The sequence below is a fragment of the Glycine soja genome, chromosome 2 (genome assembly GCF_004193775.1).
Source record: "Glycine soja cultivar W05 chromosome 2, ASM419377v2, whole genome shotgun sequence".
NCBI classification, from domain to species: Eukaryota; Viridiplantae; Streptophyta; class Magnoliopsida; order Fabales; family Fabaceae; genus Glycine; species Glycine soja.
This window is the reverse complement of record NC_041003.1, coordinates 35,303,391-35,375,479: the sequence shown is the minus strand read 5'-3', so window position 1 is coordinate 35,375,479 and position 72,089 is coordinate 35,303,391. Positions and strand designations below refer to the sequence as shown.

Genomic DNA, 72,089 nt, shown 5'->3' with positions numbered 1-72,089 from the left:
GCATGGCTCCAAACTCGAAGGTGGAGGAGACATGAATGAAAACGCAATTCATGGGGCTCCGGAAAAGGGTGAGAATGGAGAATTGCACTAAGCAATCACTATGCATGGCTCCAAACTCGAAGGTGGAGGACACATGAACGAAAACGCAATTCATGGGGCTCCGGAAAAGGGTTGAGAATGGAGAATTGCACTAAGCAATCACTACGCATGGCTCCAAACTCGAAGGTGGAGGACGCATGAACGAAAACGCAATTCATGGGGTTCTGAAAAAGGTTGAGAATGGAGAATTGCACTAAGCAATCACTACGCATAGCTCCAAACTTGAAAGTGGAGGACACATGAACGAAAACACAATTCATGGGGCTCCGAAAAAGGTTGAGAATGGAGAATTGCACTAAGCAATCACTACGCATAGCTCCAAACTTGAAGGTGGAGGACACATGAACGAAAACGCAATTCATGGGGCTCTGAAAAAGGTTGAGAATGGAGAATTGCACTAAGCAATCACTACGCATAGCTCCAAACTCGAAGGTGGAGGACACATGAACGAAAACGCAATTCATGGGGCTCCGAAAAAGGTTGAGAATGGAGAATTACACTAAGCAATCACTACGCCTAGCTCCAAACTCGAAGGTGGAGGACACATGAACGAAAACGCAATTCATGGGGCTCCGAAAAAGGTTGAGAATGGAGAATTGCACTAAGCAATCACTACGCATAGCTCCAAACTTGAAGGTGGAGGAAACATGAACGAAAACGCAATTCATGGGGCTCCGAAAAAGGGTGAGAATGGAGAATTGCACTAAGCAATCACTACGCATGGCTCGAAACTCAAAGGTGGAGGACACATGAACGAAAACGCAATTCATGGGCTCCAGAAAAGGGTGGTCGGCAGGACCGAACGATCCACCAGGTCTTTCCACCTACAAAAGCAAACATGCTTTTTGCAAAGAAAAATAAATCATTCGCGAGAGCACCATATCTTAGAGAAATAATATACTTGTGCTAAAGGTAAGGTAATCTTCCTTGTAATCGAGAATGAAGGGTAGGATGTCAACTTTTAGCTTTTAAATGAACATGCAGGGGAAACATCGGGCTAAGCTGAAAATAAATCACTGATAGTGTATAAAACTCACAAGGCAAGTGTTTTATCCTATTCCCAAACCATAACTACACCATGACTCTATTTTGCACGCGACTTCCTATCGAATCAAAGATCTAACGTACGATCACGGGCCAATAGGGTTTTCTCGAGGGTAGTGTATTTTGGAGAGGAAGCTGGGTGTTTCGGTCTTTTCCTCTTTGTTCATGTGGGGTGGGATATCGCCAGTCGTGAATGACTTTGAATGGAAATTCGAAAGGAAGAGACACCAAAATTGGGTTTTCCTTCGCCGGCAGTCCCTTACCTTGCTGATAATTTATCTGGCTTGAAGAGTTTCTGTCCTTTTTGTTTCATTGATCGAGAATTGCTTCTTTTCCCTTTTCACTTCCTTTTTGATCTTTGATCGAGAATCCTTCTTTCCTTTCTTCTGTTCTTTTCTTTATTTTCATCTCTTTTTTCCTTCTTTTTTTTTATTTCTTCCTTTTCTTTCTTTTCACTTTTCCTTCCCTATCCCTTTCTTTGGGAAATCGGGTTTTAGCATTCTATTTGCTCTCCCTTGAGGAGATTCCACTGTCCTTTGCTTCGGGGGAAAGAATGAGGATTCCTTTTTTACAGGCCAAGGTTCAATAAGGTCTAAGGTTGTGTTTCAATGGGGTCTTTTATCGTGGGAACCCAATCTTGATATCTAGGGCGAAACAAATTTGGGTGTCAAGGTGTCGGTCTCGGGCCGAACTTCCATATTACTCCACAAGGCACGCGTGACAATGATGATTTGAAAACAACATGCAAAATTAGTCATGGCTACAGCCAGGTGGGCGCTCAAGCATCCCGTTTATGGCATTGTGATACTACGGTTGGGAATTTACACAGACAGACCCAATGTTTCCAAATTATGTTCTTTCATCAGTTCAATGAATTCATCCATTCTTATCTTAGTTTATTCCGGAAAATAAACTCTTAGCATCAGTCCCTTGTTTCCAGAAGATACGTTTGCTCTTTACAAATGATTTATACTTCTTAACTATAACATGTCGACCTTCAAGGTCTTCCTTTCTTTTTCCTTTTTTTGTTTTATATTCACAAAACTATACACCGATGGCACTTTATGAGGAAAACTTTCCTTTGTATATCTACATTTTTATACATGACAAACTTTTTCTGTACACGCATTGGAACTCTTTCTCTTTACGTCACACGGTCTATATACAAACCCTATTTACGTTCAAAGATTTTTTTTTCCAACACACACTCAGGGTTCATACAAAAGTTTCTTCATATACACTCGTTGCTCACACACACAAGAATTCCTTTCCACGCATCATTTACACACAAAAAATCCTTTTATACACACTTTCCTTTTACACATATATATAAATAAAAATCTTTTTCATGACTTTTATTCACAACGCTTCTTTCTTTTTACTAGGATTTTTGGTTCATTTTATTTTTAGGACGACGTTCCTAAATGAAACACTCTACATGGTTCCGGAATTTCAACAAACACTATTGACAACAATGAAGTAAGCACTAACGCAATAGTCCAAACAAAATATATGCACAAAACAAATGACAATCACGACATCAAAAAACAAACGTTAGTCCCTCAAGTCATGTAAATGATAAAGGATGAAACATAAAAGAACATGAATCTGGGGACACGGTCATGTGGCTCAACATGCCACCGGTCTCTTGGGACACGGTAACAAAAAGTGGGGTGGTCGACAAAAGCAGGGCGTTTGCTCCTACGTATCCTCAATTTGTGATGAGGAACTCAGACCTACGTAGTTCTTGCCAACTGTGAGACTAAAATAGTCTCGGCATTTTCTTCACTAAAATGCGAACATGCTCTAGTAAAGAGACAAAACTTCCAACTGATCAGAGCAACATATGTTTTTTGGACGAAAAACAATGTGTCTATCGAGGAAGGAGAGCATGCCGATGAAATTTTCTCATGACCGTAAATGAGCTTTTGGATGTTAGCATTTCGTTTCTAAATGACCATTTAGAGGAAGCACTGGGTTCAACAAAAATAGAAGAAAATCACTCAAAGTGTATCAATCTCACACAGGTAAGTGTTTTATCCTAATTCCGAACCATAGATATGTCATGACTTGATTTTGCAAATCATTTTCTATCAAATCAAAGATTACATGCGTGATCATGGGTCAATAGGACTTTTTCTTGAGAATGGTTTTTTTTTCTTGGTAGGAAATTTGGCTTTGAGTGTTTCTGCCTTTTCCTTTTCTGTTTTTGTTTAGTGCGGGGCGAGAAAGTTGCTAGCACACATGATTTTGGTTGTCAATCAAAGGGAGAGGGCCACTTTGGGTCATGGTTTCCTTTTTTGTTTACCTGGTGACAATTATGTATTGTTCAGATATTGTCTGGTCCAAAGACCTTTCTGCATATTTCTTTTTCTTCCGATCCATGATCGAGAATTTTTCTTTCTTTTTTTTTTTTTGCTTTCTCCCACTCTTTTATTGGGAATTTTCTTTCTTTTTTTGTGTCTTCTTCCGATTCTTTTGATCAGGAATTTTTTCTTTTTTTTTGTTTTATCTCGAGGGCAAGGTTTATGGTAAGTTGGGATTCTGGCTCAAGGCTTGTAGAACGGCTGGTCATGATATATGTCAGGGTTTGGCCAGCGGTTTGGGGATAAAGGGGATGTCCTACATTATTTCCATGATACACATGCAACAATGATGATTAGGAAATTTTATGCAAAACTGGTCACACATGCACCCATGTGGACACTCAAGCATCAAGTTTTTATGGTCATGTGACACTAGGGCTCAGGATTCATTTTCCCTATTTTAAGTCAACCCAGTGTTTCCAAAATATGTTCTTCTATCAATTTGTGCATTCATCTGAGTCTATCTTGGGTGTTCGAAAAACTTTTCACAGCATTTACCCTTCAAATGTGTACACATTTTTTTTCAAAAACTGGTTAAGATCAGTGAAATCTTTCAAAGAAAAGTTGGAAATTATCTCTTTTCACAAGCATGTTGTTTTTTAGCTAGACAAATTTTTATTATTATTATATTTTTTATTATTTTTCTTTCTATTTTTTTTCTCTTATTCTTTTCTTTCTCGCTCTCTTTTTGCTCATACGTATATTTTGTGAGGTATTTTGCCATATACATGCGTGTCCAAGGTATCTTGCTACCTAAACATACATATATATGTTTTGTGTGATATTTTTGCTATATACATGCACATCCAAGGTATCTTGCTACCTAAACATGCATATATATATTTTGTGAAGTATTTTTGCTACATACAAGCATATTCAAGGTATCTTTCTACCTAAACATACATATATATTATTTGTTTTGTGAGGTATGACTACCTTCCGAGCTTGTGCTTGTTTTATTTAAATTCCTAGGATCATGAGCAACTAGGTGTGTCCTGCTATGACTTGAGAAACAAAGGTGATCAAATAACAAGCAGAGATTTAAAAGGTACTAGGTTGCCTCCTAGTAGCGCTTCTTTAACGTCTTGAGCTGGACGCATGATGGCTTGTTGGTCACGGACCTAGTACTTTCCTTACCTTTGACTTTGGACTTGGTCGCCTATTGGTCGGCCATGGGTCGTAAGCAGCGCTCTAACCTTTTTGTGGATGAGCTGAGGTGAACTCTAGAGGTGATGGCGGTGCATTTGTTGCCCACCGCTGGCCATCCCCAGGCTGCTGTGGTGTTTCGCCCTGCGCCTGCCTGGAGACGCAGTACTTCTTGATGAAAGCTCGATTAGTAGGGGGCCTGATGCCCTTGCTGGAGGTGGCAGGTACTCCGTAGAACTGACAGAGACCCGTAATTAGAGCTTGACAACTCCAAGACCCTGTTGGACTTCTTCGGGTCCACTGGGTGTCTTGCAGGCACGATCCCTGCAAACAATAGATGAAATCAGAAATCAGTTGAGCGATGTGCATACTTACCTATTTCATGATGACATGACCTTGCCGGGGGGAACGGGCACCCTGTAGGACTACAGAGGCCCGTAACCAGAGCTGGAAACCCCAAGGCCCTGTTGGACTTCTCCGGGTCCACTGGGTGTCTTTGTGGGTGCGATTCCTACAAAGAATAGCTGGTATCAGAAATCAGTTGAACCATATGTATACTTACCTATGCCACGATGGCATGACCTTGCTGGGGGAACGGGCACCCTATAGGACTGACAGAGGCCCGTAACCAGAGCTGGAAACCCCAGGGCCCTGTTTGACTTCTTCGGGCCCACTGGGCGTCTTGTGGGCGCGATCCCTGCAAACAATAGATGACATAAAAAATCAATTGAACCATGTGCATACTTACCTATGTCATGACGGCACAGACCAACCGATACATCTGCAGGGGGAGATTGGCATTATGGTCGCCGGGCAGAATGTTACTAAATAGCAATGTTATCCATATCCATGTAAAAGTGGTCATGTTGGTGCGCATGATCCACACTCGTCTTTTTGCAGCGACACGGGTGAAATCTTGCCCCGGTATGCATAGTAGACGCGTGATAGCCTCCCTCTCTGGATGTGCTCGCACAGTTGGTCACCCTCTAATATCAGGGGGTGGCCCAGGAACTGATAAAAGGAAACTACTAGCCCCTTAACCGGGAGCGCAAGTCTCGGTTAAGCATCTAAGGGCAAAGGACCTTATATTCTCCTAAGGTGTGATATGGAGCACACTGAAAATGAGTACGCGCAGCCCTCTAAAGGAGAGGGCGTGCAACCCTCTACAGGCGAGGATGTGCAGTCCTCTGGTGGCGAGGACATACAGTCCTCTAAAGGTGATAAGTACTAGTACCCAAGGGTCCACCTTTATGAGAAAGCAAGAGATCGACTCATCGAGAGGGCCGGTCATCCAAAAAGATTGGACACGAGATGTAGGAAATCTATGCAGTTAACATGATTTTTAGGGATGCAGACGCATGCAACCTTTGTTGTGAAATTTGGTAATGCTGACCGCACATGAAACAATGCAATGCAATGGAAAGTTGTACAATGTTCATGACATTCTTTCCCTATTTTGTGATTTTTATTTTGATTTAATCTTTTTGGAAAACACAGATTGACTGTCCTTTTGAAAAAGGTGATAATTCATGCAACCCTATCCTATCTTTTGCAAATCTCTCCGGGAACTCCCTCAGAGTGTATGTTGTGTTTTATTTAGTCACTTGTCCATTTTGGAGTGACGACAATGGAGCCGTTTGACGTTTAATCAATCTATTGAAATTCCAGGGTTTGTCTCCCCTCTTTTTTTTTCTTGTTTAAAAACATCGACGGGTGAGAACTTTTGATCTGCCCCTATGTTCACTTGAGGCTCATGCACGATGCCCCTCATTGCCCCAGTGTAAGGCTTTGAGGTACCAATTGTTATCTTTCGTCATGACCTTGTACCTGGGAACCTATTGGGTGAAAACTTCTAATCTGCCCCTAGGTTCGCTTGAGGTTTTTACATGGTGCCTTTCATTGCCCCAGTGCAAGGCTTTGAGGCACAATCGTTGTCTTTCGCCATGACCTTGCAGCAAGGAACCTATTGGGTGAGAACTTCTAATCTGCCCCTAGGTTCGTTTGAGGTTTATGCATGGTGCCTTTCATTGCCCCAGTGTAGGGCTTAGAGGTACCAATTGTTGTCTTGTTTTCACAACCTCATAGCGAGGAAGAATGAAAGAAGCAGTTGATTCTTGCAAAAAGAATTTTCTAAGGACGAGAAATAGTTGAAGGATTTTTCAGTTGATGGATTTAAGTCAAATGACTCCTATGTAGAAGCAAGATGTTTTGATGTCTTGATGATGCTAAAGGATCAAGTGCTTCTAAGTTTTATTCAAGACAAGAATCCAAGAAAGTCAAGATATATGATCAAGTTTGATCTCTTAGAATCTTTAGGAAGAAGTTTCCAAATTGAAAACAAACAAAAGGTTTGACCAAATAATTCTATCATTTCAAATTGAGATTTGCTCTCTGGTAATCGATTACCAGCAGTTGAGAATGTTTTAATTCAAAATTTTAAAACCTCTAATCGATTACATAAGTCTTGTAATTGATTACCAGAGGGGATTTCAGAAAATAATTTCCAAGAGACATATCTATTCAAATGTTTTATGAACGGCCATTCAAATGTTTTAAAGAGAGTTTTCATTGCCCAAACAGTTTTATCCTCTCGAAAGATCAAGAGTTTTTCTGAACTGAAATGTCTTATCCTCTTGCATATTCAATAAGGAATTTTGATTGATCTTCATTTTACAATCTACCTCTTTTAAGAGAGACCTCTTCTTCTCTTCTTCTTATTTCTGAAAAGGGATTAAGAGACTGTGGGTCTCTTGTTGTATGGGATTTTTGAACACAAGGGAAGGGTTGTCCCTGTGTGCATTGTTAATCCGAAAAGAGAGAGTGAAAGTTTAATTGCGGAGTAGTCTTTTTATCTTAATTCAACCCCCCTTTTTCTTAAGGTAACTGAGGCCATTTATCCAACATCCTATTCTTGATAACTCACCTCTCTCTAAAAAGACAAACTTTCCGGAATGATAAAATGAGGTCACATGGACGTCTTGAAAACAACAGTCAATCAAATGCTTTTTTTTATTATTTTGAAACTTATTTGTTTTGAACTTTACACGTTATTTTACGGCAGCCCCACCAATGTGCAAGACGAGTAATCTCTGATTGAATGGTCTTGGAAGTCCAAACTCAGGAGCAGAGGTCGCTTGAGCAAATGGACCAATGGCTTGCACTCAATTCTGGTGAAAGTTGAAAATCCTGATGAGTCATTAGAGACATCTAACAACAGCTTTCAAAATTGCCCCATGTGTGGCATCTCTTGTTAATGTCAGGATTTACATGCGATTCTCCTCAAATTTCAGCCAGCCCGAATCAATTAGACCTTGCACCTTACGCTTCAGGCCCCTACAATGCTCAATGGAATGCCCCGGGGCTTCTCCATGACAAGCACACGTTGCGTTCGAGTCGTATTCTCAGAGAAATGGAGGTTGATGAGCCTTGGTTAGGCTTATGGCTACCATTAAATTATCAAGTAGACATGGGAGCAAGTCAGCATAGGACACTGGAATTGGGGGTGAATTCTAAGGCTTTCTCGCTGCAAAATTCATTTCTTGGTTGGTGTTTTGGTTTATGCTAAAGGTGGTGTTTGTCATTGGAAGTGCGGTAGGTAGGCTTTGTGGTTGATTTTAGGGATGGCCTTTGTGGATAATTGGGCGGTGGGTAAGGAGAAGGTTTGTTATTGGCTGAGTAATGACATTGTTGGGTTGGTGGGATACTTGGTCGTATAAGAATGGCAGTCACAGCATAGGTTTCTCCCTCCTTCTCGTCCTCTTCACTTGCCCTAGTTTTTTTTTTTGGCATTTATCAAAGTATGATGATCAGATTTGCCTCTTTTTAGACTCACTTTGATCATTTCGCCGACGAAGACCAAATCCGCAAAGCTTTGAAGGTGCGTAGCCCACCATTTTCCCTAGTAGAATACTAGTAATGTGTCTACTATCATTGTCATCGTTTTTTCGTCATTGAGGTGCCACTTGAGCTGCCAGGTTCTCCACCTTTGGGCGTATTCTTTGAAAGATCCGTGCCCCCTTTTTTGCACATGTTTTGTAGTTGCATCTTATCCGAAGCCATTATACCGACCCTACCTAACGAAGGCAACCATTAGGTCCTCCCAGGAATGGACTCGGGAAGGTTCCAAGTTAGTGTACCAGGTAACAACTACCCCAGTAAGACTTTCTTGGAAGGAATGTATCAACAATTCCTCATCTTTTGCGTATGCCCCCATCTTCCGACAATACATCTTTAGATGGTTCTTGGGGCAAGTAATCCCTTTGTACTTGTCAAAGTCCAGCACCTTGAACTTGGGAGGGGTGATGATATTGGGTACTAGGAACAACTCTTCTAGGTTAGCAAAGGCATAATCTTCACCTCCTTCAATGGCCCTGAGCCTTTCCTCTAGATGATCCAGCTTTCCCATTTCTGCCATAGCATGAGGGTTTTTACTTGTCGTGGAATGCAAGAGGTGTAGTTGTGAGTGATACTAAGGGCCTTCCGAAGTGTTTTCAAGGGGTATACCACCAACTGCTTGCCCTTCAGTGGCATATCCGAGCCAAGGCTCGAAGTCGGTTAGATTGTGATGGGGAATTTCATGTGTCTCACCCATGGGTTGAGAGACATGTGCATGAACAGTTTGGGGTTGTCGGCTCTCAATGGGTATAGGAGTGGACTTATTGACATCCTCATTGAGAGTGTACGCCACATTGGGTGGTGTATAGTTGGGAGGCAGACCTTGTGGCGGGAAGGCGTGCTTGTTTGGATTTTGCACATCATGGAGGCCGTCCCTACTTCCCAAATCTTTGCCTACCATATCTAAGGTCGGATGATTCATTTGGTTGAGGCCAGATGGGGACGTCGGGTTCACCTTAGCAACAATGCTGGTAGCGGCAATTGCAACCGCATTGGCTTCCATTATCTTCTTCACGCTCATCATGGCCTCCATCATTGCGGCCATTTGCTCTTTCATGGCCTCCATGTCGGCCTCCATCTACTCTTGTACCTCCTCCGCTTTACCCATTACTCTAGCTCTAGCACAGGTTCGGTGAGGGCACCGTAAAGCATGTTTTTTTTTCTTTTTTATAACAATGATTAGGTTCTCTTTTTCTTTTCAAGGAAAGAATGCAATGAGCAATGCAACCAATGAACAACATGGATGTATGCGAATGATGCACAATTGAAGTATTGCGAATTTTTACACAGGATATGGGGTTGAATCAATTTAGATTTTCAACATGGTCCATGACATCTCCGTCAAGGTGAAACTGGAAGTAACAGGGACATTGACAGCCCTAAATGTGTTTGGCAGTAGACGAAGGAGCGATGTAACACGATCCATCTTTTGCCCCAATTTTTGCAAGATGGTTACTTCCATACTTCAACTTGACTCGATGAACCTTTTCATAAAAGCACGAGCTTGGTTCAACCCCATAACCCAGAGAATGGCAATTTTCATCGCCAATACTTCAACAACATTTCATAGGGATGAAAGACTCGAGAATACGCATGCTATGCATGGAAAATGTAATTATGAGATTGAGATGCCCGAAGAGACATCCTTTCTTAATTAACCACACATTAGGTACCATGCTCAATCATTTTGTTTTGTTGTTTGTGTTTTTTTTTAATTTTAGAAATGGTTTTATGATCCCAACATAGTTGGCTCATGGTACCTAACACATGCAACTAAGAATGCATCATGGATTTTCATGCTTCCTTTTTTTTGTTTTTGTTTTGTAGAGGAAAATACAAGGATCATGTATGAGCAAACATGTAGAACAAAAAGTATGTTGAACGCATATGCATGATGATGCAATGACTCATGCAAAATGGGAATGTGATTACGGACAAATGCAGGAACGATATGTTCATTATGATGCTGAAGAGATGTTTATGCGGTGCATGATATGAATGCATTTACAGACACGAGAGCCCGGAAAATTATCTCTCCTTATTGCGCATTTGGGGGGCGTAGTGCCCCATGTGTGCAGTTAAGAAGACGATATGGATCTTCCGGCTTCCCATGACAAAAGACGAGACCCACATACAACGCATGTGTGACGGTATGATGTAGATGCGCATGCATGAAACGGAAAGAAAACAACACAAAGGGGTAATTCACACATACGAAACTGCAGAGATCCAACTTTAATGCTACGTTTTGGGCATGATGGCGCCTCAACGTAGTATTAAAAAGGTTACGTATTACTCTAAAGAAACAAAACATCACTAGCAAAACTATAAACTAGTGCTATTTACCAAAAAATGCATGAGAACGAATGGCACAGAGCGTGTTTGCTCTTTACCCCTATTTGGGAACCTATAGGACAATATCTAGGGGTCTCTAATAACTACTCCCCAACAATTCATAACTCACACGGCTGTTTTCTAGAGGTATCATCACTCAAGATAATAATATTGTGGCGGTATGGAATACCAGCGACAACACATTATAAAGAGAGAAAGCTCTAGACGAGGTTTCACTATTATCAAGCAAGTCGGAGACCTAGCATGATGATAGATTCACCTCCACTCCTTAAATTCCCATGAACCCGGGTATAGGGCCCCTTTTTTTACTCAAACCCGTGGGTGCTTAGAATGCAGTGTAAAGAATCCGAAATAGACAACAATTATTTACATTTTACACAGTTCAACAAATGCACACACGAAGTTTCACAAATCCACAATTCCTTAAAATAGGCCTAACTCACAAAAATAGTCCCCAGTGGAGTCGCCAACTGTCGCAACGTGCCCTTCGCGGGCGAGCGAGGGCGAGGCTCACGGGTGCGCTTTCCAAAGGAGGAAAGATGCGCGAGGTCGCCACCAACATTTATTTGTGGAAAACGTCGGAAAAACCGAAGGAAACCGGTCAAAATGAAAATTCTAAGTTCGGGAGTTGTATTTACGCTTGAGGAAGGTATTAGCACCTCTCACGTTTGTCTCAAAGGACAACAGCCTATTTTTTAGAATTGTGGAAATTGTGTTACCTTAACTTTTATTTCTTTTTATTTTTTGAGGTCGACAAAAGCGGGGCTTTTGCTCCTACGTACCCTCCATCAAAGAGGAAATCAGACCTACGTAGTTCTTTCTTATGTGTGAATCAAGTGATTCTTTTTACTTGAAAGGTGATCATTTTAAGGCGTTGGACCTTAAAAATGATCCATTTTACTTGATAAGAAACTGAAATGATAAACTTTGAAAACCCTATTTTTTGTGTACAAGCTTGACTAGGCGAGTCGATTTTAGCCTTAATTTCACTTTAGTTATTAGTCAATTCAATTAAGAATGAGAAATCCCAAAGAGAAAACGTCCGATTGATTTTCCGCTTTATTTTACTAAAAGGTATTTTTTTTATTATTATTCTATTATTATTTTACCTCTTTTTTGATTTCCAACGTGGTTACGGCACGACCGAACGGTCGGAATTCATTTTAACAAAAATTAACGGATGATACAATTCAAACGATTGGTGGAAATTTATTTTATTTTTAGATTAGGCGAGAAATGACTTAAATAAATGGCTTAAGCACGTCAAAAGGGGGTATAAAAAGCGAATGAAAACGAGAATAAAAATACATGAAACAAAATGTGGACCACCACGGGTACATAGAATGAATTGAAAAGCTTGGTTTGAGGTACTTACCCGTTGAAGACTGAAGAAAACGAAGAACGAACGATGAATTGTTGAAGAACGGTCGAGAATCTTCGCGTAATTACTCACGGAAACGTTACGGAAGCGCCTCGGCTTGGATTTTCTTCACGGAAATAATTTTCCTCAGCAATTTCGAGAGAGGGAGAAGTGCCAAGATGGCTGAACCCTTTTCTTCTTCACTCCTCCCCCTATTTATAGCAAAATAGGGGAGGAGCTTGCCACCCAGCTCGCCCAGGCGAGCAAGGTTGCTTCCTCCAGAAGCAACATCCTTCTGGAGGAAGGATCTGGAAGGCCCAAGTGGGCCAGATTGCTATTCGTACCCCCCTTTTTAATAAATGCACCCCCTTCTATTTTTTTTTTTGGTAATTCTTTTTCCGTAACATTACGAAACTTTACGAATTTCGTAATGATACTTATTTTCCTTCCGCAAGGTTACGAATCCTTACGGATTATATATTTACTCATTTTTAGCTTTCGAAGAAGTTACGGAAACTCACGGATTGCGCAAAAACACCTCTTTTCGATTTCCGCCACATTACGGAATTTCACAGATCGCGCAAACCTGCTTCCTTTTGATTTCTGACACGTCTCGGGACTTCATTTATTGTGCAACAAAGGACACCAAGTATCTCAAAGCGGCTAACCAAATGTTGCATGTCATCAAGTAATAATCCCCGGACGAAATTAGGGTATGACAGCTACCTTGTCTCTCTAATGCGGCCCTGATGGTAGCGCGGGTAATGCTCAGGCACGGTTATGAGCCCGGAATGGGTCTGGGCAAGGACAGCCACGGGAATGCCGATGTGGTTAACATTAGGGGTAACCCGTACAAATATAGGTTGGGGTATGAACCCGGGAAACCTGGAAGAAGGAATGCACCATCAAGACTCCTGGCAGATAGGGCATGGCCCGGTCATGTTAGCCAGTGTTTCACCTGTGCCGGGATAATGTTCGAGGAAGAGGTGGCGGCAATAGGAGAGGAGGCTCCACAAGATCCGCCAAGTTTCGTGCGACCGTGCCATCCCAATTACCAAGTGGGGAACTGGCGCGTGATGAGCCAGTCGGAAGTTTATACCACTGATTCAATGTAATTGGAGGCTATAGATTCCTTTCTCTTTTTTTTTGTGAAACCTACCTTATTAAATAACAAAGAGATCTTGTTTCATCTGTTCTTGCGATTCCACCTTTTCTCATATCATTTTGCATGTTTTTGTTTTTTTGTCTTGAATGGTATAGATGTGAGGATCCTAACAACGAGGGTTTGATAATCGATTTTGACCGAGAAGTAAGTCAAACGATAAACGAAGAAGAGGAAGAGGATGTCCTTTCACCAGAGTTGGAGAGATTGATCGCTCAGGAAGAATGCGAAATGAAGCCTCACCAAGAGGAAACCAAACTGATAAACTTAGAGACCGGAGAGGGAAAGAAAGAAGTGAAAGTAGGAACCGGTATGACCGTACCTATCCGCCAAGGTTTGGTAACCCTTCTTGAAGAATATCAAGACATCTTCGCATGGTCGTACCAAGACATGCCAGGTCTGGACCTCAACATTGTGCAGCATAAGTTGCCATTGAATCCTGGGTCTTCCTCGGTTAAGCAAAAACTACGAAGGATGAGACCCAAAATGTCTTTGAAAATTAAAGAAGAAGTGAGAAAGCTGTTCGATGCGGGTTTCTTGGCTGTGGCTCGATACCCGGAATGGGTAGCCAACATTGTCCCGGTCCCAAAAAAGGATGGCAAAGTGCGAATATGCGTAGACTATCGGGATTTAAACCGAGCCAGTCCTAAAGACAATTTTCCCTTGCCACACATTGATATACTAGTAGATAATACAGCCAAGTTTGCCCTTTTCTCATTTATAGATGGTTTCTCAGGGTATAACTAGATAAAAATGGCAGCCGAAGATGTGGAGAAGACTACTTTTGTCACCCTATGGGGGACGTTCTGCTATAAAGTGATGGCCTTCGGACTAAAAAATGTTGGGGCAACCTATCAACGTGCCATGGTAGCTTTATTCCACGACATGATGCATAAGGAGATAGAAGTCTATGTAGATGACATGATTGCCAAATCTCGGACTGAGGACGAACACCACGTCAATCTGCGCAAGCTGTTTGGAAGGCTGCGGAAATACCAACTGAAACTAAACCCCTCCAAGTGCACCTTTGGGGTAAAGTCGGGAAAGTTGTTGGGTTTTATCGTGAGCCAGAAAGGGATAGAGATAGATCCCGAGAAAGTGAAGGCCATTCTTGAAATGCTAGAGCCACACATGGAGAAGCAGGTTCAAGGTTTCTTGGGCAGGTTGAATTAGATCGCGAAAATTATCTCGCAACTCACCCCTACCTGCGAGCCCATCTTCAAACTATTGTGTAAAAACCAGGCGGTCCTGTGGAATAGCGATTGCCAAGAGGCCTTCGAAAAAATCAAACAGAGCCTCGCGAATCCCCCGGTGCTCATGCCACCTGTAACAAGAAGACCTTTTTTCCTGTACATGACTGTACTAGACGAGTCTATGGGGTGCGTGCTGGGTCAGCACGATGACTCTGAGAAGAAGGAACAAGCCATTTACTATTTAAGCAAGAAGTTTACCGCCTGTGAGATGAATTACTCAATGTTGGAAAGGACGTGCTGCGCCTTGGTATGGGCATCACATCTTCTTAGGCAGTACATGCTCAGTCATACCACGTGGCTTATTTCCAAAATGGATCCCGTGAAATACATCTTTGAGAAACCGGCCCTCACAGGACGAATCACTAGGTGGCAGGTACTACTATCTGAATTCGATATTGTGTATGTCACCCAAAAGGCGATAAAGGGAAATTCCTTGGCAGATTATTTGGCCCAACAACCCCTCCAAGATTATTGGCCGATGCACCCTGAGTTCTCGGATGAAGACATCATGGCCCTATTCGAAGACAAGCGGACGCACGAGGATATAGACAAATGGATTGTTTGTTTCGATGGGGCATCTAATGCTTTGGGCCATGGAGTAGGCGCAGTCCTTGTATCCCCAGATGATCAATGTATTCCTTTCACGGCCAGGCTAGGTTTCGATTGTACCAACAATATGGCCGAATATGAAGCGTGTGTCCTTGGGTTTCCAGCTTCCATTGATTTTGACGTAAAGCTACTCAAAGTGTATGGAGACTCGGCTTTGGTAATACGTCAGTTGAGAGGAGAATGGGAGACTAGGGATAAAAAATTGATACTCTATCAAACTCATATCTTGAAGATAGCCGAATTCTTTGACGACATTTCTTTCCACCACGTACCTCGGGAAGAGAACCAAATGACCGATGCATTGACCACCTTGGCATCCATGTTTCAACTTGCCCCACACGAGGATCTGCCGTACATTGAATTCAGATCTCGGGGCAAGTCGGCACATTGTTGTGCGATAGAGGAAGAGCGAGATGGGAAACCGTGGTATTTCGACATCAAACAATATGTCGAGAACAAAGAATATCCACTAGGGATTTCCTATAGAAGCAAATGACTTTGGTGTTTTGATGATGATCATGATGATTTGATGCAAATAATGCAAATGGGCTTTTCAAGTTTAAATTCAAGACAATGATTCAAGAATACAAGCCACAACATCAAGATGATCACTAGTATTTTAGGAGGGGAATTCCTAATTGATATAGCAAAAGGTTTGGCCAAGTAATTTAAGTTAAAAAGTGTTTTTCAAGAGATTTACTCTCTGGTAATCGATTACCAGAGGATGTAATCGATTACTAGTGGCCAAAAATGACTTACAATAACTACTAAATATTTGAATTCAAATTTTAGACTGTGTAATCGATTACACCATATTGGTAATCGATTACCAGCAGTTAATAAATGTTTTAATTCAAATTTTAAATGTTGTAATCGATTACACAAATCCTCTAATCGATTACAAGAGAAGATTTTTAGAAAAATATTTCTAAGAGTCACATCTTCTCAAATGGTTTTTACATGACCACCAAAGGTCTATATATATGTGACATAGAACACGAATTTGCTCAAAGTTTTTCAGAACAACAAGTGTTTATTCTCTCAAAGAGCAAAATCATTTTATCCTCTTAAGAATTCCTTGGCCAATACACTTGAAATTCAATAAGGAATCATTTGAGTGCTCAGATTGTAAAATCTATCTCTTTCAAGAGAGATTCATTCTTCTCTTCTTTCTAATTCTCTAAGGGATTAAGAGACCGAGGGTCTCTTGTTGTAAAAGAATTCTGAACACCAAGGAAGGGTTGTCCTTTTGTGTTCAGAACTTGTAAAAGGATTTTACAAGATAGTGGAACTCTCAAGCGGGTTGCTTGGGGACTGGACGTAGGCACAAGGGTGTGGCCGAACCAGTATAAATCCGAGTTTGCACTTTCTCTTCCCTTAAACTCTTTTATTTATTATTGTTTTATATTTATATTCAGATTGTTCTATTTGAATCATTATTTAAGAAGTTCATTGTTAAGGGAATTTGTAACTTGAATAGAAAGTGAAATAGAATTTTAATTGGGGAAATAGTTTGTAATATCTTAATTCAACCCCCCTTCTTAAGATATCTGAGGCCACTTGTTTAACAAGTGGTATCAGAGCTTCATTCTTGTATAAAGTTTAGAAGCTTCAAGAAAAATGGCCTCAGCAAACTTCTTATTTCCAGAAGGAAATTCAATCAATAGACCTCCAATCTTTAATGGAGAGGGTTACCACTACTGGAAAACCCGAATGTAAATTTTTATTGAGGCAATAGACTTAAATATTTGGGAAGCCATAGAAATAGGGCCTTATATACCCACCACAGTAGAAAGAATTACAATCGATGGAAGCACATCAAGTGAAAGCATAACAATAGAAAACCTAGAGATAGATGGTCTGAAGAGGATAGAAGACGAGTACAATACAATTTAAAAGCCAAAAACATAATTACATTTGCCCTGGGAATGGATGAATATTTCAGGGTTTCAAATTGTAAGAGTGCTAAGGAAATGTGGGACACTCTACAATTAACACATGAAGGAACAACAAATGTTAAAAGATCTAGGATAAACACATTAACTCATGAATATGAACTATTTAGGATGAATGCAAATGAAAGCATTCAGGACATGCAAAAGAGGTTTACACATATAGTAAATCATCTTGCAGCCTTAGGGAAAGAGTTTCAAAATGAAGATCTCATAAACAAAGTGTTAAGATGTTTAAGCAGAGAATGGCAACCTAAAGTAACAGCCATTACTGAATCAAGAGATTTATCTAACATGACTCTTGCTACTCTATTTGGAAAGTTACAGGAACACGAAATGGAATTATTAAGATTAAGTCAACATGAAGAAAATGACAAGAAAAAGAAGGGAATTGCTCTTAAAGCCTCATCTTCAATCCAAGAATAAAGTGATAAGGAAATTGATCTAGATGAAGATGATGATCTTAGCCTTTTTGTAAAAAGGTTCAACAAGTTTCTTAAAGTAAGAGGAAATCAAAGGCGACCCAATTTTAAATCTAAAAGAAGGACAAAAACTTCATCCTCTACTCCAAAGTGCTTTGAGTGCAATCAACCTGGACATTTGAGGGTTGATTGTCCTATCTTCTAGAAAAAGATGGAGAAGTCTGAAAAGAAAAATTTTAGTGAAAAGAAATTGAAGAAAACATACATCACATGGGATGAAAATGATATGGAATCTTCTAAAGATTCAGAAAATGAAGAGATAAACCACTTCCTAATGGCTAAAAGTTATGAAAGTGATGAAGAGGTAACATCTTCAAATAACTTATCCATTTCTTTTGATGAATTACAAGATGCATTTGCTGATTTTCATAAAGAGCCAATTAAACTTGCAAAGTTAGTTTCATCTTCTAAGAAAACAATTTCAGATTTAGAAAATGAAATTTCAAAATTAAACAAAGAATTAGATCATCTTAGAAATGAAGTCTCAATTTCTAAATCAAATGAAAAAGTTCATATCTCTACTATTTCTGACAAGAAAATATCTGATTCTTGTAGTTGTTGTGAAGAATATGAAAAACAAATTAAAGAGTTGAAAAACTCACTTGCAAAATTTTCTTATTGTAAAAATAATTTAGATGTCATATTAGGAAAACAAAGATGTGTCTCCAATAAGGCTGGAATAGGATATAAACCTGAAAAACAACAAAAATTTCATAAAAACTTCTCTACTTCCACACAAAAATATAATTCTAGTTATATCACTTGTTTTTACTGTGGAAGAAAAGGGCATGGCATATCTACTTGATACTTTAAGAAAAACTACAACAACATTAAAATGATATGGGTCCCAAAAGGATCTTCAGTTTACACTAACACACAAGGACCCAATAAAGTTTGGGTACCTAAGTCAAAAACTTGATTATATAGGTGTCTTTGAAGAAGGAGTGGTACATAGATAGCGGATGTTCAAAACATATGATTGGAGATGCATCAAAGTTTACACATATCTCTCCCAAGAAAAGCGGGCATGTAACATATGGTGACAACAACAAAGGTAGAATCCTTGGAGTTGGAAAAATAGGTACAAATTCTTCAAACTCCATTGAAAATGTCCTACTTGTTGAAGGTCTTAAGCACAACCTGCTTAGTGTTAGTCTATGATGTGACAAAGGCTATCTAGTATCATTTGATTCTCAAAAATGTCTTATAGAACATAAGCATGACATTAACATAAAGCATGTAGGACATAGAGTCAACAATGTATACATGATAGACTTAAGCCTAAAACTAGATAAAAATTATTGTTTTCTTAGCAAAGATGATGATCCATGGTTATGGCATAAAAGAATTGCTCACATAAACATGGATCACTTAAACAAATTAATTTCAAAAGATTTAGTAGTTGGTTTGCCTAAATTGAAATTTGAAAAAGATAAACTATGTGATGCATGTCAAAAGGGTAAACAAACTAGAGTCTCATTCAAACCTAAAAATATTGTTTCAACCACTCAACCCTTACAATTATTGCATATGGATTTATTTGGTCCATCTAGAACCATGAGTTTTGGAGGAAATTACTATGCTTTTGTTATAGTTGATGATTTCTCTAGATATACTTGGACATTATTCATTACTCATAAAAGTGATGCATTCCAAGCATTTAGAAAACTTGCTAAAGTTATAGAAAACAAGAAAAATCTTAAGATTGCATCCATTAGAAGTGATCATGGGGGTGAATTTGAAAACAGAGATTTTGAATCATTTTGTGAAGAACATGGTATTGAACACAATTTTTCTGCACCTAGAACCCCTCAACAAAATGGAGTTGTTGAGAGGAAAAATAGGTCATTGGAAGAAATTGCTAGAACTTTATTAAATGATACTTTTCTTCCAAAATATTTTTGGGCTGAAGCTGTCAATTCTGCATGTTACATCATGAATAGGGCCTTAATATGACCCATTTTAAAGAAAACCCCATATGAGTTATATAATGGTAGAAAACCCAACATCTCACATCTACATGTTTTTGGTTGCAAATGTTTTGTACTTAATAATGGTAAAGATAATCTAGGAAAATTTGATGCAAAATATGATGAAGGCATCTTTCTTGGATATTCATTGCAAAGCAAAGCATATAGAATATATAACAAAAGAACTATGAATATTGAGGAATCCATTCATGTTACTTTTGATGAATCTAATGCTATCTTGTCAAGAAAGAATATGCTAGATGATATTGCAGAATCTTTAGAACAAATTCATATTCATGGACAAGATTCTAAAGAAAAAGGGAAAGGAAGCAATGAAGATCCTCTAGAAGAAGCCAAATCAAATAATGAACTCCCAAAAGAATGGAAAGTCTCAAAAGATCATCCCCTCGACAGCATTATCGGTGATATCTCAAAAGGGGGGTAACAACTAGACATTCTCTTAAAGAATTATGAAATAATATGGCTTTTGTATCTATGATTGAACCAAAAAATATAAAAGAAGCCATAATAGATGATAATTGGATAATTGCCATGCAAGAAGAACTGAATCAATTTGAAAGAAACAATGTGTGGGAACTTGTAGAGAAACCTAAAAATTATCCCATCATAGGAACAAAATGGGTATTTAGAAATAAGTTAGATGAACATGGAATAATCATTAGAAATAAGGCTAGATTAGTTGCAAAAGGATATAATCAAGAAGAAGGTATAGATTATGAAGAAACATATGCTCCAGTTGCTAGATTAGAAGCCATAAGAATGCTCTTAGCATATGCATCCATAATGAATTTTAAGCTTTATCAAATGGATGTTAAAAGTGCTTTTCTAAATGGCTTAATTCAAGAAGAAGTATATGTTGAACAACCACCAGGTTTTGAAATATTGGATAAGCCAAATCATGTTTATAAATTGAAAAATGATTTATATGGCTTGAAACAAGCCCTTAGGGCTTGGTACGAGCGTCTAAGTAAGTTTCTTTTAGAAAAGGACTTTTCTAGAGGAAAAGTGGATACTACTCTTTTTATAAAGAGAAAATCACATGATATTTTATTAGTTCAAATTTATGTTGATGACATTATTTTTGGATCCACTAATGAATTGTTGTGCAAGGAATTCTCCCATGACATGCAAAGTGAGTTTGAAATGTCAATGATGGGAGAACTTAACTTCTTTCTTGGATTGCAAATTAAACAAACTAAGGATGGTATCTTTGTCAATCAATCCAAGTATTGCAAAGAGTTAATCCACAAATTCGACATGGAAAATGCTAAGCATATGGCTACACCAATGAGCACTGCTTGCTATCCAGATAAAGATGAAACCGGTTAGTCAATAGATGTTAAGCAATATCGAGGTATGATCGGATCACTTCTTTATTTATCTGCTAGCAGACCTGATATAATGTTTAGTGTATGTATGTGTGCTAGATTTCAATCAAATCCTAAACAATCACATCTTAGTGCTGTTAAAAGAATCATAAGATATTTAGTAGGCACTATGAACATAGGTTTATGGTATCCTAGAAATTCCACATGCACCTTAATTGGATATTCTGATTCAGACTTTGCCGGTTCTAAAACAGATAGAAAGAGCACAAGTGGAACTTGTCAGTTCATTGGTTCTACTCTAGTTTCTTGGCATAGTAAGAAACAAAATAGTGTTGCTTTATCCACTGTAGAAGCGGAATATATTTCTGCCAGCAGTTGTTGTGCACAAATCTTATGGATGAAGCAACAACTTTCTGATTATGGAATCCTTCTTGACCATATACCTATTAGATGTGATAATACAAGTATAATTAATCTCTCCGAGAATCCAGTTCAACACTCTAGAACTAAACATATAGAAATTAGGCACCATTTTCTAAGAGATCATGTTCTAAAGGGAGATTGTGTATTAGAATTTGTTGATACTAAGAATCAACTTGCTGATATCTTCACAAAACCTCTCCCCAAAGAAACATTCTTCTCTATTAGAAGGGAGTTAGGCCTCTTAGATGTTAGTGATTTAGATAAATAAGGATTGATTGCTTAATTTATTCTTATGATTGATTGTTTATGTTAAGAATGTTACTTTGATTGATTTTGTTTAAATTCCTGTTATTATGATAGGATTTATGAATCCCTGTGTGTTTGATGTTTGAATGATTGAATTAAGTGCATTAGTAGTGATAATTAACAATATTAGATGTTTTTCGCATAGACATAGGTAATTTTTTTTTGAGAAACTAGCCTAGTTTATGCTCTGGTAATCGATTACCATCCAGTGTAATCGATTACACATGAGCAGGCAGCCTGTAATCGATTACCAGAAGGCTTATTACTCATGTAATTGATTACCAAGCCTTGTTATCGATTACAACTCGTCCTCGTCTATAAATACCTATGAAACCAGTGTTGCTGCGCAGCCAAAGCTTCTCCTCATGCCTCCTCCATCCCTAAGTCTTCAAACCTTCATATCTTCCTCAAATCTTCACCAAAACACGTCCCGTAAAGCCCAATATTCCTCTTTTTCACTCATCTTTCACTTCCACCGATTAAAATTCACTAAAACTTCATCAAATGGCAGAACCATCGAAGAAGAGAAAGGGATCATCCTCCACCGCCGCTGCTACTGCCCATCGCTGCCACGAACCATCCGGAGCACCCACAACACCTATTCATCCCTCTTTGTCATCTCCAAGATCATCCACTTTGTTTTCATCCGATGATCAGCGTCTACGGTACCTTTCTCAATTTTCTTCTAGGATCATCTTAGAACCTAAGTACCAAGATGTAGATTTCTTTAATGATGAAACGTTTGATTGCTATCAAGTGTTTCAAAATTCTGGTTTGGTTGAATTCACGTCTTTAAAATTGACACATTATCCTGAACTTGCAAGGTCTTCTACTGCAATTTAAAAAGTCAGGATGGCATTATTTCTTCTGAGGTGCATGGTATTCCCATGATCATTGATCAGGCATTGTTCTTTTCTTTAACTCATTTACCCAGTCAAGGTGCACCTTTTGAGGGCACCATTGTTGATGACTGGAAATTTGATTATTCTAGTCATGATGCTCGCCGTATGGTCTGCAATGACCAGGCTGAAATGATCGGTAGATTGCTGGCCGGGCCATTGACATTTGATAATCGCATCAAGCACTATATAATTGTTAGAATTTTTCTTCCCCAGTCTTCAAATTTGGCACAAGCCTCTGAGGAGGATTTGATTCTGATGTGGGCTTTCCTTACCGGTTGTCAGATCGACTAGGCTCACTTGGTTCGGTACCGAATGCATAAGGCATTACGGGCCAATGCACCTCTCCCTTACCCTCAATTGATAACTTTGTTTCTGCGTCATTTTCAAATTCCGCTTGATGATGAACCATTTGTTCAAGTCAAGCGTTCCTTTGCAATTGGTGTTGGTGCAGTAACTTCCTTTGCATACCGTAAGGATCAGAATGGTCAATGGCTGAAGAAAGACACACTCCCTCCTCAAGATGAGCGTACTCCTTCACCTCCTCCTCAGCGAGATGATTCAGCCCTCATGACTGAAGTTCTTTCCGAGTTACGAGGTCTTCGTTCTTATGTTGGTGAACATTTCGACTCACTGGACACTCGTTTTGCCGGAATGGATATTCGCCTCACACAGCTTGAAGAAGATGTGGGTTACATTCGTCAGAGTTTCGATCTTCCACCACCACCTCCACCTTCTTAGAATTTAGTTTATAATTCTGTTTCTTATAAGTCGTGTATTTTGGCTATGATATTTAGATTATTGTTTTCAGTACTTTATTTATCTTTTAGTATTTGGGTTTTAGACTTTTATGCTTTAAATTCCCAGTAATTATTACTGTTATGTCTTTAAAGTAAATATTGGATATACCCTAAGGGGGTTCGAGTAAGCGAACGCCGACCCATAGAAAGGCTTACTTATTTCCTCCCAAAAAAAAATGCAGGTTAGCTCGCCTGGGCAAGCAACCCCTGCACGAAATGGGTTAAAAAAGGGGGAGGGGGAAGGTTTTTGCACCAAAAACTCTCCCCGCTCATTCAAGAAACCAAGAGCTCACAGGACTCACGAATTTTGCAGCCCTTAGGTCACCATTTTTCGCGTTTTTGATTCTATTTTGCTCTATTATTCATCTCCAACAAGTAAGTACCTCATTCTTGGGCTCTTTAGCTTTCCATTGATGTATTTTGGTGCCCTAAATTGCATGTATTTGCTCAAAAACGTGAGGGATTTATCCTTGTATTGTTGCTTATTTTTGATGAATTGAGGGGTTGTAGGGGATGGCCCTAGGTCTATGGTGCATTCCGAGATAATGGGGCATGCCACATTGCCCCCATTCCCTTGATTTTCATGCTTAAACATGCGCCCACCAAGTGTTCAGTGAAATGCCTCAATGGCATTTGCGCATGATTTTGTGAGACTTAGCTTGTGAAACAAATTGTGCACATGTGGCTGTCATTGTGAGTGTGTGGGCAGTTTTGTAGAAGCTAGACTAAAGTGTCGGGAATGGTATGTATATATGTGAATATGTATAGCATGGAAATGCCTTGCAAAGTGTGTGAATATATAGCAAATAATGCCTTTCAAAAATTTGTATATGTTGGATTGGTAGCACAAAAATGCCTTTCAAAATATGTATATTTGTGAGTAGATAGCATAATGAGCCTTTCAAAAAAAAATGTACCCATGTTGAATGTGGCTCGAGAATACTTCCCAAAATGAATATATATGATGGGGAATTGCCTTTCAAGTGTAGATAAATGACATGAAAATTCCTTTTCAAATAAATGCAAGTGTGTGTATGACATGAGATTGGCTCACCAATGTGCATATATGTATAAATAAATGTGAATGAAACAACAAAAAATTTTGTATGCTAATAAAATACTTCAAATGTGCGTATGTAATTTTTGGTAGCAAAATGCTTTGAATATGGACATGTGTAAATTTTGGCACAATACCTTAAGCATGCATATATGGATTCTTTTCAAAAGAGTATGTGTGGTAGCTAGAATGTTTTGAATGTTCTTGTATATTGATATAAATAGCAAGATATTTTGCGCGTATGCACGTTCATAAATGTTCTTCTTTAAGGAAATGTGTGCACAAGTTTGTTCTAAGTTGAAAAGATTAGCATGCCGTTTTTGCTTTAAAATAACATTTCCTTGTAAACTAACTTTCCAAATATTTTTCCTCACAGGAAATGGCTCTGAAAAAGCTTTCCGCGAAGAGATCTAGGAGGGACGCTGCGGCTGAAGGGACCAGTGCCACCCCCGAGTTTGATAGCCACCGTTTCAGGAGCGCCGAGCACCAACAGCGCTTCGAGGCCATCAAAGGATGGTCGTTCCACCGAGAGAGACGCGTCCAGCTCAGGGACGATGAGTACAAAAATTTTCAAGAAGAAATAGCTCGCCGACGTTGGACGTCGCTCGTCACTCCCATGGCTAAGTTTGACTCAGATATAGTCCTGGAGTTTTATGCTAATGCTTGGCCCACAGTAGAGGGAGTGCAGGACATGCGGTCATGGGTGAGGGGTCAGTGGATTCCCTTTGACGCAGATGCCCTCAGCCAGTTCCTGGGTGACCCACTAGTGTTGGAGGAAGGCCAAGAGTGCGAGTTCAGTCAGAGGAGGAACAAGGCTGACGGTTTCAACGAGGAGGCCATTGCCCAGTTATTGTGCACACCGGGGTAGGATTTCGCCCAGACCGTTGCCGGGAGACGGGTGCGGATCATGCGGATGACGTTGCTGCTCAACAATGTCTTGCCTAGTGATCATAACTCCGATCTCCCTCTTTCGAAGTGTCAACTGGTGTATGACATCCTGACGCGGATGAGCGTCCATGTGGCTCAGTTGATTGCGGACGCCATCTACTTATTTGCAGGTATGCCATCCACCAGGCACCCTCTGGACTCGGATAAGTCTAACAGGGCCCTGGGGTTTCCAGCATTGATCACGGGCCTCTGCCAGTCATTCGGGGTTCCCGTCACACCTAGTAAAGTGATCCGACCGCCGATCATCCGGGCCTTCATTGAGAAGTATTGCAAGCCTAGGCAGGCGCTGGGCAATGCACCACAGGCCGCGGATGCACCACCACCACCTCATCAGGCTGATCCTGCCGGGTCATTAGGCATGGAGCGGTATCTACAGCACTTGGTTCGCCAGTAGGCGGCCAACCACCGGGGGCAGGTGCTGATACATGACTATCTCTACCAACTCAGCCTTAGTCAGCAGGGCCAGGGTTTTGTTCCTTTTGCGTGCCCTACTCCAGAGCAGTTTAGGACTGAGGTCGCATGGCCCGGAGATTGGCCTGAGGCCCAAGCAGGGGAGGCGCCTGCAGAGGCTCCCGGCGATGCAGAGGAAGCCCGCATGGATGAGGAGATGACGGGTTTGCTCGGTTTCTTGGGTGGGAGCGGAGCCACATGACCATGGGATCCCCAGATTCATGTTCTTTTTTATGTTTCATCATTTATCATTTGCATGTTATTTTGTTTCTATGACTTGAGGGACTAACGTTTGTTTTTGTTGTTTTGATTGTCATTTGTTTTGTGCATACATTTTGTTGAACTGTTGCGTTAGTGCTTACTTCGTTATTGTCGATAATGTTTGTTGAAATTCCGGAACCGTGTATAGTTTTCATTTAGGAACATCGTCCTAAAATAAAATGAACAAACATCATGATAACACCAAGAATAGAAAAAGAAAGAGGCGTTGTGAACAAATGTCATATCTATATATAAAGAAAAGAAAAGAGTTTTTGTATATAAAAAGTGTATGGAAAGATTTTGTGTGTATAAATAATGTGTGAAAAGAAATTCTTGTGTGTGAGCAATGAGTGTATATAAAGAAAATTTTTGTATAAAACAACGAGTGTATGCTGAAAAAGGAAAAAAGAAATCTTTGAAAAGGAATAGAGGTTTTATATAGACCGTGTTGATATAAAGAGAAAGGGTTTTTAATAATACATGTGTATACAAATTTTTTTTTTCGTGTATAGGAATGTAGGTGTACAGAGAAAAAGCTTCTCTCATAGATAGCGATGGATGTATAGTTTTTTCAAACATGCAAGAAAAAAATGAAACAAAAAGAAAAGAGAAAAAAATACCTCGAAGGTCAGCATGTTATGGTCATAGGAAGCATAAATCATTCGTAGGGAGCGAACATATCTTTTGGAAACAAGAAACTGACGCTAAGAGCTTATTTTCCAAAATAACCGAGATAAGAATGGATGGATTCGTTGAACCAATGAAAGAACATAATCTGGAAACGTTGGGCCTACTTGCGTAAATCCCAAGCCTTAGTATCACAATGCCATAAACTGGATGCTTGAGTACCCAGTTAGCGGTATGCATGACTAATTTTGCACGTTATTTCCAAATCATCGTTGTTACGCGTGCCTCATGGAAATGATATGGAAGTTTAACCCGAAACCGACACCCTGACACATGAATCTGTTTTGCCCCAAATATCAAAGTCGGGCAAGCACGATGAAAAGACCATGTTGAGACACAACCTTAAGCTACTTTGAATCTTACCCTGTGAAGAGAATCCTCATCCTTTCCCCGAAGAACAGGACAACAAAATCTCATCAAGGGAGAGCGAATAACGAATGCTAAAATCTGAATTCCCAATCAAAGATCGGAAGAAAATGAAAAGAAAGAAAAGGAAAGGAAAAGAAGGATTCCCGATCAAAGATCGGAAGAAAGTAAAAAGGAAAAGATCGGAGGAAAACAGAATAATTCCCGATCAATAAAGGAAAACAAGAAAGAGAACAGAAGATTTTCGGACCAGATAAATTTTCGGCGAGGTAAATAACCGCCGGCAAAGGGAAAACCCATTTTTAAAGTGGTTCTTCCTTTGGGATTTCCATTCAAGGTCACTCCCGACTGGCGATGTCCCGCCCCACATAAACAAAGAGGAAAAAACCGAAACATCCAGCTTCCTCTCCAAAACACTACCCTCGAGAAAATCCTATTCATATGTGATCGCGCGTGTAATCTTTTGGTTCGACAGGAAATCATGTGCAAAATATAAGTCATGGTGCAGCTATGGTTTGGAATTAGGGTAAAACACTTACCTGTGTGAGTTTTTATACACCATGAGTGATTTTATTCCCAGTTTCAGTTTGACCCGACGTTTCCCCTGAATGTTCATTTAAAAGCTAAACGTTGACATCCTACCCTTCATTTTCGGTTACAAGGAAAATTACTTTTGGCATAAGCATATTGTTTCTCTAAAATATGGAGCTCTCGTGAATGATTTATTTTTCCTTGCTAAAGCATGTTCGCCTTTTAGGTGAAAGAACCCGGTGGACGATTCGGTCCTAAAATCAAATCTTATCCGGAGCCCCATGAATTGATTGCCTAGCGCTGTTCATGCGTCCTCCACCATCAAGTCCGGAGCCCCATGAATTGATTGCCATTCATGCATCCTCCACCATCGAGTTCGGAGCCCCACGAATTGATTGCCTAGTGTTGTTCGTGCATCCTCCACCATCAAATCTTATTCGGAGCCCCATGAATTGATTGTCATTCATGCATCCTCCACCATCGAGTTCGGAGCCTCACGAATTGATTGCCTAGCGCTGTTCGTGCGTCCTCCACCATCAAGTCCGGAGCCCCATGAATTGATTTTCATTCATTCATCCTCCACCATCGAGTCCGGAGCCCCACGAATTGATTGCCTAGTGCTGTTCATGCATCCTCCACCATCAAATCTTATTCGGAGCCCCATGAATTGATTGTTATTCATGCATCTTCCACCATCGAGTCTAGAGCCCCACGAATTGATTGCCTAGCGCTGTTCATGCGTCCTCCACCCCCAAGTCCAGAGCCCCATGAATTGATTTTCATTCATGCATCCTCCACCAACAAATCTTATTCAAAGCCCCATGAATTGATTGTCATTCATGCATCCTCCACCATCAAGTCCGGAGCCCCATGAATTGATAGCCATTCATGCATCGTCCACCATCAAGTCTGGAGCCCCATGAATTGATTGCCATTCATGCATCCCCCACCATCGTATTCGGAGCCCCATGAATTGATTGGCTAGCGTTGTTCATGCGTTCTCTGTTATCAAGTACGGAGCCTCTGGTGAGGGGAAAATACGGTTTTGTTATTTTCCCAATTGGTTCCTTCACCAAACATGTTTATACGTATATATATTATGTTATTTTTGTTTGTTTGTTTGTTTTGTTTTGTGTTGTGCAGAGAAAGAAGAAGGAGAGACGGGAGTCACTTATTTCAAATCGTTTTGAGTTGGGACTATTGTGATTAAGATCAATTAAATTCCCATGATGGGCAAAGGATGGCCTTCAGGGGTCATCATAGATTAATTACGGAAAAGGGCTAAGACGGACGAAATCAGTGTTTTATCTTTACTTTCCTCCTATCTCCGATAAAAGGTAAGTAAAGAGGGGCAACTGTCATACCCTAATTTCGTCCGGGGACCATTGTTTGATGGCATACAACCTTTGCTTGACCGCTTAGAGGTACTTCGCACCCATTGTTGCACAATACGTGAAGTTTCGTAACATGCCGGAAATCAAAGGGAAGCATTGTTACACAATCCGTGACGTTCTGTAACATGCCGGAAATCAAAAGGAAGCATTGTTACGCAATCCGTGGGGTTCCGTAACATTCTAAAAGCCAAAAAATGGATGATTACGTAATCCGTAAGGTTCCGTAACATTACGGAAGGAAAAAAAGTATCGTTACGGAATTCATAAATTTCCGTAACATGTGATATTGTATTTCGGTATAAGGAACCTTCCGGGTTTGAGCCTTATACCTAGTGTTTATGAACTTCCATCCGAAAAAAATGTAGTGACTTGATTGTCTTGAACTACATATTCTTTAATCGGACTTTAGTACACAACCCCTACAATATTGGCGTTCAATTAGGTTCTAATCAATGGTAGCGCGTTACACGACCTTGCGCTTGTATCTTGTTTCGTGAGTGTCCCTTAGAGATTAGCCCATATCTCACAGTGGCGGCCCCACCACCACACTCACTAGGTGAATCCTCAAATAGTGGGTTGTGACCCCCACCCCTACAATAATTGTCATCGGATTCATTAAGGGGTATTTTTTTTATACCAAAATACACATATATAAATACCTCAACCTTAGTATTGCCACAATTTATAATACACCTCGTCATAGGAATGAGAAACGGAACAGCTCTGCCAAATTTTATTTTGGTGTACTTTAGTCAACAAACAATTTCGTTGTTACCCGTTGAACTCCATTCATGGGATCACCAATCACACGGAGACGGGTGTCCATTGTTGTAACTAAATAATGGGCTTTAGTCCCATTCCCCTCGACGACTCAAGTACTTGTTGACGTGTCAACCCTTTTGTAAGCGGATCCGCAATATTATTTTTTGACCTGACAAAATCAAGAGAAATGACACCATGAGAAATCAAATTTCTAATAGACTTATGTCTCACTCTTAAGTGTCTTCTTTTTTCATTAAAATTTTTGCTAGTAACTTTAGATATAACAACTTGACTATCACAATGCATTGGAATTTGAGGTATAGGCTTATTCAACAATCGCAAATCACATAACAAATTTTTAAGAAACTTAGCCTCACTAGTAGCAGTATTTAAAGCAATAATTTTTGCTTTCATGTGAAATAATAATTTGTCTAGTAGATTTTCATGATACTACACAACTAGCTAAAGCAAAGACATAACCACTTGTCCGCAAAAATCACTAAAAAATGTTTTAAGGTCCAACGTCTTAAATGACCCCCTTTCAAGTAAAAAGAACCACTTGATTCGCCCCTTTTAAAAAGAACTGCGTAGGTCTGATTTCCTCTTCGATGGAGGGTACGTAGGAGCAAGAGCCCCGCTTTTGTTGACCTCAAAAATAAAAAAGAAATAAAATTTTAGATACATAATTTCGCACAATTCTAATCTAAGGCTATTGTCCTTTGGGACAAACGTGAGAGGTGCTAATACCTTCCTCAAACATAAATACAACTCCCGAATCTGGAATATTCTTCATGACTGGTTTCCTTTGGTTTTTCTAACATTTTCCTTTCAATAAACGTCGGTGGTGACTCCGCGCATTTCCCTCCTTTGGAAGACGCACCTGTGAGCCTCGCCTCGCTCACCCGCAAAAGGGTAGGTTGGGACAACCTAGAAAACTTAACAAAACTAAACTAGAAAACCCAACAAAATTAAAGAACAATCTCCCCCCACACTTAAACAACACATTGTCCTCAATGTAGCACAATCATAAGATCAAGAGCAATCAAAATAATCAATAAATTTGGACAAGTGCAATAAAAGTAAAGAAGGAGATAGAAAAAGAAAACTCCCTAAGTCATGGTGGAAGAGAAGTAGGGTGAAGTAAGGAGGTCTCCTCCACCACTACATCCACTAAGGAGGGATTTGTGAGGAATGGTTTCAGCCGGTGTCCATTGACCTTGATGCTCTTATCTGTGGATTCACTTTTGATCTTAACTGTACCATAAGGAAAAACATTAGTCACCACAAAAGGACCAATCCACTTTGACCTCAACTTACCACTCATGAGTCCGAGCCTAGAGTTATACAATAGAACTTTCTGTCCAACCACAAAGTCCTTCTTAGCTATCAAGCTGTCATGGAACTTCTTGGTCTTCTCCTTGTAGAATTTTGAATTCTTATAGGCTTCTAAACGGATCTCATCTAGCTCACTTAGTTGCAACTTCCTTTCCTCTCCAGCCTGATCAATAGAGAAGTTGCAGGTCTTTACAGCCCAGTAGGCTTTGTGTTCTATCTCTACAGGAAGATGACATGTCTTGCCAAAGACAACTCGATAAGGAGGCATTCCTATGGGTGCTTTGTAGGAAGTCCTATGCGCCCAAAGAGCATCATCCAGCCTGGTTCTCCAATCCTTTCTGTTTGGCTGCACAATCTTCTCCAAGATCCTTTTTATCTCCCTATTTGAAATCTCAGCCTGCCCATTAGTTTAGGGGTGGTAAGGTGTGGAAATTCTGTGCACGACCCCATACTTTCTGAGCAAGGCATACATGGATCTGTTACAAAAATGGGTGCCTTGATCACTAACGATGGCTTTAGGGACTCCAAACATGTAAAACAAATTAGATCTAACAAAATCCACAGCAACCTTAGCATCGTTAGTTCTGGTTGGTTTGGCTTCCACCCATTTTGAAACATAATCAACAGCAAGGAGAATATAAACAAAACCAAAAGAGACAGGGAAAGGCCCCATAAAATCTATACCCCAGGCATCAAACACCTCACAGAATAACATGGGTTGTTGAGGCATTTGCTGTCTCCATGAAAGTGAGTCGCCTGCTCTCTGACAAGGCTCACAAGTGCTATAGATTCTCACGCATCCTTGAAGATGGTGGGCCAATAGAAACCGCAGTCAAGCACCTTGCGAGCTATCATCTGTATGCCAAGATGGCCACCTGGTGTGGAAGAATGATAGAATTGTAGGACCAAGTCGATCTCATGGTCTGGAATGCATCTCCTAATAACCTGGTCACTGCACAACTTCCACAAATAAGGGTCATCCTAAATATAATGCTTAGCATTGCTCTTAATTTTATCATTTTGAGCTTTAGATGCTAAGGGAGGAAAAACAGAAGCAACCAAATAATTCACAATATTAGCAAACCAAGGAGTGGGGAAGGAATTAGAAATACTATACAAAATGTACAAATGGTCATACAGAAAATCATTCCGAAAGGGTGAGTCCTCAGACGCACGCTCAATCATACTTAGGTTGTCAGCCATGAGGTTCTGTGCACCATTCCGATCATGGATTTCCAAATCAAACTCTTGGAGCCAAAGCATCCACCTGATCAATCTAGGCTTTGATTCAACCTTCTTCAACAGGTACTTCAGAGCTGCATAGTCAGTATAAACAATAACACAAGGACCAAGCAAATATGAACAAAATTTCTCAAGAGCAAAAACTATGGCTAATAGCTCCTTCTCTGCGGTAGTATAATTTGCTGGGGCAACATCCAAAGTTCTGGAAGCGTAGTAGATCACCCGAGGCAGCTTATCAATCTTTTGAGCTAGGACAACCTCCAATGCGTAATTGGATGTATCACGCATTAGCTCAAATGGGGCTGTCCAATCAGGTGCCTGAATGATAGGGGTGGTAGTCACCGCACGCTTGAGGAAATCAAAAGCCTCTTTGCATCGATCATCAAAATCAAACTCCACCTCTTTTTGTAGTAGATTGGATAGTGGAAGGGCCACTTTGCTAAAATCCTTGATAAAGCGCATATAAAACCCTGCATGACCAAGAAAAGAACGAACCTCTCGCATGCAAGAGGGGTAAGGAAATTGTGAAATAACATCTATTTTTGCAGGGTCTACCTCTATGCCCCTACTAGAAATGATATGTGTAACATCCTGGAAATTTCTACCCGGAATTTTTGGAAACGATGTATTTTGAATGATTATATATATAAGTATTATTCAGTGTATATGCATATATGTTCTTGGTTAGAGTAGGAATAGCGGGGGCAAGATACGCGGGTTAGACTAATTAAGGAAGAGAAATCTATAACTGGGAGGTTATGAGTTAATTCCTAATTAATTAGTTAAAAATCATCGTTTTGCGTGCAACTTAGAATTTAACGAAACCAACCTCTGAACCACGCTCGGGGTTTTATTCTGAGCGTTTTGATATATATATTGCTTGCTTTCGAAAACTGGCCCCGACGGACGTAGAGAAACGCGAGAAACTGGAATCAGAGAAACGACACGCAAACCGAGGCAGGATTTTAGCATTTCAAAGGTCAGATTTTTCTCACTTTTGTGGCTGAGTGTGGGTCACAGTAAAAAGGGAAAGTGGGCCCTTCTTGCTCCTGGCAGTCAACAGATAAAAGGAAAACAAGACCACAAAGCAAGGAGGCTTGTGGTGGCTGGCCAGCTGTGAATTTTGTGTAATATGTGGATTGTGGCCTCTGGTAATCGATTACCAAGGGTGGGTAATCGATTACAAGGCTTAAAATTGAAGACAGGAGGCTAAGATGGTCTCTGGTAATCGATTACCAAGGGGTGTAATCGATTACCAGGCTTGAAAACGAGGTCAGGAAGCTAGGGAAGCCTCTGGTAATCGATTACCAAGGGGTGTAATCGATTACCAGGCTTAAAAAGGGGACTGGGAGATGGTGGAAGCCTCTGGTAATCGATTACCAGCCTGTGTAATCGATTACACAGAGGAAAGGGTCACTGGTAATCGATTACCAGGCATGTGTAATCGATTACACAGTGCATTATTGCATATTTCATGTCCTGAGGCTGTGTAATTCAAGTTTAGCCTCTGGTAATTGATTACCAAGGCTGTGTAATCGATTACCAGAGATGGAACGCCTTAAAATACCCCTTTTACTTGCATGTAGTGGTTATGAGACAAATTGTGTGTAGCGCAGTTAGATTCTTGTGAAAGAGTCTACCCCTTTCTCTTCTTTCTTGTAGATCGTGATGGCGGCGCAGCTAATCCGTGATCGAGTAGAGATGGAGTGCCTAGAGGGAGCTTGGGAGACCCTCGAAGGCAACACGAGGTGCCGATTTCGGGGCACCATTCGATTCACGGCTACTTCTTTGGTGCATCCAGATGAACCTGCACGGACGCTTCAGCGCACGGTGGAGTGGACAGCTCCTTGGATTAGTTTTGTGTATTTTTGAGGGTGGGTGTATCTAGGACTGACTGTTAGGTTTACTCTTTTGTTTTATATGGGTAGACTTGATGTATAGGAATTTGATTATTGTATACATGTGGCTGAAGCCACCACTATGGACACCTTTGCTCTGGATGACACTATATATTTTGTAAAACTCCCATATTTTGGACAGCTTTAAATGATGAATGCATTTATAATCGATCTTGTTATTTGAAAAGAAAGCATTAGCAACTTTATTTGTAAAAGAGTTTATCGACCGTATTTTATTCTTTTATTTTCATGTGACGACCTAAAGTAATGGCTGGTACATTCTTCCTTTTGAAACAGCAAAATAATTTAGAGAATTATGAGCGGTAAGAAAGAAATGACTCCGAATAGAGTTGTGAACTGGCCATTCAGGACTTTATAGTGAGGATTTTCCTTCTAAACCTAGTTATGGTGAAAAGAGAAAGAAATGAAAAAGAAAAAGAAGAAAAAAAAATTTACCATGGTTTTTGTTATTTAAATTATTTCTATTAGACCAGTCATTAATTTAGGGACGCCACAAATGGTGGTATCAGAGCAAAAGTTGGATTCTAGTGAACCTGTTATGGTCTTGCTGTGTGAATGCTGTGTATCTCTGAAACTTGGGAGTAGGTTTCGGGGAGTGACGTTAAGTCACACATTGTGTGTATTTCTGCCTTCTTGTCTTGAGCATGGATGTGTGACTGATTCGTAGGATTGTTGTGTGTATAAATATGTATAAGAGAAGGATGTTGTTATAACTGTCATAGCCTGTGTGGTACGCTCTCTCTTTAGGATTTCTTGGGTGCTAATAGTTTCCCTACAGGATAGGTATGGCAGGACGTGGTAGGGATCAGAACCGTGATGTCCTTGACCGCATCACCGCTGTGCTGGAAACTCTAGTGTAGGAACGTGATGTGGAGCCGGCGGAGTATCGGGGACTCATGGCTTTCCGTAAGAACCACCCGCCAAATTTCAGTGGAGACTATGATCCGGAAGGTGCTAGGTTGTGGTTAGCTGAGACGGAAAAGATTTTCGAGGCGATGGGTTGCCTTGAGGAGCATAAGGTCCTTTATGCAACTTTTATGCTCCAAGGGGAGGCCGAGAATTGGTGGAAGTTCGTGAAGCCTTCATTTGTTGCACCTGGAGGCGTGATTCCTTGGAATGCCTTCAAGGACAAATTCCTGGAGAATTACTTTCCACGAGATCTCAGGAAGAGGAAGGCGAGGGAATTTCTGGATTTGAAGCAAGGAAACATGTCTGTTGGGGAGTACACGGCTAAGTTTAATGAGCTTCTGCAGTATTGGCCTCAATACCAAGATGCTCGGAATGAGGAAGATTTATGTGCTCAGTTTGAGAATGGGCTTCGATTGGAGATCCAACAGGCGGTTAGTTATATGCAGATCACGGATTTTAATCAGCTAGTGACAAAGTGCATAATTTTTGAAGATAAGATGAAGGAGAGGCAAGCTAGAGGAGTTGGAGGACCTCAGAGGAACCATCCTTTTAGAGGAAATGGTAACAAGAGGATGAAGCCGTATGCTAGCAACAAGGGGAAGCAACCTATGGCTACCTCCAACATGAGCCAGTCAAGGGGGACTGGAGTACAGTGTTTTCAGTGTGGAGGACCGCATCTTAAGAGGAATTGCCCACAGCTCCAGCAGACACAGGAGAACCGTTGTTATGTTTGTGGCAAGGTGGGCCATTATGCTTGGGAATGTAGGGTGACAGGGAGACCGACGGTAACAGCCAATTCTAACACCGTCAATCGTGGACCCACTAATTCCACAAGGAGCGGTAATGTTAGCAACAACAACATTAGTGGTGGAAGACCAAAAGTACCCTCTCGGGTGTTTGCTATGAGTGGTTCAGAAGCGGCTGCCTCCGACGATTTGATACGGGGTAAGTGTTTGATTGCTGATAAACTACTAGATGTACTTTATGATTCAGGTGCCACGCATTCTTTCATATCTCATGCATGTGTGGAGAGGTTGGGGTTATGTGCGACGGAGTTACCATATGATATGGTGGTGTCTACTCCGACAAGCGAGCCTGTAACCACCTCTCGGGTGTGTTTGAAGTGTTCTATAATTGTTGAGGGTCGATCTTTTATGGCGGACTTGATTTGCCTACCTTTAGCTCATCTAGATGTGATCTTGGGGATGGATTGGTTATCTACTAACCATATCTTTCTAGACTGCAAGGAGAAAATGCTAGTGTTTGGTGGGGATGTAGTCCCAAGTGAATCTTTGAAAGGGGATGCGGCCAACGAAGGAACGGGTGATGTTCGAACTTACATGGTGTTGTTCTCTATGTATGTGGAAGAGGACGCTGAAGTTAGTTGTATACCGGTGGTGTCAGAATTTCCAGAAGTTTTTCCGGATGATGTTTGTGAATTGCCACCTGAGAGAGAAGTGGAATTCATTATTGACTTGGTGCCTGGGGCGAATCCAGTGTCGATTGCGCCTTATAGAATGTCTCCGGTAGAACTAGCAGAGGTGAAGGCACAAGTGCAGGATCTCTTGAGCAAACAATTTGTTCGTCCAAGCGCATCACCGTGGGGAGCGCCGGTCTTGTTGGTTAAAAAGAAGGATGGAAGTATGAGGATGTGTGTAGACTACCGGCAGTTAAACAAGGTCACTATCAAGAACAAATATCCTCTACCAAGGATAGATGATTTGATTGACCAATTGAGGGGAGCGACGGTATTTTCGAAGATAGATTTGCGATCGGGGTATCATCAAATTCGAGTTAAGAAGGAAGATATCCCAAAGACTGCGTTTCGGACTCGGTATGGGCACTACGAGTATTTAGTCATGCCATTTGGAGTGACTAATGCTCCTGCCATCTTCATGGACTATATGAACCGTATATTCCATGATTACTTGGATCAGTTCGTGGTTGTGTTCATTGATGATATCCTAGTGTATTCGAGGAATAAGGAGGAGCATGAGAAGCACTTGAGGATTGTGTTGCATATCCTGAGGGATAGGAAGTTGTTCGCCAAATTGTCGAAATGTGAATTTTGGTTGGAGAAAGTGCAGTTCTTGGGGCACATGATTTCTAAGGACGGGGTTGCGGTGGACCCGAACAAGGTGGAGTCGGTTATGGAGTGGCAACAACCAACAACTCCAACAGAGGTTCGAAGCTTCTTGGGGTTGGCAGGCTATTATAGAAAGTTCATTGAGGGATTTTCTAAATTGGCATTGCCTCTAACTAAGTTGACTCGTAAGAATGAGAAGTTTGTCTGGAATGAGAAGTGTGATCAAAGTTTCCAAGAGTTGAAGAGGTGGTTGACGACAGCTCCAGTGTTAATTTTGCCCGACCCTAAGAGAACATTTGAAGTGTATTGCGATGCAAGCGGGCAAGGCTTGGGGTGTGTGTTGATGCAAGAGGGAAGAGTAGTGGCGTATGCTTCACGTCAATTATGTCCTCATGAAGTTAACTATCCGACTCATGACTTGGAACTAGCAGCGGTGGTCTTTGCCTTAAAGATTTGGAGGCATTATTTGTACGGTACTCGTTTCGAAGTTTTCAATGACCACAAGAGTCTCAAGTACTTGTTCGATCAGAAGGAGCTCAATATGAGGCAACGAAGATGGATGGAGTTCCTTAAGGATTATGATTTTGGTCTTTCCTACCACCCAGGAAAGGCTAATGTAGTAGCCGATGCGCTAAGCCGGAAATCCTTACATGTTGCGACTATGATGAGTTTGGAGCAGAGATTGATAGAGGAGTTCCGAGATTTGAATCTAGCAATCGAGATGCGACCAAAGAGCTTATTTGTGGGAGCGTTGTAGATTACCAATGAATTCGTAGATCACATACGCAAGGCTCAAGAGGATGATCCGTTTTTGCAAGGCAAGGTGTTAGATGTAATGGGGGATAAGGATGTGGAGTTTGAGAAGGACACAACCGGGTTAATTAGATTCAAGGGGAGGATATGTGTGCCATCTTTAGATGATTTGAGAGTAAAGATCTTGGAAGAAGCTCATAAAAGTCGTCTTAGTTTCCATCCTGGAATGACTAAGATGTACCAAGATTTGAAGAGAAGTTTTTGGTGGCATGGCATGAAGAAAGATGTAGCTGAATATGTAGCAAGATGTTTGACATGCCAAAAGGCTAAGGTTGAGCACCAGCGACCATCGGGAGAATTGAAGCCATTGGAGATTCCGGAATGGAAATGGGAGAGCATATCTATGGATTTTGTATCTAGTTTACCCAAGACTAGTCGTGGACATGATGCTGTGTGGGTCATAGTAGATCGACTCACCAAATCTGCTCATTTTATTCCGGTGAATATGAAGTATAGAATGGAGAAACTCGTGGAGTTGTACATCAAGGAAGTAGTAAGGTTGCATGGAATTCCTTCTAGTATTGTATCTGACAGGGATCTGAGGTTCACTTCGCGATTTTGGACGAGTCTACATGAAGCCTTGGGGACAAAGCTGAAGCTTAGTTCAGCTTATCATCCTCAAACAGATGGTCAGACCGAACGAACCATTCAGACTCTAGAGGATCTACTTCGGGCGTGTATTATAGAGCAACAAGGTAGCTGGATGGATTGTTTGCCATTGATTGAGTTTACTTACAACAATAGCTACCAAGCCAGTATTGGTATGGCTCCTTTTGAAGCTTTATATGGACGAAAGTGCAAAACTCCTATTTGTTGGTATGATGATGGAGAAGCAGTACTTCTTGGACCGGAAATGCTACAACAGATTAACGAACAAGTGAAGTTGATTCGAGAGAAGATAAAAGCATCTCAGGATAGGCAGAAGAGCTATTATGATAGAAGGAGGAAACCACTAGATTTTCAGGAAGGAGAACATGTGTTTTTGAAGGTTTCTCCCGTAGCCGGAGTCGGAAGAGCTCTTAAGGCTAGGAAGTTGACACCCAAGTATCTAGGTCCATATCAGATTTTGAAGAAGATTGGGCCTGTAGCTTATCATATCGCCTTACCTCCGAGTTTATCGAATTTGCATCCTGTGTTCCATGTCTCTCAACTGAGACGGTACAACCCAGATCCATCACATATACTTGCAGTGGACGAGGTACAGGTGAAGGATAACCTCACCTATAGAGCACAACCTCAGAAGATCACTGACCGAAGGATGAAGTCGTTGAGAGGAAAGGAGATCGCGTTGGTGAAGGTGCAGTGGGGAACCGATGAGGGTGATTCTACATGGGAGTTGGAGGATAGGATGAGAGAATTGTACCCAAGTTTGTTCATAGAGTAGTTAATTTCGGGGACGAAATTCCTAAAAGGGTGGGAGTATTGTAACATCCTGGAAATTTCTACCCGGAATTTTTGGAAACGATGTATTTTGAATGATTATATATATAAGTATTATTCAGTGTATATGCATATATGTTCTTGGATAGAGTAGGAATAGCGGGGGCAAGATACGCGGGTTAGACTAATTAAGGAAGAGAAATCTATAACTGGGAGGTTATGAGTTAATTCCTAATTAATTAGTTAAAAATCATCGTTTTGCGTGCGACTTAGAATTTAACGAAACCAACCTCTGAACGACGCTCGGGGTTTTATTCTGAGCGTTTTGATATATATATTGCTTGCTTTCGAAAACTGGCCCCGACGGACGCAGAGAAACGCGAGAAACTGGAATCAGAGAAACGACATGCAAACCGAGGCAGGATTTTAGCGTTTCAAAGGTCAGATTTTTCTCACTTTTGTGGCTGAGTGTGGGTCACAGTAAAAAGGGAAAGTGGGCCCTTCTTGCTCCACTCAAATAGGGACATGTGGCAGAGCTTGAATAAATAAAAAAAAAAAAAAGAGAAAACCCTTTCTTTTAAAACCAAAAAGCAACTCTCTCTCTCTTCACTCAGCCCCACAAAATTTCAGACATCTCTCTCTCTCTCACGCAGCCTTCTTCTTCTTTTCTCCCATCCACCATTGTTGCCCAACAAAGCTTCAACCTTTGGTGCTCATTTCTGCTCCAAATCGCGAAAGGAGAGCATTTTCAGAGTCGTGAAGTGCGTGGCTACGAGTGGGACTTCGAAAATTCAGGTTTGGGTGGACTTCTTTCTCTCTTAAATTTCGTGGGTATGGGGTTTTGGGAGATATGATGGGTGGTTTTGTTAGTTTTCTGCTGTGTGATGATTATTTGTGAAGGAACTTGTTGAAAGCTTGTTGAAATTGCCATGTTTGGATGAGTTAGACATACCCATTCTGTTTTAGGGTTTTGTGGTGATGTTTATATGCTGAAATTGCCTATGGAAACTGTTAGAGATGAAGGGTAGAGTTAACCTAGGGTTAGAAAGTGAGAATGTGATGTTGTGAGTGGAAAAAGAGTGAGGCTTTGAGAGTTGGAAGGCTAAGTCTGAATTCTGTGGTAAATGGAGGTTAAAATGAGTTAATCCTAGCTTGAAATGTCATTTAGAACATGTGAGAAAGGTTAGGCTGTGCTAGAGGGAAAAACAAATGACCAAAGTGAACAAAGAGCCATTTCTAGGGCAAAATTGGGTGTTGAAGAGTCAAATTTTGATTCGGTGGAATTTTAGGTGTAAATCCAGTTTGGGCAAGTTTAGATTGATGTTATGGACTGGTGTGAGGTGAGAGTTTGCCTCAAATTTACCTCATTCTAAATTTCACTTTTCAAACCTAGAAAACCCATTGAATGGAGGGGTGTTGGACACCTAGATTCTGTGTTGTTGTGCTTTACAGCTTGATTTTGGTTTAGACATGATTGATACATGATTTGGGACTTGTAGGATTTGATTTGGGCAAGATTGGATGAGAGGAAGTGGGATTTTCAAAATCTGCACTTATGCAGAATTTTGCTGTCAAATAGGTGCAGCAGGATTTTAGCTTGGTGCAGAAAATGCTTGTGTGTGGTTGGCTGTGGAAAGAGTAGTGCAGAATGAGTTCTGGATGTTTGCTAGTAGATCCCAACGGTCACAATGTAGGCTTATGCACTATAGACTTCCAGTAAAATTTTGGAGTCGATCCAACGGTTAACGAATTGGATCGAAGGAATTGTTACTGTGGTCTTTAAGTGAGAAAAGCTGTGATTTTGGTTGATGTGTTGAGCAGAGTTTCTGCCTTTTCTCTATTTTGCTTGGCTGTGATAGCTTGTGCTGTTTGAATGTTGTTTTGCTTGGATGTTGCGGAAGCTTGGGAGGATTGATGGGGACCCGGTGTTGAGAGAAACGAGGATATGGGCTACGTGGGAGTACGTGAGCTCAGTTGGAGGTGGGCAACAGGGGATGGTGGGTTTATGCGCGCATTGTGGATGTGGAAAACTTGTTGTGCACCATCGCCCGACCGCCACCTAGTACCACATGTGATGGGTACCCCATAATCCTACAAGCTTGAGATGAGGAAGTGTTGAAGGGTGAAACTTCCTGCTTTTATTGTTGACCACAGAGTAGTACCTTGAGATATGTCGCGGGGGTCAGGAGACCTTGGGGACGTTAGGTGGGGTGCTATTGCCAAAAACCAAGCTTGACCAATCCCGACCCAACCCGGGCATAGTCGGTCAGTGAGAACCTGCGATGTACCTAAGCAGGCGAGCTCCTGGCAGTCAACAGATAAAAGGAAAACAAGACCACAAAGCAAGGAGGCTTGTGGTGGCTGGCCAGTTGTGAATTTTGTGTAATATGTGGATTGTGGCCTCTGGTAATCGATTACCAAGGGTGGGTAATCGATTACAAGGCTTAAAATTGAAGACAGGAGGCTAAGATGGTCTCTGGTAATCGATTACCAAGGGGTGTAATCGATTACCAGGCTTGAAAACGAGGTCAGGAAGCTAGGGAAGCCTCTGGTAATCGATTACCAAGGGGTGTAATCGATTACCAGGCTTAAAAAGGGAACTGGGAGATGGTGGAAGCCTCTGGTAATCGATTACCAGCCTGTGTAATCGATTACACAGAGGAAAGGGTCACTGGTAATCGATTACCAGGCATGTGTAATCGATTACACAGTGCATTATTGCATATTTCATGTCCTGAGGCTGTGTAATTCAAGTTTAGCCTCTGGTAATTGATTACCAAGGCTGTGTAATCGATTACCAGAGATGGAACGCCTTAAAATACCCCTTTTACTTGCATGTAGTGGTTATGAGACAAATTGTGTGTAGCGCAATTAGATTCTTGTGAAAGAGTCTACCCCTTTCTCTTCTTTCTTGTAGATCGTGATGGCGGCGCAGCTAATCCGTGATCGAGTAGAGATGGAGTGCCTAGAGGGAGCTTGGGAGACCCTCGAAGGCAACACGAGGTGCCGATTTCGGGGCACCATTCGATTCACGGCTACTTCTTTGGTGCATCCAGATGAACCTGCACGGACGCTTCAGCGCACGGTGGAGTGGACAGCTCCTTGGATTAGTTTTGTGTATTTTTTAGGGTGGGTGTATCTAGGACTGACTGTTAGGTTTACTCTTTTGTTTTATATGGGTAGACTTGATGTATAGGAATTTGATTATTGTATACATGTGGCTGAAGCCACCACTATGGACACCTTTGCTCTGGATGACACTATATATTTTGTAAAACTCCCATATTTTGGACAGCTTTAAATGATGAATGCATTTATAGTCGATCTTGTTATTTGAAAAGAAAGCATTAGCAACTTTATTTGTAAAAGAGTTTATCGACCGTATTTTATTCTTTTATTTTCATGTGACGACCTAAAGTAATGGCTGGTACATTCTTCCTTTTGAAACAGCAAAATAATTTAGAGAATTATGAGCGGTAAGAAAGAAATGACTCCGAATAGAGTTGTGAACTGGCCATTCAGGACTTTATAGTGAGGATTTTCCTTCTAAACCTAGTTATGGTGAAAAGAGAAAGAAATGAAAAAGAAAAAGAAGAAAAAAAAATTTACCATGGTTTTTGTTATTTAAATTATTTCTATTAGACCAGTCATTAATTTAGGGACGCCACAATATGCCCTAAAACTATACCTTGTTCTACCATGAAGTGACATTTTTCAAAATTCAGCATAAGGTTAGTTTCAATGCATCTACTAAGAACTCTATCCAGACTATCCAAACATGTGTCAAAAGAGGATCCATAAACAGTAAAATCATCCATAAACATCTTTATACAACTCTTTAAAAAGTCACTGAAAATGCTAAGCATACACCGCTGGAAAGTACTAGGGGTGTTGCATAGGCCAAAGGGCATCCTCCTATAGGCAAAAGTGCCAAAGGGGCAGGTGAATATAGTCTTTTCTTGATCCTCAGGAGCAATATGAATTTGTAAATAACCAGAAAAACCATCAAGAAAACATTAATGAGACTTACCTGCCAAGTGCTCAAGCATTTGATCAATGAATGGCAGGGGAAAATGATCTTTTCTGGTCACCTGGTTCAGCCTCCTATAATCAATGCAGACTCGCCAGTTGTTCTGCACTCTTGTGGGAATAAGCTCATCCCTTTCATTCTTAATCACTGTGAGGCTTGTCTTCTTAGGGACCACTTGGACTGGACTCACCCACTGGCTGTTAGAAATGGGGTAGATGATTCCAGCTTGTAAGATCTGTGTCACTTCCTTTTTCATGAAATCTAGAATGACGGGGTTGAGTCGCCGCTGTGGCTGCCTCACTGGCTTAGCTCTATCCTCTAAAAGTATCCTATGCTTGCAGGTAGATGGGATAATACCAGGAATGTCTGCTATAGTCCATCCAATGGATTTCTTGTGCTTCTCGAGAACTAGCAACAACTTCTTCTCTTGCTCAGCAGGAAGGGAGGCAGAGATGATCACTGAAAATTTTTCCTTGTCCTCCAAGTAAGCATATTTGAGGGTTGCTGGTAAAGGATTCAACTCTGGTGTGGGTGGTAGCTGAACAGTGGGAGGAACCAGGGTAGGAGAAAAAGAAGAAGGTTCCTCAGCTTGTACCTCATAAAGCAAGTCAGAAGTGGATGTACTTCCTGCAACATGGTTAGTGCATTCTGACTCTAAAAAATCAACATCAAGAGGTACAACACCCAGAAAATCAGAACCAGACTCAAATTCAAATTCATTCTCAGCATAAAAATCAAATAGAGGATCAAATTCAAACTCAGATTCAGATTCAATGCTTAAGGAATGACAAGTATGCAGATCAGATAAAAATGGATGTTTCCTACCATGAAGAACAGAATCAAAATCAAACATATAATCATCAGCAATCTGATCAATTACCTCAGCATGAAAAACATAATGATCCTCAGATGGATGTTTCATGGCATCAAGAATGTTAAAATGAACAATAATATCACCAAATTCCATAGACAATGTGCCAGCATAAACATCTATCTTGGTTCGGGTTGTTTTCATAAATGGCCTGCCTAAAATAATTGGAACTGAACCATGGGAAAATCCTTCTTCCATATTAAGAACATAAAAATTAACAGGAAAAATAAGTTCACCAACCGAACCAGCACATCCTCTATGAAACCTGCAGGGTAAGCAACACTTCTATTTGCCAAATGAATCACCACATCTGTGGATTGCAAGGATCCAAGAGATAAATAATTGAAAATGGACAGAGGCATGACACTAACTGATGCTCCTACATCTAGCATGGCATTCTCAAATTTACTGTTCCTAATAATACAGGGTATACAGAAAGTACCTGGGTCCTTACATTTCTCAGGAAGGTGAGGAACAAATTTACCTATCAATGCTGACACATTTCTTCCCATGTTAATCCTTTCATTGCCTTTGAGCTTCCTTTTGTGGGTGCATAGCTCTTTTAGAAACTTGGCATATCTTGGAATCTACTTGATGGCATCTAGCAGAGGTATGTTCACCTCTACTTTCCTGAAGGTCTTCAAGATCTCTTTTTCCGCTTCTTCCATTTTTTTGTTTGGAATTGCTCTAGGTGGGAATGGAAGAGGGATAAGAGGCTGCTGTAAGTCATAATTACTTGACGAAGTTCCACCTGCATGAAAATTTTTGTTAGGAAGCTTTCTCTTTTGTGCAACTATCTCATCCTCTTTTCAGATGTAGAATGAAGCTTGACAGGTTCAGGTGCAGGTGCTGCTACTGGTGGAGGCACTTGAATTTGGTTGCTAGACCTCAAGGTGATGGCACTCACATTTTTCGGATTCTGCACAGTTTATGAAGGCAATTTGTTAGAATTTTGGGACTGAGCTTGGTTTAACTGAGTAGCCATCTGCCCTATCTGATTTGACAGACTCTGAATGGAGGCTCTTGTCTCTTGCTGAAATTGCATATTCTGGATGGCCATTTGCCTCACTAACTCTTCTAAGGAAGGTTGAGGAGGAGCCTTAGCTGCTTTTTGTTTTTATTGTGACTGTTGCTGTTGTTGCTACATTGGAGGAGGAACATATGGCTTGCTTGGACCGGCAACATTCTGGAAAGGAGGGACAGGCTGTTGTTGTTGTTGTGGAGGACTTGCCCATCTCAGATTTGGATGATTCCTCCAACCTGGATTGTATCTATTGCTTGAAAGATCATAATTATTTTGTTGGTTTTGCTGCTGAGGGGGTCTATTATGAATGTTTGCAGCATAAGCTTCAGGTTGCTCATTGACTCCAGATTGCTGCAAAGAAGGACATAGATCTGTATGGTGATCTGCAGAAAACATAGATTACAGACTCTTGCAACAAGTGCAGATGCAAATTTCTAATTCATGGCAAGCTGAGTTACTAGGTTGACCAAGGCATCAATTTTTCCCTCAAGCTTTTTATTTTCAGTAGATGAAGATGAATCTGTGACCACCTCATGGACTCCTCTAAGGACAATAACATCATTTCTTTCGCTGAATTGTTGGGGGTTGGAAGCCATCTTCTCAATCAAATTCCTAGCCTCAATAGGGGTCATATCACCAAGAGCTCCACCACTGGTAGCATTAATCATACTCCTCTCCATGTTGCTAAGTCCCTCATAGAAATATTGAAGAAGGAGTTGCTCAAAAATCTGGTGGTGAGGACAGCTTGCACACAATTTCTTGAATCTTTCCCAGTACTCATACAAGCTCTCTCCACTAAGTTGCCTGATGCCTGAAATGTCTTTTCTGATGGCACTGGTCTTAGATGTAGGGAAGAATTTCTCCAAGAACACCCTCTTAAGGTCCTCCCAGCTGAAAATGGACCTGGGAGCAAGGTAGTATAGCCAATCTTTTGCTACTCCCTCCAGAGAATTAGGAAAAGCCTTTAGAAAGATATGATCTTCCTAGACATCAAGGGGATTCATGGTGGAACAAACAATATGGAACTCCTTAAGATGCTTATGAGGATCTTCACCTGCAAGACCATGAAACTTAGGCAGCAAATGTATCAGTCCAGTCTTGAGAACATATGGGACACCCTCATCAGGATATTGAATGCACAAGCTTTCATAAGTGAAATCAGGTGCAGCCATCTCCCTAAGATTCCTCTCACGAGGTGGAGGTTGATCCATGTTCTCAGTATGAAAATTAACAGCCGAATGCTCAAAATCAGAATATTCAGAATCACCAGCAACATAATGCTCAAAATGATCAGGATGCTCAAAATGCACAAAATGACCAGGATGCACACTATTCCTAACTAATCTATGAAAGTTTCTATCTATTTCAGGATAAAAGGGTTGTAAATCACCTGGATTGCCCCTAGTCATGCACTATATGCAGCAAATAATGTGTTTCTCAACAAGCACCTAACAAGGGGTTAAAACTACAACTATACTCAAAAGATATACAAATGAGCTGAAATTTTGTGAGCAACACTGTAAAATCATGAAAAGATAGCACAAAAATTTTCAGACAAAAATTCAAAGTCTAACTATGAAAAATTCCTAAGGAAAGTTTAGAAAAATAAGACAATAATACTAAAAAAATAAAAAGAACTTAGCAAACGGCTGATTTTTTGAGTTTGGGAGACCCCAATTGGCTATGAGAAATTTTCTTCTACCCCAAATGCATATATAATAATAGTCATTCTGATACCCGGAGCAAAAGTTATGGCCGTTTTAAGTTTTTCTAAAAACAAGTTCCCAAATTTTTGTTTGTCTTAAATTCAGCCACACCAAGTGCTCTTGGTTTTTTTCACACAAAATATGGATCAAAAGAAACTACCACAGAAAAAATCAGCCAAAAATAAAAACTCTAACTATCAAAACAAAAATCACCAATTAAATTACAAAATCAGTCGCTAGTTTAGTCGCTAAACACTGTTCACAGCATTACACAAAATCAATCGCAATTTTGTGAGCAACTGAAACAGGGAAGCGCTAGACAGGGGACACGACTGAAATGCAAAACAGAACACTACACAAAACCAAACAACACACACTCACACACTAAATAGCAGAGCTAGACTCAAAACAACTAAGCATTATTATGAACCTTTGGACCACTGCTCCCTGGCAACGGCGCCAAATTTGATCGAGGTTGTACTCGAATCAAATAAAAATTAAAAATGCAGTATCTAGGAAGTGATCCTAGATCGTCTCCCAACGAACAATGGTCAACCAAACATTCATAACAGATAGTAATAAAACAGTAACGAATTGGGGGGGGGGGTTGTTTGTTTTTGTTATTTAAACAACAAGAAAATTTTAATTAGAAAATAACATAATTAAAACATGTTATTTCCCCTTGATTCACAAGCAAGTCTCTTATCCTAGGTTACAAGAAATTATCCTTAATCAGTTCAACCACTTAATCCAACCCTAAATTAAATTTCTAAGCGAAAATTAATATAAGGTTGTCATTATGTGATTAAGCAACTCATACACCAATTGATCATGAACGAAACTGATCATTGAGCATGAATGTAAATTAAGCGCAGAGACAATTACGCAAGCACTAAGCATGCATGGATTAATAGCAACAAATTCAGAGCAATTGGTGAAGTGGAAAAACTGATAAGAATTCAATAGTAATAACAAAATCTCAAAGAGAGTTGTGCTTAGAAAACAACACTGGAGACTTAGCCTTCCATTAATCAGTAGAAAACGAAATTGTAGATTGAAGCAGATATGAAATTGTAGAAAATGAATTTTATTCTACGTGAATAGTGTGCATGAACAGTAGAAACTGGAATTCTAAAATCCTAGAATTATTTTCCTTTTCCAAAAACTCTTAAACTAAAACCCTGGTGTTGTTATATAGGTCCTTAGCCCCAAAGCTTACAAATCTGTTTTAAGTCCAAGCCCATAAATAAAATAAAATCTGGGCAAGATAAGATAAGATTGGATGAAATAAAATCTAGATGAAATAATATTCAGATGAAATAAAATCTGGATAAGATAAGATTTGATAAAATAAAATTGTCTGCTCTCTTCAAGTCCAAGCCCAATTCCGGATTCAAGCCCAATTGCTTATAATTCTCCTGAAATTAAATTAAAAACACAAAATTAGTCCAGTAGGTCCAAATGATAAAACTGCAAAATTAATTTGACAATTAAGGTTAATCAATAATTAAAATGGTGACAAAAAGGGTCAAGAAATAGGAGAAAATAATGACACATTACCAGTCCTTGCACACATATGTCCAATTTTCCCTGACAAATGAGGATTTCCATTGCGTTTTTCAACTAAAAGTGATGGTCAGTGCGATGTCCAGTTGGTCAATGATAGTGACATTATTTTTACCAATATTTTTTGCCACTTTCTTCCCTTAACGATTTAGGAACGTCAAGACTGGCATCCTTCAATTCCACATCCCTGTTTTCATTTAATATTCTTCCTCGAGAATATTCAAGGGAGTGTATTTGTCGTATTTCGACCTTACTTTGTAAGTCAGTTTGTCATCCAACTTAAGTTGTTTGCCATTTTTTGCCTGCGCCACACCTTTTTGTGCATTCTAATTTTCTGGCTTATAGGGTATTTTCATAGTTGATGTATTTTCCACTTTTTTCAGGAACTCCTCCAAAGTGTTAGGTGGCATTTTTGAAATGGATATGAAGAAAGGAGATCATTCCCTCACACCAGCCTTAGCCAACATCAGTATGACTCCCCATTGCAGGTTGTCTGCAACTCTCACTTCTTTATTGAATCATGAGATGTATCCTCTATGAAATTTCTCTTGCCCTTGCCAGATTAGTTTTAGGTTGGACTCTATCTTTGGTATTTCTTTACTAGTTGCAAAGGCAAACCTAAATTTCTCCTTCAAATTCAACCATGAATCTATGGAACATGATGTAAGAGATTGGAACTATTTTAGACTATAGATTTTAGTGACAGTGGGGAGCATGACATATTATTAAGGCTGAAGCTTCTTTATATGAAAATGCCAACTCAAATGCTAATAACTAATCATTTAGATCGGATGATCCATCATACAATTCCATAGTCACAAGTTGTCTCAACTGTTTCGAGACCTGGAGCTCCAATAAGATTTTGAAAATAACATGTTGAAAGGGATAACTTTGTCAACATTCATCTCTTTCTCCATATTTGTGGAAATAGTGATCGAAGATTCTATCTTTCTATACTTCGATGGAATTTGTGATTTCGATTTGCTCAGCCCGTTTTCTATACGATTTTTCTTTGTAGTGAGTCTCCTTCGTCTTCTACTACATTCGGAAGTTCATTTAGTAAATCATTCTTTTCAAGAAATTTGTGATCAACTTTTGATGTACTTTGAGCTTTGTTTTCTATTGTTTCACATTTCTACGAGCTCGGCTAATTGCGCGTTTGTGAACCCTAATTTCTCCACCATTCTTAGAGAGGTCGTGGTTTCCATCACAGGTAAGGAGTGTGACTGCTATTGAAGCTTTTCTTTTTCACGTGGTCACCATTACAAAGATCCATAAATTATGGATCCTTTCATCTTTGAGAATCAACAATCCCCATCAACTATGGATCCTTTCCTCTTACTTCAGTCTACTACTTGGATTTATACCCAACTTATAATCTTTAAGTCATTTGTCATGTATTAGGTTGTGTATCATATGTTATGACATGTGAGGCTGATTATTTACCTTGAAATACTACACATGCACTGTTATGATGTTTAGTGGGGTTTGGATCATTGGATTCCTAGGCTCCATGGATTTTCAATAAATATACCATATGGAGCTCCTCACAATCTAAGAAGAATTTTCTCTATTATATATATGGACTCATAGTCACATGCATAAGGCTATTCAATTTATCAATCAAGGTCTTTAACATATTGCCATGTGATGGCAAAGGAATTAATTAAACATCAAGTTGATCTATACTTTGATCTCTGTTACAATTGAGCAAGAAAGGAATTAGAGAATGGGCTTTCATCTTTTGGTATGCAAGAGATACTAAAGAAATTTTTAAATTTTTATGATGCAAAAAAAATTCCACCCTATGATGCAAAGAAAAATGTTAAAATATAAAGCCATATACTTGATTATGTTAAGATAATCAATTGTGCAATTTTATATAATCGATTCATTTTTTTTCCTTTTCCATTTTCATTCTATTTCTTTTAAACAAAAATACCAATATTTTTATTCTATTTTTTTATTTATTTCTCTTCTCTTTTTTCTCACATACTTATTTTTATTTTTATTTTCTTATTCTTTATTAAACATATCATCAGGGGAGGCAAGAAGTTAACTTTTTGACAGAGCATTGGTAGACTTGCATACTATTGAAGTTGAATATGTGAGAATGTGGTTTTTAAGTTTCATAAATTATAAGAAAATATTTTGTATTTTACCTCAGTATTTTTATATATTTAAATTTATTGTCTCGAATTTTTTTATCTTCTTTATATGTTTATTAATATTTATTCAAATACTTTCATTTGAAAGTCAAACTTTGTCACACACACACACACATTAAGAAGATGTATCATACGAAAATTATCATCTTATGTGTGGATGAGAATGACTAATTTTAACTTTTAAATTAAAATAAAATGTCAAGATTAAAATATTCAAAATTCAAATTAAAATTTCATTTAATAATAAATCTCTATAAAATTTACCAAATAGAAAATCAAATTTCATTGTCAACCAGTAGCTGTTGTTAATCGTTGTAAAAAATCATCTCAGTAGTAGTTTTTTCTTTCTTGCCACCTCCATCCTCCTCTCTTGTGATCTCTCTATCAATATCACCACCTACTCCCAAGCAAGTCAAGGATGTCAGTGCCGCATTCGAGGTCATCGGCTACGGAAAAAAAACTCATCGTTGCATCATTTGGCATCAAGAACTACGATAAGGGAGGTGCAAGTCCCATCGACTCCTTCACAAACTACAACGTTAACATGAACAACCCCCAAGAACAAGAGAACTTCTCGATCTATGCAAATAGAACCGTTGGTGACACTAGACTTCAACACTTTCAAAGGCTACAAACAAGGTAAAAAATACAATGTTGGCTTTATAGGCGGCGACATTAACGCTTGATATCACAAGTCGTCAACACTGAAGAGCCCCTTCCCACAGAGTTAACAATGTGTAGTGGTACTTTCAATTTCCCATTCCCTTTCTTGTTTCATACATGTATTGTCCAGGACTCATAACATACACGTGACATCCTACATGGCAATCCGTGACATGTGTCAAGCCTCCATGTCAGCCCTGTAATAGGAGCATGGACACTTAGCCCTTAGCAATCGGGCTCCCTAACCGACAAGTTATCTCTAACCTATTAATATTGGAATATATTTGAATACCTTTATCTCTTGGCAGGTAGTTAATTATCTACAAAGACACAAATTATCTACATGGTAGAGTTATCTTCTGGCTTTTTATCTATAAGCTATGATTTATCTCTAACATTATCTACAAGCTCCCAATTATTATCTGTAAGTAGAGAATTATCTGCACAGGCTATAACAACCCCTACAAACAAGGACCCGTAACTATGCTCCAATCCTATAAATACTAGGTTCCATCGAATCCTCAACACGATACATCCACACACTTCAGCACATGAGCAACAAGCTTGTGCCTCTCTTTTTCGCTCACTTGAACTTATACTTAAGCATATACTTGCTTTATCTCCTAACTCACATACTTACTTGAGCGTTAGAGTCCTTTGTTTTGCAGGTCCCCCTCCTATCCTCTTGACAAAGGCTCTTCTCAAAGCCCACGTGCAAAATGCAGAAGCCCACTTCAGCCACATCCACCCTGATGTGTGTTAGCTCCCGATTTTGGTAAGTACATTTGGCATCCACCATGGGGCCGCAGTAAAACATATCCTGCGGTCTCTCGTCAACTTTTGTCAATAGATCCAGACGAGCATCTGGATGCCTTCCGAGCTTAGCTCACCTAGGCGAGCTGGTTACTTCACCTCTAAGTTTCCTAATGGGCCTAGGTGGGCCCAGGGGTTGGAAAATGTCCCCAAAATGACCCTTTTGCCCCCATTTTGAGTAGTTTGCACATTTCCTCCTGAAACATCACAATTCGGCCGGCAAGAATCCAAATGTTGGCCAATTAACATAGTGTGTTTGTTCCGTGTTCCTAATTTAGGAACCTAATGGAAAGGGTTAATGGTTTTCTATTTAGTGACAACTCCCAAAGGTGGTCATACATAACTTTCAAAGGTTTCTAGAGATATCATCCTCTTTGATATCAAACATTGTGGCGGTAAGGACTACTAGTGACAACGTTTCATCAAAAGAGGAAAACTCTAGATGAGGCTTCACTGTTATCAAGCGAGTCGGAGACCCAGCATGACCAAAGATCGACCTCCACTTCCTATGTCTCACACAAACCCGGGTATAGGGCCTAATAACTCACCGTGTGTGCAAAGGTGTAGGTGTCATGCATGCATAGAACAAACAAATTTTTCTAATTATGCATGTAATAGGTAGATAACCACACACCAAACACAAAAGCATAGAAAAAGAGTTATATAAGTATGGATAAAACAAGAACATAAAAGGGAAAAGGGAAATTAAATAAAGAAAAGGTCATGATAAACATTGCACAATGAGTAAATGGCTTAACTCTAACAAAATTCCCAGTGGAGTCATCACGATAAACACCTACCCTTCGGCGGGAGGGCGAGGCAAAATAAAAAAGTGTGTCTTCCATAAAGGAGAACACGCGGGAGTCATCACCAACGTTTATTCAAGAAAAATGTTAGAAAAACCAAAAAGAGGTCTGTGGATTTCAAAGAAAAGGGTTTGGGAGTTGTTTACACAAGGGGAAGGTATTTGCACCCCACACGTCCGTCACAAGGGACGACAACCTTTAATTGAGTGTGCAAAAATGTGACTTCAATATTATTTATTTTCCCTTTTTATGTTTCTTTATTTTTTGGGTTCGACAAGGGTGTAGCCCTTTCTCCTACGTATCCTCAGGTGCGATGAGGAATTCAGACCTACGTAGTTCTTTAAAGCAAGAAATTTGTGTGTTGAGTTTATTTTAGGCTTTTGAAATATTCATTTTAAATAACAAGAACAAAAAGGTTGTTAAGGCATTGGACCTTGAACAATCTCGAGTGACTTTGATGGAGAAAAAATTCAGTTATATGTGTATTTTATCTTGGTTTTGTTCATTAACTTTCAATCTCTTTAAAAAGATGATTTACGATACAAATGATTGGTTGAAATTTATTTTACAAGAAGAAAATGAGATTATTGATGATAGAAGAATGAAATGATGATGCGCAAAGCAACAAAGAGGACCCCTAAGGGTGCATAGACCGTATCCAAATCCTTAAAATAAATACTAACCAGATGACCAACGAAGAATGATGTAGAAGTCGATTATGGTCGCAATTCGGTTTTTTCCTTGGCCTCATTTTTCTCTTCTTTCTTCTTCTTCTCTCTGATTTCTCTCCAATTTCTCTTAACACTGAAGGTCTAATCCCTTCCTCAGCCTCCCTCACGCCTATTTATAGGAAATGAGGGCACTTGGTGGTCTTGCAGCTCGCCCAGGCGAGTTATTGCTTCACTCTGAAGTAACTTGGCTCGCCTAGGCGAGCTGGTTACTTCACCCCTAAGCTATTTGGGGGCCCAGGTGAGACAGGGCCCAAAAAACTGCCTAAAATGACCCTTTTGCCCCTTCCCTTGGGTATTTTCTGCATCCTTGACCAAAACATCGAATGATCTTTCGTCTTGTGTGATAACTAGTGTTGAACAACTCAATCCGGCTAGTGAGAATCAAAATCCATGAATGATAGTCCACAGACAAAATTAGGGTCTAATAGTTGCCCCTCTTTACTTATCTTTTTTTGAAAATGAAAAGGTAAGTAAAGATAAGGACACTAATTTCATCCAAGCGATCTTGCTATCCGACCAGCAACTGGTGAAAACCCAAGAAGTGAAACCTGTAAAAGAAAAGAATTAACAGATGAAGTATCAAAAGTACTAAACAAAAGACGCTATAATCTTGGACAACAAAATAGGAGACATTGAAGTCTTTGGGAATGTAAAGACAAAAGACATTGAAGTCTTGAAATGTAAAGACAGAAGACATTGAAGTCTCTGAAATGTAAAGTATGATTGCATATGTTGTATGAAGGTTTTGATGATGCCAAAGATTGAAGCAATTGAAAGTTTACTACAAGATCAAGAGATCAAGATAAAAGATTCACAATAGTCCATTATTTGTTAAAAGAATCTCTTAAAAGATTGCAAAGGTTTGGCCTTAAATGCTTAAATTTTCAAAATCTCTTATAAAGTTTTAAATGTTTTTTACATCTTTGAAAAATAGTATATTTCTCTCTGGTAATTGATTACATCTTACCAAAAGTTGTAATCGATTACCAGAAGCAAAAATGATTTTGCAAAGCTTTCAAAAAGTTTGAATTTGAATTTTAAAGGCTGTAATTGATTACCACCTTTGTGTAATCGATTACCAATAACAAATTTTTTTGAAACTCAAACAAAAAATACATGACTCCTCAATTATTAATTGTGTAATTGATTACCACAGATCTGTATTTGATTACTAGTGAGGAAATTTCAAAAATAACTCTAAAAAGTCGCATCCCTTCATAAGTTTTTGAAAAGCCACCAAAGGCCTATATATATGTGACTTGTGTTCGAAAATCTTTAGAGTTTTTCAGAACTTCATTGTCTTATTCTCTCAAAAGAAAAACACTTGCAAAAAAATTAAGTATTCTTCAAAGTTCTTCAAGTTGTATTATTCTTTTCTTAAAGAGAAAAAAAATCTTTTGTACTTCAAAAGCAAATTGTTGTTGTAATCAAGATGTAGATTGCTTGAGGACTGGACATAGGCACATGAAGTGGGTGAACCAATATAAACTGATTTTGCAATTCTATCTTCCCTAATCTCATTTACATTATTGTAGTTTAATTTTATTTTTCACATTTAAAGAGCATTAAATAAATTGTTCATTGCTTCTTTTTCTGCATATTAAGTCTGCATATATCTTTTAAAGAGAGAATTAAAATTTGTTAAGGGAAAATTTTGAAACTTAATTCACCCCCCTCTTAAGTTATTGAGGCCACTTGTTTAACAAGTGGTATCATAGCTTAATTCTTGTGCAAGGTTTAGAAACTTCAAGAATAGTTATGGCCTCATCAAACTTTCTATTTCCATAAGGGAACTCTATTAATAGGCCTCCTGATGTAAGCTCCATTGGAGCTTGTAGGCCTAGGATCTTCTTCATCAATGGATTCCTTTGCTTCTTGGAAGATGAATGGCCGCGGAATGGAGAAGGAAGAGAGAGAGGAGACGCCACTTCAAGGAAAAGATGAGTCTAGAAGAAGCTCACCACCATAGGAGGCCATGGATAAGAGCTTGGAGAAAGAAGGAGATGAATGAAGGGTGAGGAAGAGAAGAGCAATATTTTTGGCCTCAAAAGAGGTCTGAACTTTGAAGTTTAATATTCAAATGATCAAAGTTGAAAAAAAAGCACACACATGACCTCTATTTATAGCCTAAGTGTCACACAAAATTGGAGGGAAATTTGAATTTCAATTCAAATTTCACTTGAATTTGAAATTGAATTTGTGGAGCCAAACTTTGGAGCCAAAATTTCACTAATTATGATTAGTGAATTTTAGTTATGGTTCAGCCCACTAATCCAAGATCAATTCCAAGATTCTCCACTAAGTGTGCTTAGGTGTCATGAGGCATGTAAAGCATGAAGGACATGCACAAAGTGTGACTATATGATGTGGCAATGGGGTGTAGTAAGCAAATGCTCACCTCCCCCTCTAAAATTTAATTGGATTGGGCTTCTACCAATTCAATTAAATTTATTTCCAACCACACACATCAAATATTCACTTAGTTCATGTGAAATTACAAAACTACCCCTAATACAAAAACTAGTCTAGGTGCCCTAAAATACAAGGGCTGAAAAATCCTATATTTCTAGGGTACCCTACCTACATTATGGAGCCCTAAATACAAGGACCAAAATTAATGAAACCTTAATCTAATATGTACAAAGATAAGTGGGCTCATACTTAGCCCATGGACCCGAAATCTGCCCTAAGGCTCATGAGAACCCTTGGGTCTTCTCTTGCATCTCTTGTCCAATCTACTTGGAGTCTTCTCTCCAATGCCCTTGCGGGGTAGGATTGCATACCTCCTATATTCAATGGTGTGGGTTATCATTACTGGAAAAACCGTATGCAAATCTTCATAGAGGCTACAAATTTAAACATCTGGGAAGCCATTGAAATCGGTCCTTACATCCCTACTATGGTAGCAGGAAATACAACTATAGAAAAACCCAAGGAACAATGGGATGAAGAAGAAAGGAAAATGGTACAATATAACTTAAAGACCAAAAATATAATTACATCTGCATTAGACATGGATGAATATTTTAGAGTATTAAACTACAAGAATGCAAAAGAAATGTGGGACACCTTACAAGTAACCCATTGATGTGTCATTATTTTATCCTTTTTGCACCATTTTAATCACTGATTAGTCTTAAATGTAAAATTAATTAAGCAGTTTTATTATTTGGGCTCATTAAGCTAATTTGATGTTTTTAATCTAATTTCAGGAATTAATGAAGCATTGGGCTTAATCCGGATTTTGGTTGTGCACTTCAAGAGGGCAGATAAAGCAACGTTTACCTTAGTTAATTTCTAATTAGGAAATTGCAATTTTATTTTATGTTGTTTAGTTTTTATTTCGTTTTGGGCCAGAGTAATGTAATAGGGCCCAATGACTTTGAGTGACCCTTATAAATAGCAGCCTTGGGATTCGTGTAAAGTAGGATTCATTATTGAGAGCACAGTTTTAGGGTTTTTACGTTTTAGCTTGGTTTTACTGTTTACTTGAATGCAATTTCATTTTCTCTGCTTCTGATTGCAATTTCGTTTCTTGTTCCTTCTTCTGCTTTCATTTATGTTTCTGCTTCATTTACGTTTCTTCTTCATTTATGTTTTTGCTTTTAGTTTCATTTACTTTTCTGCTTTTATTGAATCTATGGAAGGCTAAATATTCTGGTGTTGTTTCCTTTTGAGGACGAAGCTCAACTTTCTTCGAGGTTCTGTTTATAATGTGGCTTCCTGGCAGTTTTCCCTTCACCAGTTAACCCACATTCGTTAATATTAATCTATGCACGCTTCGTGTTCGATTAATTGCCTCTGAGCCTAACTTGCGTTCATGCTTAATGAACGAAGGGTTAATTGGTGTATGTGTTGCCTAATCACGTATTGACAACCCTAAGTTGATTTTCGCTTAGTAAATTAAAATAGGGTTGGATTAAGTGGTTCACTTGTTGGATCAAGTGGCATCTGAATAATTAAGAAGGGGGGGGGGTTGAATTAATTATTCCTAAACCTTTACTAATTAAAAGTTTACTCTTCTTAGGCTTTTACTATGTTGTTAAGTGAATAAAGAGTAGAAAAGAAACTTAACGAAAAGTAAAAGTGGAAATTAAAATGCACAACGAAAATTAAAATAGTAGGGAAGAAGGAGACAAACACACAAGAGTTTTTATACTGGTTCGGCAACAACTCGTGCCTACATCCAGTCCCCAAGCGACCTGCGATCCTTGAGATTTCTTTTCAACCTTGTAAAAATCCTTTTACAAGCAAAGATCCACAAGGGATGTACCCTCCCTTGTTCTCTTTGAACAACCTAGTGGATGTACCCTCCACTAGAACTGATCCACAAGAGATGTACACTATCTTGTTCTCAGTCAAACCCAAGTAGATGTACCCTCTACTTGTACCACAAAGGATGTACCCTCCAATGTGTAAAGACAAAGATCTCAAGCGGTTAAACCTTTGAAACTTTTTGAATGGGGATACAAAAGAATTCTCAGGCGGTTAGTCCTTTGAAATCTTTTGTTTATGGGAAAGGGAAGAATCAAAAGAATTCTCAAACTGTGTCTTATTGAATTCTTTGATAAGGGAGAAGGGAGACACAAAAGAATTCAGGCGGTTAGTCCTTGGCGAATTCTTTTTGGCAAAGGGAGAAGGGAATGAAAAGATGAATAGCACAAGTTTTCAAGGTTTAGAAAACTGAAAACTTTGGAAAGCTTTTGGCAAAAGGAAGAAGAAGAAGAAGTTCAAAGAGACTCAGAAATCAATGTGGAAAAATTGCTTGTGTAAAGAATGAATTGGAAAAGATAGATGTATAGATTGATATGAAAATGCAAAACAAAGCCTTGCTTTTATAGACTCTTCATGTCTGGTCAAGAGAACCATTAGAAGAGTTATGACCTTTAGAAAAACTTAAAACCAATTTGAAAAAGTCAAAAAACCATTTGCAGAGTTACATCTTTTGATTTTTTTCAGAAACTGTTACTGGTAATCGATTACCAAATCAGTGTAATCGATTACACAAAGCTTTTTTGTGAAAGGATGTGACTCTTCACAATTTAATTTGAATTTCAACGTTCAAACATAGTGGTAATCAATTACCAAATACTTGTAATCGATTACAACATTTTGAAATTAATTGGAACGCTGTAAATTCATTTTGAAAGCTTTTTGAAAACCATTTTGCTACTGGTAATCGATTACAATAATCTAGTAATCGATTACCAGAGAGTAAAAACTCTTTGGTAAACAAGTTTTGAGAAAAATCCATGTGCTACTCAGTTTTTGAAAAAACTTTTTCATACTTATCTTGATTAAGTCTTCTCTTGATTCTTGAATCTTGAGTCTTGAATCTTGATCTTGATTCTTGGAAGCTTGAACCTTGAATCTTGATTCTTGATTCTTGAAATCAAATTTTCTCTTGAAAGTTGAAATGTTCTTGATTCAATCTTGAACATCTTGATCTCATTCTTTGATTCTTGAGATCATCATCTTTGTTATCATAAAGTGTTCTTGACCTTTGAGCTTTTTGTCATTACCTTTGTTATCATCAAAACTTCTTTGAATCAATCTGGATTCATCATGAAGCTTGCTCTTACATAACTGTTAGGGACGAATTCTCCATAACCTAGGACAAGAGAATGGCTTCTAAATCAGAGGAAACAACCCATTTTTAATACTATTAATTTCGTATTCTAGTTTACTTGTTCTTTAAATCACAAAACAAACAACCCCCCCAATTGTTACTGTTACTGCAAGTATATTATGAACATTTGGTTTATCATTGCTCGTTGGGAAACAACCTAGGATCACTTCCTAGTTACTGCATTTTAATGTTTATTTGATTCGGGTATGGCCTCGATCAAATTTGGTGTCGTTGCCAGGGATTGAACCCGGGTCACCCGCTTGACAGGCGGGAATACTTACCACTATACTACAACAAACATTTCTGTATTTCGTGTTGAAATAATGGACCATCTTGTTGATGAATACATAACTGATCTTCATTCTAATCTGCATGACTGTCACTCTTCATGCATTGAATATGAATTTGTACTTGATCATATGTCTGAATTTGTACTTGATGCTAAGAGTGAATCTGAATTTGATATTGATTACATGTTTGGTGATGTTTTACCTCTTGAGATTGATTTTCTAGAGTCAGATAGAACTAATCATGTTTCAGGAAGTACATATACCTCTGACTTTCTTTATGAGACACATGTCGAGAAACCACCTCTTTCTACCACTATCCAGCCGCCCCCACCAAAATTGAAGTCTCTGCCATCAAATTAAAAATATGCTTACTTAGATGATAGAAAAAGTATTCCATTGATTATATCTGCCTCCCTTGCTGATGAGCAAGAGGAGAAGTTGTTATCAGTTCTCAAGAAGCATAAGAAGGCTATAGGCTGGACCCTGGCAGACATTCCTGGTATTAGCCCATCCACATGTATGCATCGGATAAATTTAGAGGATGGGGCTAAACCAGTAAGACAACCACAGAAAAGACTCAACCCGATGATTCTTGATGTAGTGAAGAAGGAGGTAACCAAGCTTTTGCAAGCTGGGATCATTTATCCTATCTCCGACAGCCAATGGGTGAGTCCCGTCCAGGTAATCCCAAAGAAAATCGGCCTCACCGTGATAAAAAACGAGAAGGAGGAGCTGATTCCTACTCGGGTGCAGAATAGTTGGAGAGTCTGCATCGACTATAGGAGGCTAAACCAGGTTACCAAAAAGGACCATTTTCCCCTGCCATTCATTGACCAGATGCTTGAATGCCTAGTAGGTAAATCTCACTATTGTTTCCTTGACGGTTTTTCTGGTTATATGCAAATTAATATTGCTCCTGAGGATCAGGAAAAGACCACATTCACCTGCCCCTTCAGCACTTTTGCCTATAGGAGGATGCCTTTCAGCTTGTGCAATGCCCCTGGTATCTTCCAGCGGTGCATGATTAGTATTTTCAATGATTTTTTAGAAAATTGCATAGAGGTGTTTATGGATGATTTCACTGTATATGAATCGTCTTTTGATAATTGTTAGGATAGTCTGGAAAAGGTTTTGAATAGATGCATTGAAACTAATCTTGTTCTAAATTTTGATAAATGTCATTTTATGGTTGAGCAAGGTATAGTTTTAGGCCACATTATTTCCAATAAGGGCATTGAAGTAGATCCTGCAAAAATTTATGTTATTTCACAATTGCCTTACTCCTCTTGTGTGCGAGAGGTGCGATCTTTTCTTGGTCATGCAGGATTCTACAGGCGCTTTATAAGAGATTTTAGCAAAGTAGCCCTTCCACTATCCAACTTGTTGCAAAAGGAGGTGGAGTTTGACTTTAATGATAAATGCAAAGAGGCTTTTGATTGCCTCAAAAGAGCACTGACTACCACCCCCATCATCCAGGCACCCGACTGGACAGCCCCTTTTGAGCTTATGTGTGATGCATCAAATTATGCATTGGGGGCTGTCCTTGCTCAGAAAATTGATAAATTGCCCAGGGTGATATATTATGCTTCTAGGACTTTAGATGCTGCCCAAGCGAATTATACTACTACTGAGAAAGAGCTACTAGCTATAGTTTTTGCTCTTGAAAAATTTCGTTCTTATTTTCTTGGTACTTGCATTATTGTTTATACTGACCATGAAACTCTAAAGTACTTGTTGAAGAAGGCTGATTCAAAGCCTAGGTTGATCCGATGGATGCTCTGGCTCCAAGAGTTTGACTTGGAGATCCGTGATAGGAGCAGAGAACAAAATTTAGTTGCTGATCATTTGAGTCGGATCGAACGTGTGTTTGATGAGGATTCACCCATTCGGGATGATTTCCCAAATGATCATTTGTATATAATGTATAGTATTTCTGACTCTCTTTCTACTCCTTGGTTTGCTAACATTGTCAATTATTTAATTGCTTATGTTTTCCTCCCTTGGCATCTAAGGCTCAAAAAGAAAAAATTAAAAGTGATCTTAAGCATTTTATTTGGGATGACCCCTACTTGTGGAAATTGTGCAGTGATCAAGTCATTAGACGATGCATTCCAAATCATGAGACTAACTCAGTCCTGCAATTCTGTCATTCTTCCGCACCGGGAGGTCATCTGGGTGTTCAAAGGACAGCTCGCAAAGTGCTTGACTGTGGCTTATTGGCCCACCATCTTTAAAGATGCGTGGAAGATTTGTAGCACTTGTGAGCAGTGTTAGAGAGCAGGAAGTGCACTTACCTGGCGACAACAAATGCCTCAACAACCTATGCTATTCTGTGAGGTGTTTGATGTCTGGGGCATAGATTTCAAGGGCCCTTTTCCTGTCTCTTTTGGTTATGTTTACATTCTCCTTGCAGTTGATTAGGTTTCAAAATGGGTGGAAGCCAAGCCCACTAGAACTAATGATGCTAAGGTTGTTGCAGATTTTGTCAGATCTAATCTGTTTTGCAGGTTTGGAGTACCTAAAGCAATCGTTAGTGATCAAGGAACCCATTTTTGCAACAAGTCAATGCATGCCTTGCTTAAAAAGTATGAGGTTGTACACAGGGTATCCACACCATACCACCCCCAAACCAATGGACAGGCAAAAATTTCTAACAGGAAGATCAAGAGAATTTTAGAGAAGATTGTGCAGCCAAGCAGGAAAGATTGGAGTACCGGGTTTGATGATGCTCTTTGGGCACATCGAAATGCCTACAAAGCACCCATAGGAATGTCTCCTTATCGAGTTGTCTTTGGAAAGGCATGTCATCTTCCAGTGGAGATTGAGCACAAAGCATACTGGCTAGTGAAGACTTGCAACTTCTCTATAGATCAAACTGGTGAAGAAAGAAAGTTGCAACTGAGTGAGTTAGATGAGATCTGCCTAGAAGCCTACGAGAATGCCAAGTTCTACAAACAAAAGACCAAGAAGTTCCATGATAGCATGATAATTAAGAAGGACTTCATGGTTGGGCAAAATGTGTTATTGTATAATTATAGGCTTGGACTCATGAGAGGTAAGTTGAGGTCTAAGTGGATTGGTCCTTTTGTTGTTACTAATGTTTTTCCTTATGGTACAGTTGAGATCAAAAGCGACTCCACAAACAAGAGCTCCAAGGTTAACAGACACCGACTTAAGCCATTCCTCACAAACCCTTCTTTAGTGGATGTAGTGGTGGAAGAGACTTCCTTACTCCACCCTACTCTTCCTCCACCATGACTTAGGGAGTTTTTCTTTTCCTATCTCATTCCTTGCTTTTATTACACTTGTCCGATTCTATTTGATGGTTTAATTGCTTTTAATCTTTTAATTGTGCCACATTGAGGACAATGTGTTGTTTAAGTATGGGGGGGGGGAGTGTTCTTTGGTTTTGCTACTTTTGTTAGTTTTGTTAATTTTGTTAGTTGTGTTAATTTGTTAATGTTGTTAGTTTTGTTGGGTTTCTAGTTTAATATTTTAGGTCAATTCTGTTTGCATGTACAACATTGCATGTTTTTCTTTGAATTATAGGATATGTTCAAGAAATGGGTAATTGTTTTGAAAATAAAAGTCTCTTGACATTTTGTGATTTTAAATCCTTGTTTTTCCTCTACATGTCATGATAGTTTTGAAAGCTCAAGTTGAAAGTGATAAGTTTACCTTTGTGAGAATTTGAGCCATCCATCATCATAATCATTTGGTGTGTTTTGCCCCATTGATTGCTTGCACAATAGCCTTGGCTTGATTCTTGTTGATGCTTCCTAATTCAAATGCATATTTGGAAATGATTGAGGCAATTTTGATCTTATAAGCATCTAGCCAAATGGACTTACCTTGAATTAATTCCTTTGATAGCCCCTTTGAGCCTATATTTCCCTTTCTTTGTTTTGAAGCTCATTACAAGCCTTAAGTGAAAAACCATGATCTCAGCTTAACCTTAAGGAATTTTGGAGCTTTGGAATTGTTTTGGGAATAAGTGTGGGGGGATTTTTGTTGGATAACATGTTTTGTTGGCTATGCTTCATGACGTACTTTGGGCCATATTGATGTACATTGTATATGGGTTAAATGTTGGACATGCTGCTGAATGATATGCTAGTTCTCAAATGCTACTTGCAAAAAAAAAAATTTCAAGTTGAATCAATTAGAAAAAGAAAAAGAAAAGCAATAAAGTTGAGTGAATAAGATCATAAATGGAAAAAAAATGATGAGACTCTTGGTTCTACTCTTTGTATTTAAATTTTATCTTTAAGTTTTCTTATTTTTTCTTAATGTGCACTTATTCCCCATTGCTCCTCTATTCCTTTGGGATTTAGCTACTTATTCCATATTTTTCCCTACCTTGTCCTTGGCTCCATTACAACCTTAAAAGACCTTTTGATCCTCATGTGCTTGTGTTTATGGGTTGATTGTCAATTTTAGAATCTTGCCAAGTTTATATGGTGTTGGTTTTCATGGGTGCTTTGAGGGTAAATAGTAGCTTGAGAGATAAAGTGTATATCTTGTGAGGCTTTATCACTTTTTCATTCTTGAGCTGATTAACTATTTTGCCATGATTGGGTTGCTTGGATGATTTTCACGAATGCCTTGACTCTTTGGATCTCTTCATGTTAGATGTTATCCATTCCTTTCGTTCCTTGATGTTCATTGAGAAATATGTAAATGTTTTTGTTGTCTCTCTTTGATATCCTTGGATTTTGCTCTTTGTTTCATTTTTCCCAGGAGTGCAAAAGGCTAAGTATGGGGGGATTTGATGTGTCATTATTTTATCCCATTTTCTTAATCCTTTTTGCACCATTTTAATTACTGATTAGTCTTAATTGTCAAATTAATTAGGCAGTTTTATTATTTGGGCTCATTAAGCTAATTTGATGTTTTTAATCTAATTTCAAGAACTAATGAAGCATTGGGCTTAATACGAATTTTGGTTGTGGACTTAAAGAGGGCAGATAAAGCAACGTTTACCTTAGTTAATTTCTAATTAGGAGATTGCAATTTTATTTTATGTTGTTCGGTTTTTATTTCGTTTTGGGCCAGAGTAATGTAATAGGGCCCAGTGACTTTGAGTGACCCTTATAAATAGTAGCCTTGGGATTTGTGTAAAGTGGGATTCATTATTCAGAGCACAGTTTTAGGGTTTTTACATTTTAGCTTAGTTTTACTGTTTACTTGAATGCAATTTCATTTTCTCTGCTTCTGATTGCAATTTCGTTTCTTGTTCCTTCTTCTGCTTTCATTTACATTTCTGCTTCATTTATGTTTTTGCTTTTAGTTTCATTTACGTTTTTTGCTTTTATTGAATCTATGGAAGGCTAAATATTCTGGTGTTGTTTCCTTCTGAGGATGAAGCTCAACTCTCTTCGAGGTTCTGTTTATAATGTGGCTTCCTGGCAGTTTTCCCTTCACCAATTAACCCACATTCGTTAATATTAATCTATCCACGCTTCTTGTTCGATTAATTGCCTATGAGCCTAACTTGCGTTCATGCTTTATGAATGAAGGGTTAATTGTTGTATGTGTTGCCTAATCACGTATTGACAACCCTAAGTTGATTTTCGCTTAGTAAATTAAAATAGGGTTGGATTAAGTGGTTAACTATTAGGGACGAATTCTCCATAACCTAGGACAAGAGAATGGATTCTGAATCAGAGGAAACAACCTATTTTTAATACTATTAATTTTGTATTCCAGTTTACTTGTTCTTTAAATCACAAAACAAATAACCCCCCCCAATTGTTACTGTTACTACAAGTATATTATGAACATTTGGTTTATCGTTACTCGCTGGGAAACGACCTAGGATCACTTCGTAGTTACTACATTTTAATGTTTATTTGATTCGGGTACGGCCTCGATCACCTATGAAGGAACAACTGATGTAAAAAGATCTAGAATAAATAACCTAACCCATGAATATGAATTACTTAGAATGAATCAAAATGAAACTACACAGGATATGCAAAAGAGATTCACTCATATAGTAAATCATCGTGCATCATTAGGAAAGATATTTCCTAATGAAGATCTTATTAACAAAGTTTTGAGATGTTTAAGCAGGGAATGACAACCAAAGGTAACGACAATTACAGGATCAAGAGACCTTACTAACATGTCTCTTGCAACTCTTTTTGGAAAGCTTCAGGAACACAAAATGGAACTCATGAGACTAAATCAACATGAAGAAAATGACAAGAAAAAGAAAGGAATCACAACATAAAGCTTCATCTTTAATTCAAGAAGAAAGTGGTAAAGAAGACTTGAATGAAATAAAAGAAGATGATGATTTTAGTTTCTTCATAAAGAGATTCAATAAATTCCTAAGAAACAAAGGAAATCAAAGAAAAGAGGAGAAGATTCATCTTCTGTTCCAAAGTGTTATGAATGTAATCAACCATGACATCTAAGAGTTGATTGCCCGAGTTTCAAGAAAATAATGGAAAGATCTAAGAGGAAAACCTTCAATGATAAGAAAGCAAAGAAAGCTTACATCACTTGGGAAGATAACGATATGGATTCATCCAGAGACTCAGAAAATGAAGTCGTGAATCTCAGTCTTATGGCCAAAAATTATGAAAGCGAAGAAGAGGTAACGTCTTCTAACAATAACTTATCTATTTCCTTTGATGAACTTCAAGATGCATCCACTGATTTACATAAAGAATCAGTTTAACTTGCAAAACTAGTTTCATTTTCGAAGAAAAATATTTCAAACTTAGAAAAGGAAGTTTTGAAATTAAATGAAGAATTAGAAAATCTTAGAACTGAAGTCAAAAATTTAAAACCAATTGGCACATATCAATCTTCAACCATAAAAGTGATATAAGATAGTAAAGAAGCATCTAACTCATGTAATTATTGTAGCAGGTTTATAGAATAAATCAAGGATCTGAAAAATTCTCTTGCCAAATTTACTATTGGCAAAAATAATTTACATATTATACTAGGAAAGCAAAGATATGTGTTTGATAAGGCTTGATTAGGATATAGACCTGATAAACAACAAAAGTTTTATAAAAAATTCTTTGAATCTACTCAAAAGAATAATTCTCCTTTCTTAACATACTTTTACTGTGGAAAGAAAGGACATAGTGCATCTACATGCTATTTTAGGAAAAATATTAATAATATTAAAATGATATGGGTTCCAAAAGGATCTTTTATCAAAACTAACATTCAAGAACCCAAGAAAGTTTGGGTACCTAAGTCCTAAACATGATTATATAGGATTCTTTGAAGAGTTGGTACATTGATAGCAGATGCTCTAAACACATGATAGGAGATGCATCAAAGTTTACTCATATTTCTCCCAAGAATAGCGGACATGTGACTTATGGCAACAACAATAAAGGTAGAATCCTTGGAGTCAGAAAAATAGGTATGAATTCATCTACTTGTTGATGGTCTTAAGCATAGTCTACTAAGTGTTAGTCAATTATGTGATAAAGGCTATCTAGTATCATTTGACTCTCATAGTTGTGTTATTGAAAACAAACATGATAGAAATATAGAACATATAGGCTATAGATCAAATAATGTATATATGATAAATTTAGATAAAACATCAAATCATGATCAATGTTTCCTTCAAATCAAAGAATATTGTGTCTACAACTCAACCTTTACAACTTTTGCATATGGATCCTTTTGGCCCCTCTAGAACTATGAGTTTTGGAGGAAACTACTATGTTCTTGTTATAGTTGATGATTACTCAAGATTCACATGGACATTATTTCTCACTCATAAAAGAGATGCTTTTCATGCTTTCAAGAAACTTGCTAAAATCATTCAAAATAAGAAAAATCTCAAAATTGCATCTATTAGGAATGATCATGGAGGAGAATTTGAAAATAAGGATTTTGAATTATTTTGTGATGAAAATGGTATTGAACACAATTTTTCTGCACCTAGAACCCCTCAACAAAATGAAGTAGTTGAGAGGAAAAATAGATCTTTAGAAGAGATAGCCAGAACTTTACTTAATGATACAATCCTTCCTAAATATTTATGGGTTGAAGCTGTAAATACTGCACGCTATATAATGAATAGAGCTTTAATTAGACCAATCTTGAAGAAAACTCCATATGAATTGTATAACGGAAGAAAACCAAAAATTTCTCATCTTCATGTGTTTGGATGTCAGTGTTTTGTCTAAACAATGGCAAAGACAACTTAGGTAAGTTTTGATGCAATCCTACCCCCCAAGGGCATTGGATAGAAGACTCCAAGAAGATTGGGCCTTAGGGTAGATTTTGGGCCCATGGGCTAAGTATGAGTCCACTTATCTTTGTACATATTAGATTAGGATTTCATTATTTTTGGGCCTTGTATTTAGGGCTACGCAATGTAGGTAGGGTATCCTAGAAATGTAGGATTTTTTATCCCTTGTATTTTAGGGCACCTAGACTAGTTTTTGTATAAGGGGTAGTTTTGTAATTTCACATGTATTAAGTGAATATTTGATGTGTGTGTTGAGAAATAAATTTAATTGAATTGGGAGAATCCCAGTCCAATTAAAGTGATGCAAAATCTGATGAAGGTATATTCCTTGGCTATTCCTTGAACAGTAAAGCATTTTGAATTTATAACAAAAGAACTATGATCATTGAAGAATCTATCCATGTTGCTTTTGATGAAACTAACCCAATTAGGCCAAGAAAGGAAACTATAGATGATATTTCAAATTCTTTAGAAGGTATGGATATTCAGGGTGAAGAGCACAAAGGCAAAGGAAAGGGAAATGATGAAGGCTTCCAAATTGATGAAGCAAAAACAAGTACAGATCTTCCAAGATAGTGGAGAACTTCAAGATACCATCCTCTTGATAACATCATCGGTGACATATCCAAAGGGGTAACAACTAGACACTCTCTCAAAGATGTTTGCAATAATATGGTTTTTTTTTCTTTAATTAAACCTAGAAATTTAAAAGAAGCCATAATTGATGAACACTAGATTATAGCTATGCAAGAAGAGTTAAATCAGTTTGAAAGAAATAAAGTTTGGGAATTAGTTGACAAACCCGATAATCATCCAGTTATAGGAACTAAATGGGTATTCAGAAACAAATTGGATGAACATGGAATAGTAATTAGAGATAAGGCTAGGTTAATGGCCAAAGGATATAATCAAGAAGAAGGAATATATTATGAGGAAACCTATGCTCCAGTAGCCAGATTAGAAGCCATTAGAATGTTATTAGCTTTTGCATCCATAATGGACTTTAAACTCTATCAAATGGATGTTAAAAGTGCCTTTTTAAATGGTTTTATCCAAGAAGAAGTATATGTGGATCAATCTCTTGGTTTTGAAAACTTAGAAAACCCTAATCATGTCTTTAAATTGAAAAAGGCTTTATATGGTTTAAAACAAGCCCCTAGGGCTTGGTATGAATGTCTGAGTAAATTTCTTTTAGAAAAGGGTTTTTCAAGAAGAAAGGTTGATATCACCCTTTTTATTAAAATAAAATTGAATGATATACTCTTAGTACAAATATGTGTTGATGATATCATTTTTGGGTCAACTATTGATTCTCTTTGCAAAGAATTCTCTCAAGATATGCAAAATGAATTTAAAATGTCAATGATGGGTGAGTTAAACTTTTTTCTTGGCTGCAAATAAAGCAAACAAAGAAAGGAATATTTATCAGTCAATCAAAATATTGCAAAGACCTAATTCACACGTTTGGGATGGAAAATGCTAAACACATGGCTACTCCTATGAGTACTATTTTCTATCTGGATAAAGATGAAGCCGGTCAGTCAATAGACAAAGAAATATAGAGGTATGATCGGATCTCTTCTTTATTTATCTGTAAGTAGACCTGATATAATGTTTAGTGTTTGTATGTGTGCAAGATTTCAAGCAAATCCCAAAGAATCTCACCTTAGTGCAGTTAAAAGAAACATGAGATACTTATTAGGCACTATCAATCTAGGATTATGGTATCCTAAGAATTCCTTTTATAATCTATTAGGATACTCTGATTCTGATTTTTCCAAATGCAAAACTGCTAGAAAGAGCACTAGTGGAACTTGTCATTTTATTGGCTTTACTCTAGTATCATGGTGTCAGACCCTAATTTCGTCCGGGGACTATCATTCGCTAACATTTTGATTCTCGTTAGCCGAATTAAGCTATTCAACACCAATTTCTGCATAAGACAAAATATTATTCAATGTTTCGGTAAAGAATGCAGAAAAACCTAAAAGGGAGGGCAAAAGGGTAATTTTTTAATGATTATTTTGACCCCTGGCTTGCCCAGGCCAGCCTCTGGCTCACCTAGGCCCCTAAATAGCTTAAGGGTGAAGTAAGGCGAGCTAAGCTTACCTGGGCGAGCAAGGTTACTTCAGGTTGAAGCAACAACTTGCCTGGGCGAGCTGCAGATCCACCAAAATCCCCACATTTCCTATAAATAGGCGTAAGGGGGGGGGGGGTTGAAGAAAGGGTTCAACTTTCAAACATTGAAAGGATTCAATGAAATTTGAAGAGAAGAAGAAGAAAGAAGAGAAAAACGAGGCTGAGGTGCTACTGAATTGATGAACGTGTGAGGTGCTACTGAATTGATGAACGTGTGAGGTGCTAATACCTTCCCTGTGCGTAAACAACTCCCGAACCCTTGTTCTTAAAATTCGCAGACCCCTTTTTGGTTTTTTTCTAACGTTTTCCTTGAATAAATGTTGGTGGCGACTACCACATGTTTTCTTTTTTTGGAAGATGCACCCGTGAATCTTGCCTTACCCTCCCGCCATAGGGTAGGTTGCAACAATTGGCAACTCTACTGGGGACTTTTGTTAGAGAGTTAAGCCATTTAATCTGTGTGCAATTTTTATCGTGACCTTTTTTCATTTTTGTTCCCTTTCTTTCTTTTGTGTTCTTATGTTCATATAACTCTTTTTTTGTGCTTTGGTATTTGGTGTGGTTGTTTACTTATCACAAGCATATTTAGAAATATTTGTTTATTTTATGCACACATGGCACCTACACCTTTGCACACACAGTGAGTTATTGGGCCCTATACCTGGGTCCGTGGAGACACAGGAAGCGGAGGTTGATCTGTGGTCATCCTGGGTCTCCGACTCGCTTGATGATAGTGAAGCCTCATCTAGAGTTTTTCTCTTTGATGATACGTTGTCGTTGGTAGTCCCTACCACCACAATGTTTGATATCAAATAGGATGATATCTCTAGAAACCTTTGAATGTTATGTTCGACCACTTTTGGGAGTTGTCACTAAATAGTAAACCTTTAGCTCTTTCCATTAGGTTCCTATTTTAGGGACATGGAACAAACACACTGTGTTGTTTCCTTGATTTGTCCATGCATATTTTTTATGACGTCATGATTATGTGTGTCATTCCTATGTTTGCCATGTTGTTATGTCATTTCGACATTAATTGATTGTGTTATTGATCGAGGCCGTACCCGAATCAAATAAACATGAAAATGCAGTAACTAGGAAGTGATCCTAGGTCGTTTCCCAACGAGCAGTGACAAGCCAAATGTTCATAATATACTTGCAGTAACAGTAACAGTAACGATGGGGGGGGGGGGTTGTTTGCTTTTGTAAATTAAACAGCGAATATATGTGAATTAGAAAATATCAGAATTAAAACACGTTGCTTCCCCTTGATTCACAAGCAAGTCTCTTATCCTAGGTTACGAGAGTTTATCCTTTATCAGTTTAACCACTTAATCCAACCCTAAATTAAATTACTAAGCGAAATTCAACATAAGGCATTCATTATGTGATTAAGCATCACATACACCAATTACTCATAAACGATCATTAAGCATGAACGTAAATTAAGCGCAAAGACAATTAATCAAGCACTAAGCATGCATGAATTAAAAGCAGCAAATTCAAAGTAATTAGTGAAGAGGAAAAACTAAACAGAATTTAACAATAATAATAGACCTCAAAGAGAACTGTGTTTGATCCTCAAGGGAAAACAACGCTGCGGACTTAGCCTTCCATTAATCAAATAGAGAATGAAATTTTATTGATAAAACTAAAAGTCTGAACTGGAATTGAAAAAAAACGAAAATAAAAGAGAAAGAGAAGAGAGACTAAAACTAAAAACGAAAAATAGAAGAGAGAGAGGAGAGAGAGAGAGAGTCTCCCGCGAGGGAGAGAGGGGGTCTCCTAAACTAGAACCTTGGTGCTGT

The 72,089-nt window shown here is 38.9% G+C and overlaps 1 non-coding gene across 1 annotated transcript; it reads left to right on the top strand.

Annotated features, from left to right (window-relative positions):
- Nucleotides 1-46,260: 46,260 nt before the first annotated feature.
- Nucleotides 46,261-46,367, top strand: LOC114404247. The gene has a single exon (XR_003664872.1). It is a non-coding gene; the product is annotated as a small nucleolar RNA R71 (small nucleolar RNA).
- Nucleotides 46,368-72,089: the final 25,722 nt, after the last annotated feature.